A 72089-nucleotide genomic window follows, 5' to 3' on the forward strand; every position below is an offset into this window, starting at 1 on the left:
ACCAATTCCGCCCCCACGAAGCCACGATGGACCCCACGACTTCCTACACCAATAAGGACACGAAAATAGGTCAAAAAAAGGGCCGAGCCACGCCTATAAATAGAGTTTTTCCAATGTAATTTAGACATCTTTTATCTTTGTAATTTTCTTAGTTTTTCCTCTTGAGAAATCCTCTCCACCTCCTCCATATCCTTCAAACCTCCATTGAAGACACCTCCGAAGCTCCGTTCACCGAGGATTGCTCAAGCTCCATCCTTAAGTCCTAGAAAGACGCCTGCATTGGTAGACAGGTTCCCTGAAAGGGATTTTTCTTCTTTTACATTCTGTCTAGCATCTGATACATGTTATGAATTCTAGGCTTATTGTAACTTCGTGACAATATTTTCCATCTTTGATATATATTATAGTTCTTGTTCATTCAATTGTTTTAATGCTTTAATCTTTGTCTTACGCTTTGTCTGATTGGTTTAACTCATTCGATAATCCCAAAATCAAGTTGGCACATATTGCGAGCTGAATCTGACCTAGTCAGTGCCTATAGGATTGATGACCCTATAGAAGATTAAGCCCAAATTGCTGAGCCTTAGAGCTAGTTTCGGCCTTACAAGGGAATCACGAACTAGGAACTTTAGGAGGATAGGTCGGGTTAATCGCCTCGGACACAAGTGACTTAGGTTTTAATTCAATTGCTTAAACAATCTATTTTCATTATCATCGTATCCCTTCATGTTCCTTCGGATAATTGCAGTGGTAAGAGATCACTTAGGAGTAGTTTAACTTAATTAGGGGTAGAGTAACTTAATTAGGCGTAGAATAACTTAGTTAGAACCAGATAACTTAGCTAGGAATAGTATAATTCAACCTAGGAGTAGATTAATTTAGCAAAACCAACTCTAAACCCCCCTGAGCCTAGATAACATCTGAAACCAAGTAACTCGATACTTGCAGAAATAAATCCTGTGGACGATAACCTGAACTTAACCAGAAATTTATTACTTGATAACGACGGGGTACACTTATCCCTTAGTGAGTTCTCATCTCTAACTTAGGTGAGGGCGCATCAAGTTCAAGTGTTGCACAGTTGTCAGCTGGATCTTAGCCAACTTGGCGATTGAATCCTGCTTAGCTTGCTGTGCTTGAAAAGAAATGATGACGTTCAGCAAGTCCTTGAGTCCCTTAACTTCGTTGAGAAGCTGAGTGACCTGGGAGAGCTGAGTAGTCTCAATAGATGAAGACCCAGCAGCAGGAGGAGTGGAATGTTGAAGGTCTCTGATCAACGCTTGCACTGAGTCAATGAGCTTTTTGCCGGACTCAGTTGCATTCAGATAGCTTTGTGAGCCTTCAGGGACATCAGTGTGACCAGAAGGAAGAGGAGTGAAAGGAGTGAACTGGTCAGTGACTGGAATAGCATTTTCAATCTGCTCTTGAGTTTGAGGTATAGTTGATTGATCGGTAGAGAGTTGAGTTGGAGAAGTGGTAATCCGAATACTGTCTGTGCTGACGGCAGAAGTGTGTGGAGTCAGCACCATGCTTGAAGAAATAGCATTCACAGTAATCGGCTCAACCTGACTGGTTGAGGTGGCGGAAGCATTTTGGTCGGTATGTTCCTGTTGAGAAGAAACAGAGGCTTGCTTTTCTAATGACTCCGATACAGTAGAGGTTGGTTGGCGTTTGAAAAATTTGAGCTTTACTGAGGATGGGTCCTTGGTTGTCTTTGAAATGACAAAGTCAGGAAGAGTTGGTGGTGGCACAAGAGGTTCACTGACAGGCTTCTCACTGGCCTTAACCAACTTTCTTCTTCTACGAGGTGGAGTGACAGTTTGACTAGGATCTCCTGAGTAAGAAGGAGAAGATTCGTGTTGCGCATCATGAGGCTGGTCAGCTTGTTCTTGGACTGGATCAACATTGTGTTGATCAAGTACTTGGTCATCTCCAGCAGCAACCCCAGTATTGGCCTGCTCAGTCTTATGTTCACTGGCTGTCACCTCAGAGTCCTCAGCGTCATCCTGACCGCTGGCCTCTTCTTCTTCTTCTTCTGTACTGTCACCATCAAGTTCTTCCTCAACTTGTGAGATGAAGTGATCATCCAGTTGTACCTCATGTTCTTCAGACTCAGCTACACTACCTTGACATTGGGTGAAGTGAGAGTCACCCGATACTACAAAGTCTGTAGGTATGGCGTTGAGTGGAGTCAGTGTAGAAGGTTTCTGCTTCTTCTGAGGTTGCTCAGCAGTTTCCTCAGTTCCAGGCTCACCTTGCCTGCTTCGTTTCTCAGCTGACTTACCAGCTGACTTCTGTCTTTTTGCTGGAGACTCAACATTTTTGGAAGGAGTCTCAGCAGTTTTTCTTTTGCGAGAAGCTGGGGCCTTAGTCCTTCGCCCTTTCTTTGGCTCAGCAGTTCCCTCAGCTAGTCCAGCAGCAGCAGCAGCTTTACCTTTCTTCAAAGGCTGTCCAAATTTTAATGCTCTCAGCGAGGCAGCTGTTATCTCAGATCCTCGAGTCTTCTCCTCACCTTCGAGATCAACTTTATGGTCAATGAGGATTCTGGTGATGATTGATCCTAGCCTCAGCGTACCAAAGCTGCGTAGGAAGCCAGCGACAAGAAAGACTGGCATATTGATCGGTGTGTACGTCAGCATATGCCATATAAAGCATTGCTCGAAGTTTGTTGCTGATGTAGTGCAGTTGATCTTCGGGTAGATGAAGTAGGTCAGCAAGTAATGAGCCATCTTCTGGTGCTGACCCATAGAGGAAGCTGAGACTTCTCTTGAGTGACCCTCAGGTTTACAGAAGTTGGTTGCATACCCAGTTCCATCCTGATCTCCAGATCTCCTCAGCCTTGCTCCCTCAGTTTTTAATTTGAGCAGATTTCCTAAGTAGAGAGGGTTGATGAAGATGGTTTTCTGTTTCACCACTGTACACAGATAGTCAGTGTTGTCATTTGCAACGCGGAGATTATGGTAAAACTCCCTTACCAGGTCAGGGTAGGTGTCATCCCTAACCGAAAACAGCTCCGTCCAGCCATTTTGTGAAATCCACTCACAGAAGGGTTGTTTGTTTTGTACGAAGTTTTCTGATACCCATCTTGAGGGCTCAACTTTCCATTCGCGGACGTTCTCAAAGACCTTGGAGTAGGTCCTGACTTTTACAGGCTTTCCCTGACCAGAGGTTTGGCCAGCTTGTCCTTTGCTCGGCGAGGTTACTTTGGTAGGTTTCGGCACAGAGGTTTGCCTGGAAGTGTCATCGGAGCTGGGCTTAGAGTGGCCAGCACCGGAGATGTTGTAGGAACCCTTAGTCATTGTTGAGGATGGGAAAGCTTAGAGGGATTTTTAGAGAGAAAGAATTTCTTTGCCAGAGTATTCGATAAGCGTAAAGAATAAAAATGGGGAATTACCCATTATTTATAGAGGTGAGAAATGGATATTATCGAATCCATGTGTCAGTTTTGCCTCGGGATTGTGAACCGACAATAATCTTGGCATTTATGACACATTCGGCGTGTACGTCATCCTAGGTGGCTATACGCGTGCTTTTGCAATGATTCTAACGGATATAACACTCAGCGTTTAGAATACTAATCGTTTGATATTCTGAGTGGTCAGTATTGCATAATGGGATGATTTCTAAGTTTAAGTTTAAACTAACTTACTCAGTGTGCAAGTTTACTCAGTATTTGCTGTTTAAATGAGTATATAGCAAAAACAATCATTCAGCATAGTAATTCACTCAGCATGCATATTCATTTAGTTCAGGAATTTACTGAAGAGGATTAAACATACCAATAGCTTCTCTCAGTATGCTGAACTGCTCATGAGCCAGTGGCTTCGTGAAGATATCCGCAAGCTGTTCGTCCGTTGGGACAAAGGTCAGCTTGATCTCACCTTTGAGTACATGGTCTCTAATGAAGTGATGTCTGATGCTGACATGCTTCATTCTGCTGTGTTGAATTGGGTTCTTTGAAAGATCAATTGCACTTTTGTTGTCATATTTGACTTCAATTGTCTTTGTTTGAACACCATAGTCTTCGAGCTGTTACTTAATCCATAGGACTTGAGCAACACAATGACCAGCAGCAATGTACTCAGCTTCAGTGGTGGACAAGGCTACTGACGTCTGCTTTTTGCTGAACCAGGATACAAGACAGCCTCCTAAGAAGTGACATCCTCCAGAGGTGCTTTTACGTTCCAGCTTATCCCGTCCATAGTCAGCGTCAGTGTATCCAATAAGTGTGAAATCATGAGTATTGGGATACCATAAACCTGTGTTCACTGAGCTTTGCAAATATCTAAGGATTCTTTTTTTAGCAATGTAATGAGATTCCTTAGGGTTAGATTGATATCTAGCACAGTAGCATACTGAAAACTGAATGTTCGGTCTACTGGCTGTTAAGTAAAGTAGAGAGCCTATCATACCTCGATATAATTTGCTTTCTACTAACTTACCATTCTCGTCAGCGCAGAGGACAGTGTCAGTGCCCATAGGAGTGGATATTGGCTTGCAATTCTCCAAGTCATATTTCTTTAATATCTCCTTGGCATATTTGGCTTGACTGATGAAGATGCCATTCTTTCCTTGTTTAATTTGAAGACCGAGGAAGAAGTTGAGTTCTCCCATCATGGACATTTCAAACTCAGTCTGCATTTGTTTGCTAAACTCCTTGCACATTGATTCGTTAGTTGCACCAAATATTATATCATCAACATAAATTTGGGCCAGCAGGGTATCTTTACCCTTTCTCTTAATGAATAAGGTTGTATCAGCTTTACCCCTGACGTAATTTCTAGTCAGCATGAAACTGGTCAGCCTCTCATACCAAGCACGTGGTGCTTGCTTGAGGCCGTACAGAGCCTTTTTGAGTTTATAAATGTGGTTAGGGAATTTATGATCCTCAAAACCAGGAGGTTGATTAACATAAACCTCATCGTTTATAACTCCATTAAGAAATGCACTTTTGACATCCATTTGGAATAATTTAAAGTTCAAGTAAGATGCATATGCACATAGAATCCTAATTGCCTCTAGCCTTGCCACTGGGGCAAAGGTCTCACCGTAGTCAATACCTTCTTGCTGACTATAGCCCTGAGCTACAAGCCTTGCTTTGTTCCTGACTACATTTCCTTGTTCATCCATCTTGTTCCTGAAGACCCATCTTGTTCCAATGGTCTTTTGACTCTTTGGATGAGGCACTAGCTCCCATACATCGTTTCTTCTAAATTGATTGAGCTCCTCTTGCATTGCGTTCATCCAGAATTCATCGTATCAGCTTCAGCGAAATTCTTCGGTTCTTGAACTGAGATGAAAGCAACATTGCTGAGGTACTTCCTGAGTTGATTCCTCGTCATCAGGGTATTCCCAGCAGAATCAAGGATTGCACTTTCTGAGTGCCCTCTTGGGATCCTTATCTCTTTAGGTAGATTCATGTCTTGTGCTGTCTGTGTTTCAACAATCTCTGCAGAAGTAGATGGGTCAGTAAAAGTAATCTTAGGTTCACTCTTACTCTTGGTCAGCCTTTTCGTGAATGACTCAGTAGCTGGATCTTGGTCAGCGGTTACTGAGTGTGGATCATCTTCGGCCAACGGCTGGTATCTACCTGCAGGGTTAGTTTCGTCGAACTCTACATGTACTGACTCTTCTAAAACTTGAGTTCGCTTATTAAAAACTCTGTATGCTTTGCTGTTTGTTGAGTAGCCCAAAAAGATAGCCTCATCAGCTTTTGAATCAAACTTTGCTAAGCTATCTTTGGTATTTAAAATAAAACATCTACAGCCAAAGGCACGAAAGTATCCAATATTGGGCTTTCGTCCTTTCCAAAGTTCATAGGGGGTTTTCTTTAATATAGGTCTAACTAGAGCTCTATTAAGAATATAGCATGCTGTGTTAACAGCCTCTCCCCAAAAATACTTTGGAAGCCTATGCTCATCCAGCATTGTCCTGGCTATTTCAACCAGAGTTCTGTTCTTCCTTTTTACAACCCCATTTTGCTGAGGTGTTCTAGGAGCAGAAAAATTGTGGTCAATGCTGCTGGCTTCACAGAATTCAACAAACTTTTGGTTTTTGAATTCTCCACCATTATCACTACGGATGTGAGCTAATTTTAGGTCTTTTTCATTTTCAATTTTTCTAACCAAATTTGAAAATGTCTCAAAGGTTTCATCCTTGCTAGTCAGCAAGATGACCCACGTATACCGAGAGAAGTCATCTACAATGACCAAGGAAAATCTTCTTCCACCCAGACTCAGCGGCTGGACTGGACCAAAGAGATCCAAGTGTAGTAACTCTAACGGACGCTTAGTTGAGACAATATTTTTGCTGTGAAAAGATTGTTTGGTTTGTTTTCCAGCTTGGCAAGCGTGGCATAATTGATCTTTTTCAAATTTAAGTTCGGGCAGACCCTCAACCAATTGCTTTCTTGCTAATTTGGCCAGGAGGTCCATGCTTACATGACCAAGTCTCCTGTGCCATAGCCAGGAATTTTCTTCCTTTGATACTAAGCACACAGTTTTTTAAAACTTTTTCTCTAAGTCTAGCATAAAGACATTATCTATGCGAGGGGAAGTCAAGATTAACTCATTTGTTTTACCCTCGTATATTTTACATCCAGTAGCATCAAATATAACTTTTCTCCCATTGTCACATAGCTGAGCTATGCTGAGTAAGTTATATTTGAGTCCGCTGACTAGGGAGACAGATTCAATAGTAGGATTACCTCTGATGGTTCCTGACCCTACTATCTTACCCTTCTTGTTGTCTCCAAAACTTACGCTCCCTCATCGTTTACGCTCAAACGTGATGAACTGAGTTTCATCACCCGTCATATGCCTTGAGCATGCGCTGTCAATATACCACATCTTTGACTTCTCAGCACATCTCAGGCTTACCTGCATTGTAACTAGTTACTTTTAGGTACCCAATTCTTTTTGGGTCCTTGCTTGTTAGGTGCAACAGGTAAAGCATCATATTTTATTTTATGGCGGCATACATGGACAGTATGGCCATTCTTTCCACAGAAGTCACAACTGACCTTCTGTTTAGGATGTTTCACTGACTTGTCAGCACCCCAGTGCTGAGCGTGCCAGCACACCTTAGTGGTGTGTCCTTTCTTCCCACAAAAGTCACACTGGACTTTTCGCTGGGGATTCCATCTCTGCTTAGTACCTTGGTACTGAGTTCTCAGAGGAATATTTCTTTTATTTGGAACCTTTAGTTGGTTCTGGATAGTTGTGACGTCCTTTCTCAGTTTCAATGAAACTGATTGGACTTCAGAGACAGACTCATGTATGATTTTCATATTATCATGCAGAGTTGAATTGTCCTGAAGAAGGAATCTGAGGTCACTCAGTTTGACCTCTTCCACTTCGTCACAGCGCCTGCTGAGTGCTCTAACTTTCTTATTACACTTCTTGACAAGTGTGTAGAGATCACTCAGGGCATTAACCATATCGTTTCTGAGCTGGGGAAGAGTAATTACCTCATTTGATTGCTCCTCGTCATCTGATGCGATGGATAGGTCAGCATGCTCAGAGATGCATGGCTCAGCAAGTTCGTCAGCCATGAAGCATATCTTCGCTGACTCGGTGGCCTCAGTTTCTATGGATGAAGACTCATCACTGTCACTCCATGTAGCCACCATTGCCTTTTTGCCACTCTTCTTGTCTTTCCTCAATGTGGGGCAGCTTGACTTAATATGGCCGGTTTGATGGCACTCAAAGCATGTAATGGGCTTTGAGCTGTCCTTTTTGTATTTGCTGTCGCTTGAGTCAGCTTTATACTTATCAAACTTTCTGTAAGGCTTCTTAGAGTATTTGTCATTTTTCCTGAATAGCCTTTTCATCTTCCTTATGAACATAGCCATCTCCTCATCATCAGTTGAGCTCCCGTCAGTGGAGTCAGCTTTCATGACAAGGGATTTCTGCTTCTTGTCTTCAGATTTTTCCTTCACCTCGAAGTTCTTCATAGATATCTCATGGGTCAGCAATGAACCGATGAGTTTGTCATATTTGTAGGTGGTTAAATCCCGAGCTTCCTCAACTGCTGTCTTCTTTGCTTGCCAATCTTTAGGAAGACTCCTGAGTATCTTTTTTACTTGTTCTTCCTCAGTGAAGATTTTTCCAAGTCTCTTGAGCTCATTAATGATGTTGGTGAACCTTGCATTCATGTCTGAGATGCCCTCATCATTGTTCATCTCGAACAGCTCGTACAATCTCATCTGCTGATTCACCTTGGACTCTTTTACTTTATTTGTTCCCTCGTAGGTGACTTCCAGCTTTTTCCAGATATCTTGTGCCGACTCACAACCTGAGATTTTATTATATTCTGCAGCATCGAGCGCACAGTGAAGCATATTGATAGCCGAAGCATGGTTTTGGAGCTTCTTAAGATCATCCTCTGTCCATTTGACCTCAGCTTTTACAACTGTTTGGCCAGCCACAAAATCGACAGGTTCAAATGGGCCTTGGACTATAGATAGCCAGGCACTCATGTTTGTAGCCTGAATGAAATTTTTCCTCCTATTCTTCCAGAAGGTATAGTTTGACCCGAAGAATAGGGGAGGCCTAGTAATGGACAGCCCCTCAGGCAATATCTGAGTTGTTTGGTTTCCAGGGAGAAACCGAGTGCTGTTTTCGCCCATGGTAGGGATCAGCTCAAGGTTGTTAGACCTTTTACAGTGAGCTTTTAAGCTCTGATACCACTTGTTGGTCCCTTGTAAGGTTGTAAGTATAGTTCCAAGGGGGGGGTTAGGAACTATTTAAACTTTTTCGCAATTAGGGCAGACTTCTTTTTCTAAGGAAAAAGGTTTTAACAGCGGCGCTGAGTAAACAACAAGATACTGGCTTAGTCAACTGGTGACTAGGTCAGTTTCTTAGCTTGAGTCAGGAGATAGCACTTAGAGTCTATTCCTGAGCTCAGACGTTTAACGCGCACAACTCAACTTGACCTCTTTACTTGGTCAGTTTTTGGTTATTTTAAGCAAGCAATATAAATAAGGAGTTAAAGGTAAGAAATACTTTACTCAGCAGATTTATCCAGGTCCGGCTTCTTCTAAGCCTACGTCCTGTCCCCGGAACACGTTCCGAGATTTCAAATCCTCTACTGAGCTCTTTAAAGGTAGAGCCTCAAACCTTTTACAATCTTAGCAACTGAGTATAACAAGAGTACCTTCCTCTATACCTCTACTCAATCCTAATCTCTCGCTGAGTACTATAACCGAGTACTCAGCCTCTCCTTTCTATCTTCTAGAAATGATAAGTGTTTGTCCTATACAACGAGTTGCTAAGACACTTTAGACGATTGAAATAATCACTCTAGACTTTTACACAGATATAAGAATTGTAGTGTAAGATTTGCTTTGCTTCTTTGCTTGCAGAACTTGTGTAGAAATTTGGTCAGCGTAATGGCTTGATCAAGTTCTGTTTGAATGAAGCTTCTGATGGCACTATTTATAGAGACGTCTGGGCATCGGTCATTTCGAATTTCGAAATAACCGTTGGAGGGAAACGGCTACCTGTCGTTGTCATCCTGACTTGCTCAGAGCTCCCGACCAATCAGAATTGTGTATCTTCTATCCTCGGTCAGCTCAGCAGACTGTCTCTCCTTTTATGGTAAAGTCAACTGGACAGCATACTGTGTCGTTTGAACTTTACCCAAAGTAGAAATACTTTGTCTGGAGGTTTTCATTAGCCAGCTGCTATCTTGTACGCTTTGTCGAGACTACTCAGCAGCTTCATCTTGAAGTTGTTCCCGAAGGTCTTCTAGATCCTTCTCTTGCTGAGTTGCGTTTTGTCCAAAGCGACAACGTTTTAACAAACGCGGGCCGAGTTGTACTGAGTTGTTTGACTTGGGCCTTGACTTCCGTATTGGGCTTGGGCCTTTTAATTCTTGTGTCTTATAAACAATTTAACTCAACATTGAACAAACACATTAGTAGAATAAATCAAAGCATTTAAACTTAGTGTGTTTAGAATATGTATTTCAATTATACTTAAACAATTTTGTCAAATCAAAATTATGTGGAAAGGTATTTCAACAGGTGATGGGTGCCCTATGATATCGATCGGTTTCGGTTAACCGGGTTTTTGTAATAAGAAAAATGTAATCGTAACTACTAATCATTATTTTTTTAAAATTAAAAACCGTACATTAGTCTATCGGTTTCGGTTAACCTTATTTTCGATTAGTTTTTCAGTCATTTGGATTTTTGGATTTTTATGTGCACCCCTAAACAAAACCCCTACCATATCAACTATCAATTCAATACCCCCAGTCAATAATCGAAACCTCCAACAAATCAATTATCAATTCAAAACCCCTCAAATCTCAATTATAACCAAACACCTAACATATCAATTATCAATCGAATTAAAAAAACCTTGTAGTCATAAATCAAAACCTCTACAAATTAATTATCAATTTACAAAATCTCAATTAAAATTTAGCAATATCAATTTTAAAAACCCTAAAATCAAATTAACAATCCAAAAAAACTCAATTACCTACCTCACCTGCAGTATCTCCTCCCCTCTCTCTAAAGATCCGACAACGTCTCTCCTCCTCTTATCTCTCTCAGACTTCTTGTTGAAACACTTTTCCACATGATTTTGATTTGACAAAATTATTTAAAGTATATTTAAATTCCAATGATAAAATATTCCAGCACATTAAATTTAAATGTTTTGATTTTATAATACTAATGTGTTTGTTCAATGTTGAGTTAATTGATTTATAAGAATTAAAAGCATTAAAAGATCAAGGCCCAAAAGCCCACAAAAGAAGGTCAAAGCCCAGTCAACATTCACAAGCCTTGCGGCCCAGCAGGACAAAGCTCAGCCCAGCGAAAGGAAGAATCGAGAAGGAATTTCTCAATTGCTTCATACCGAAGCTGCTGAGTCAAGCAGACAAGGAAGTCAGGTCAGCAGCTGACTTGAACAACTTGGAGACAAAATCTTTCCACTTAAGGAAATATTCAGAAAAAGCAGAAAGCTGTCTGGAAGACTTTTCCGTAAATATGGAGACACTCTGACGAGCCTGAGCAAAAACAACTGATCCCTGATGAAGACAGAAGATACAACGTTCTTATTCGCCGAAGACACTGAGCACTGACCGAGCGAAAGCGACAGGAAGCCGTTTCCCTCCAACGGTTATTTTGAAATTCGAAATGACTGAGGTCTCAACTGTCACTATAAATAGGCCTCTCAAATGCTTCATTTGATGTAGATCTTCACCATGTCGAAACGCTGACCAAATAGCAACTCGAAGTTCTGTCTTGAAAAGCAAAGCAATTCTTACACCAATTCTTATTTTTGTGTAAAAGCCTAGAGTAAATTATTCATCTAAAGTGTTCTTCATTTTGTTAGAACAAACACTTTATCATTTCTAGATATTAGAAAGGAGAAGCTGAGTTGCTCGGTTATAGCACTCAGCAGTAGATATAGTATTGAGTAGAAGAATAGAGAAAGGTACTCTTGTATACTCAGTAGCTATTGTAAAAGGTTTGTGCTCTACCTTAAAGAGCTCAGTAGTGGATTCAAAAAGCTCGAAAGAATTTCAGGGACTGGACGTAGGTAAGGAGGCCGAACTAGGATAAGTCTACTGAGTAATATCTTTCTAACCCTTTACTCCTTTATATATTGCTTGTTGTGTATTGCCTAGTAAAATGATAAAAAGAACATATGCTGAGTTGAATGATCAGAGAGTTGAGTTCAGGAATAGACTTAAGTGCTATCTCCTGACTCACAATAGAAGCAGTTTTAGTCAGCAGTTGACTAAGCTTGCCTCTGATCTTACTCAGCATCGCTGTGCTAAAAGACTTAGTGAACGTCTTTGTTAAAAATATAAGTCAGCCTAACGTGAAAATTTTAAATAGTTTCTAACCTCCCCCCCCCCCTTGGAACTAACCTTACCACGTTACACGGGACCAACACTTCTCACTTCTCAAACAGGTATGAGAATACCCCCTAGGGTACCCAGTACCCATTACCCGTCATAACTTTTTTATATATTAATAAATATCATTGTTTTTTAAATGTAAGACATGACATTTGAACCCCCAACCTTTTGTTTTTCAACCATTGAATGATATCATTAAGCTACTTTATTCTTATTAATTAAGGTTCAATTTGTTCAATTTTTAGATAGATGATTTATTAAATTTATACTTAAATTTGTAATATTTTTGTTTTATTTATTGATTCTTAACGAGTAAGGATACCCTCGGGTACCCGTGAATTAAATGGGAAGGGTATGGGATGCAAAAAGTATACCCGTTAGGAAAATGGGACGGGTACAGATAATTAAAAAAATAAAAGGGTAAGAGTTTGGGATTGGGATTGGCATTACCCGCGGGTGCCATCTCTAATCCCAACCATGGCGAATTGGGATGGAACCAGAGTTGGACTCGCTCCTCGGGGTTTTCGGCGGACCGCAAAGTCACCCGACCATTATAATTTTAAGTGGATATCTTGTTTGAAACTAAGAACCAATAAGAGTGCTCCATTAAATTAGTCTACCCATTATCTTTAAAATGTGTTAATGAATCCACTCAAACTGTCATTCTTGGTAATCGTTAGTTACAAATGAATACTCACTTAGAAACTATAACAACAAACTAACTGAGGCTGAAAATACAGCCACCAACTCTCCTAATTCTGGTAAATTACCCGCCAAAAACTTCCTAAATAGGGGTTTTGAACCCTGGTTCTGTCAGAGGCCGCAATGGTTGGAGACCCTCCAGGCATGGCTGTTGAATATTCTTTTTTTCGCCCTTCCCATCTATTATTTTTTAACCCTAAAACAGCCCAAATCGACGTCGTTTTGGGCTGCTGAGGGTTAAAAAAATAAAGAGATGGATAGGGCGAAAATGCACTTCCCATCTCTTTATTTTTTTTTAATTCTGATTTCTTAGAGAATGACATCTAGAAATATCAATTTTAAAAACCCTAAAATCAAATTAATAATAAAAAAAACTCAATTACCTACCTCACTTGCAGTATCTCCTCCCCTCTCTCTCCAAATCGGTCTGACGACGTCTCTCAGACTTCTCACTTCACAAACTTCGTGTTGGTGGCAGAAAGAAAAAACCCAATTTGATGGGTTTTGATCTTCAAACAAGAATATGTAAAGGTTAATAAGGAATATCCCTTTTTTATTTTTTAAACAGACCCCATATAAGACAATGTCGTTTTGAGCAGGGCTGATTTAAAATAAAATAACATTAGAGGAATCCGACATGGCTGAGAGACGATCCCAACCATGGCGAATTGGTATGGAACTAGAGTTGGAATCGCTCCTAAGGGTTTTCGACGGGCCACAAAGTCGCCCGACTCTTATAATTTTAAGTGGATATCTTGTTTGAAACTAAGAACCAATAAGAATACTACATTAAATTAGTCTACCGTTATTTTTAAAATGTGTTAAGGAATCCACTCAAACAGTCATTCTCGGTAATTGTTAGTTACAAATGGATACTCATTTAGAAAATATAACAACAAACTAAGTGGGTGCGAAAATACAGCCACCAATTCTCCTAATTCTGGTAAATTATTAGAAGCATCCGATTTTCCATATCGAATGGAGGACCTCTCATATATATTTTGACACGTGTAACACGGACCCATATATATTATAAGCAGGGGTGGAGCCAGGGGGCGGGGAGGCTCGCTTGACCTTCCGGTCCCATCAAAAACCCCATAAATAGGGGTTTTGAACCCTGGCTCCGCCACAGGCCGCAATAGTTGGAGATCCTCTAAGCATGGCTACTGAAGAAGAAGAAGACATGCAGATGAGAAGGGCATTTTCGCCCTTCCCACCTATTTTTTTAACCCTAAAACAGCCCAAATCAATGTCGTTTTGGGATGTTGAATGTTAAAAAAAAAGAGATGGATAGGGTGAAAATGCCCTTCCCGTCTCTTTATTTATTTTTAATTCTGATTTGTTAGAGACAGGCATTTCTTCTCCCTTCTCATATGCCTAATGATTTTTAACTCTTTAGTTTGCTTTCTCTCTTCTTTCTATTTTGTCCATCCAAACAAAAAAAGAGAGAAAGTAAAAGGAAAATATTAAGGGGAGGGGTAATTTTTCAAATTTGTCCATTTTTATTTGGAAATTTCAATTGATCAATCAATTTTAATATCATTCAAATTTCAACTTCTAACTTCCAAGTAAGTTTTTTACTTTTGATTCTTTATTTTATTTGTAGTAGGTTTAGTTTCATGATTTAAATTAGGGATTGTTAAATTGAGGTTTTTTTTATGAGATTTCTAATTTAAGGGACTATGACTATTAATACGTTGTTTGTTTTCTTAGATATTCTTTAGTTAAGATTTCTAATTTAGGGTTTAATTTAGAATTTCTGATTTAGAGATTTCAAATTTAAAGTTTAATTTAACATTTCTAATTCAGAGATTTCTAGTTATTGTAATTTAAATTATGATTTATTTACTATGTTGGGAATTAATTTCGTTTATTTGATTTTATTTTCTTTAGAATCAAGATGCATAAATTTTTTAAAACGATTAACAATGGTCAAAATGTTAAGTGAGAAAAGACAATCTCACCAATTCCACTCTTTTCTCTCTCTCTTCTATTTTCCACTATTTCATTTGATGATTCTAGCTATTGGACTATATTATAATTGTTTCATCAATTGAAGCAATTAAAATATAAATATTTATTTTATGGCCCAATAGAAAAAAAAGGAAATGAAAGATAATTTTTAATTGTAAAAAGAAAAACTAGAAATTAATATATCCGCTATAGTTGTTAAAAAAATTAAAATTATATATATGTAGTTAGTATTGATTTATAGTATATAATATAGATAGTGAGTTAGCTACCAAAAAAAATAGATAGTGAGTTTGTGTTGGGCTGCGTAGAGAGAGCACTTCAAGTAGTTGGCAACCAATACTAATGACAATAATCATTTTACAACCTAATCATTATAATAATAAATGGTTTTTCCAGGCAAAATTTTGGATTTTCTTTGTATATAATTAGGGTTGAGCATGAATAGTCAACATTCTTAAATCGAATCAAACACTCAAAATGAAATAATTCAAAATTATATCAAATCATTAACTTATATATATATATATATATATATATATATATCTTATGGAAATATTCTTGATACATGATCAACGTCACCCCTCATATTTGGAGAACACATAGTAATCATCTGATCCAAAAAGATAGTATTCCTTGATGATACGAATGAAACCGTTCGGCCACGTAAGAGAATCTCCACCATCCATCCAGAAAGTCGTACGGTTAGAAAGGAGGAACCGTTAGATCAGTGCATACAATTATGCAAAGACATGAGCCAAAGAGCAGGGTGGTCGTCTGACACACCAAAGGTCTGAAGGCCATAACTCCAATAAAATCCAGCCACCTAGAAAAATGTGTGTAACATAGCAAGGTGCACCACCTGACGACGTCACAAACTAAACCTGGTAGAACCAACTGAGGGTTGACATGTGTCTGGTGGCTCATCATGGTACATTTCCAGAATGACAAAGAATACCTTTGGTAACCACTATAAATAGGAAATGTATGTGATCTAGAGAAGGTACATGAATTACACAACTATTATCAATACTTTGAATATCTTCAATTTTCTTTCCATCTTTGCTAACCTAAGTATTGGAGTGGGTTCGCCTGACACTGGCCCCTCCCCGACATGTTGTTGTTGTTATTGTAGGTTTTTATGTCTTATAAATAATTGTTTTAGAATATAAAATATTTGTAAATGAATTGTTCGTTTCTTAATCACTTGATTTATGAGATATATTATGTTTACTTAGGGTAAATTACACCAATAGTTCCTGAATTTTACCGTAATTCACACTTTGGTACCTGAATTACATTTTGTCTCAAAAATATACCTCAAATAATGGTGACCGGACAATTTAATATTTTTAACAGGTGACTGGCTGTTAACTCGAATTTGACTATTTTTAAGCAATGTTTTGGACCCACCAAACACCTAAATAACCTAAAAAACATCTTTACCTTTTAATCGATTTCAACAATATTGTCTATCTCTCTCTTTCTATTTCTCTGTTCTGTTTCTCTTTCTCTCTCATTTTGTTTCTCTTTCTTCTCTATTCTAATTTCTCTCTCTAATTACATGCCAATACTTGACGGAACTCGTCTATGGTATTTTCATTTCTTACTTTTGTAATCACTCGGTTACAGACGGAACTTCTTTTTGGAATTTCTTTAATATTTTTGCTGAACTTTCAGGAGTTAATAAAATTTCTGGACAGCCTGATTTTATGAGAAACACCATATTGATATCTCAGTCGGTTCTTCCAATCTCTGCCAGTGGTCACTTTTAATGTAAACGAACCTTTAAGTGAGAAAATACTCAGGTGATGATATAAAGAGAAACAAGATCCATAAAGTGAAAAATATTTTTGGCGTGTATTAATTTATGTTAGAAAGCTTGATTTGGGGTTTGTTAATGGTTAATCAAAGGAGACAATTCCCAATTGGAAATTTCAAGACCTTAGTTTCAAAAAAAAAACCCATGTAAATTCTCGCTCAGCAGCAATTTCTTTTGTTTCAACACACAGAAATCGCAAAAATCTTCCTCAACCAGACTCGAAAATTCACGATTACACATCTCACTAGTTTGCTTCTCTCACCTACAATTTCTGAATTTCACATGTGGTTTCTCTGGTTTCCTCTCCGTGGCACCACTGTATTTTAGCGGCTCGTTACCGTGATGATGAAAGATGAAGACGAAGACATTGCCTGACCTTGGGATGAAATGTTCTAAAGAAGTAAGGCAACGAAGAAGGTGTGTGAACAAGGAGGCTGTCTGTTACGCCTCGTCCTTTCAATTTTAATCAATTATGAATCTTCAAGTATTTGTGATATACCATCTGAGAAAGGAGATAGAGAAGGAATTTGTCGAGAGAGACATAGAAGGATTATGGGATAGGAAGCTTTAGGATTTTGGGAAGATGAACAGTGGCGGGAGGGAGAATTAGAAATTGGAAATTAAATAGATTAAAGGGTAGTATTTATTTTAGTTAAAGGGTATTATTGTATTTTTATATAAATGGAGTGTATGGTGGTCCCATTTTTAAGTTAGTAATGGTCAAACAGATGTTGACCGGCCATAAACTGGATAAACGCACATAATTGTCCAGTCATCCATACTTAGGGTATATTTTTGGGATGAAATGTAATCCAGGTACCAAAGTGTGAATTGGAGTATATTTCAGGTACCATTGATGTAATTTACTCTGTTTACTTATATAAAGGCATTGATCTTTTATCACAACTAAACAAGTTAAATAAAAAAAATCATAAGTTTATAAAAATAATCATAAAGTGTTCATACAAGCATGAAGTAGAGTATACATTATGATTCTAACTAATAAATTGATAAACTTAAATTGCCTAAGTCAAAGTATTATGTTTATGGATTAATATAGTACTGTTGAGACTTGCATGTAATAATGTCTTTTGTTCATGAACAGAAAGCTGATCTAACAAGTTTTAGGTATTCATATATCTAGGCAGTTACATGGATCTGGTGAAGGAGTTCATTAGGTTTGGGGACCCTGTTGAAACACATTTCCACATAATTTTGATTTGACAAAATTGTTTAAGTATAATTAAAAACATATTCTAAAACACACTAAGTTTAAATGCTTTGATTTATTCTACTAATGTGTTTGTTCAATGTTGAGTTAAATTGTTTATACGACACAAGATTAAAAGGTCCAAGCCCAATATGGAAGTCAAAGCCCAAGTCAAACAGTTTAAGGCAACTCGGCCCGCATATGTCAAAACGCTGTCGTTAAGTACAAAACGCAACTCAGCAAGAGAAGGATCTAGAAGACCTTCGAGGAACAACTTCGGGACGAAGCTGCTGAGTTGATTCGACAAACAGTATAAGACAGCAGCTGGCTAAGAAAAACTTCCAGACAAAGTGTTTCCACTTTGGGTAAAGTTCAGAAGACACAGTATGCTGTCTAGTTGACATTACCATAAATGGAGAGACAATCTGCCGAGCTGACCAAAAGCTGACCGAGGACAAAAGATACTCAAATCTGATTGGTCGAGAGCTCTGAGCAAGTCAGGATGACAACGACAGGAAGCCGTTTCCCTCCAATGGTTATTTCGAAATTCGAAATGACCGACACCTCAGACGTCTCTATAAATAGAGCCCTTCAGTTGCTTTATTCAACAGAGAACTTGATCAAGCCATTACGCTGACCAAATTTCTACGCAAAGTTCTCCAAGCAAAAGCAATGCAATCTTACATCAAATTTCATATCTTTTGTGTAAAAGTCTAGAGTGATTATTCAATCATCTAAGGTGTCTTAGCAATCATTGTTTAGGACAAACACTTATCTTTTCTAGAGATTAGAAAGGAGAGGCTGAGTACTCGGTTATAGTACTCAGCGAGAGATTAGGATTGAGTAGAGGTATAGAGGAAGGTACTCTTGTTATACTCAATTGCTAAGATTGTAAAAGGTTTGATGCTCTACCGTTAAAGAGCTCAGTAGAGAATTCGAAATCTCGGAACGTGTTCCGGGGACAGGATGTAGGCTTGGAGGCCGAACCTGGATAAATCTGCTGAGTAACATATTTCTAACCTTTAACTCCTTCATATATTTATTACTTGCTTAAACAAAAAACTGACCAAGTAAAGAGGTCAAGCTGAGTTGTGCGCATTGAATATCTGAGCTCAGGAATAGACTCTAAGTACTATCTCCTGACTCAAGTAAAGAAAACTGACCTAGTCACTAGTTGACTAAGCCAGTATCTTACTATTCACTCAGCGCCGCTGTCCAAACCTTTTTCTCACGAAAAAGAAGTCTGCCCTAACTTAAATTTTTTAAATAGTTCCTAACCCCCCCTTGGAACTATACTTGTAACGTTATAAGGGACCAACAAGTGGTATCAGAGCTCTAAAAGCTCACTGTAAAAGGTTTAACCACCTTGAGCTGATCCCCACTATGGGTGAAAACAGCACTCGATTTCTCCCAGGAAACCAAACAACTCAGATCTTACCTGAGGGGCTGTCCATTACTCGGCCTCCCCTATTCTTCGGGTCTAACTACACCTTCTGGAAGAATAGGATGAAAAATTTCATTCAAGCTACAAATATGAGTGCCTGGCTATCCATAGTCCAAGGTCCATTTGTACATGTCGAAGTTGTGGCTGGCCAAACAGTTGTTAAAGCTGAGGCCAAATGGACAGAGGATGATCTCAAGAAGCTACAAAATCATGCTTCGGCTATAAATATGCTTCACTGTGCGCTCGATGCTGCAGAATATAATAAAATCTCAGGTTGTGAGTCGGCGCAAGAGATCTGGAAGAAGCTGGAGGTCACCTACGAAGGACCCAATAAAGTAAAGGAGTCCAAGGTGAACCAGCAGATGAGACTGTACGAGCTGTTCGAAATGAACAATGATGAGGGTATATCTGACATGAATGCAAGGTTTACCAACATCATCAATGAGCTCAAGAGACTTGGGAAGATCTTCACTGAGGAAGAACAAGTCAAAAAGATACTCAGGAGTCTTCCTAAAGACTGGCAAGCAAAGAAGACCGCTGTTGAGGAAGCTCAGGACTTAACCACCTACAAATATGATGAGCTCATCGGCTCACTGCTGACTCATGAAATCTCGATGAAGAATTTCGAGGTGAAGGAAAAGTCTGAAGACAAGAAGCAGAAGTCTCTTGTCATGAAAGCTGACTCCACTGATGGGAGCTCAGCAGATGATGAAGAGATGGCTATGTTCACAAGGAAGATGAAAAGGCTGTTCAGGAAGAATGACAAATATTCTAAGAAGCCTTACAGAAAGTTTGATAAGTATAAAGCTGAGTCCAGCGATAGCAAATACAAGAAAGACAACTCAAAGCCCATTACATGCTTTGAATGTCATCAAACTGGCCATATCAAGTCAAGCTGCCCCACGCTGAGGAAAGACAAGAAGAACGGCAAAAAGGCAATGGTGGCTACATGGAGTGACAGTGATGAGTCTTCATCAACAGAAGCTGAGGCCACCGAGTCAGCGAAGATATACTTCATGGCTGACGAACTTGCTGAGCCATGCGTCTCTGAGCATGCTGACCCCTCCATTGCATCTGATGATGAGGAGCAATCAAATGATGTAATATCACTTTCCCATCTCAGAAACGAAATGGGTAATGCCCTGAGTGACCTCTATACACTTGTGAAAAAGTGTAATAAGAAAATTAGAGCACTCAGCAGGCGCTGTGACGAGGTTGAAGAGGTCAAGCTAAGTGACCTCAGATTCCTTCTTCAGGACAACTCAACTTTGCATGATAACATGGAGATCATACATAAGTCTGTCTCTGAAGTCCAATCAGATTCAAAGAAACTGAGAAAGGACGTCACAAATATCCAGAACCAATTAAAGGTTCAAAACAAAAGAAATATTCCTCTGAATGCTCAGTACCGAAATACTGGTCAGCAAAGATGGAATCCCCAGCAGAATGTCCAGTGTGACTTCTGTGGGAAGAAAGGACACACCACAAAGGTGTGCTGGCATGCTCAGCACTGGGGTGCTGACCAGTGAGTAAAAAATCCTAAACGGAAGGTCAGCTGTGACTTCTATGGAAAGAATGGCCATACTGTCCAAGTATGCCGTCATAAAATAAAATATGATGCTTTACCTGTTGAACCTAACAAGCAAGGACCCAAAAAGAATTGGGTACCTAAAAGTAACTAGTTACAATGCAGGTAAGCCTGAGGTGTGCTGAGAAGTCAAAGATGTGGTAAATTGACAGCGCATGCTCGAGGCACATGACTGGTGATGAAACTCATTTCATCATATTTGAGCGTAAACGAGGAGGAAGCGTAAGTTTTGGAGACAACAAAAAGGGTAAGATAGTAGGGTCAGGAACCATCGGAGGTAATCCTACTATTGAGTCAGTCTCCCTAGTCAGCGGACTCAAATATAACTTACTCAGCGTAGCTCAGCTATGTGACAATGGGAGAAAAGTTATATTTAATGCTACTGGATGTAAAATATACGAGGGAAAAACAAATGAGTTAATTTTAACTGCCCCTCGGATTGATAATGTCTTTATGCTAGACTTAGAGAAAAAGTTTTCAAAAACTGTATGCTTGGTCATGTAAGCATGGACCTCCTGGCCAAATTAGCAAGAAAGCAATTGGTTGAGGGACTGCCTGAACTTAGATTTAAAAAAGATCAATTATGCCACGCTTGCGAAGCTGGAAAACAAACCAAACAATCTTTTCATAGAAAAAACATTGTCTCAACTAAGCGTCCGTTAGAATTACTACACTTGGATCTCTTCGGTCCAGTCCAGCCACTGAGTCTGGGTGGAAGAAGATTTTCCTTGGTCATTGTAGATGACTTCTCTCGGTACACTTGGGTCATCTTGCTGAGTAGCAAGGATGAGACCTTTCAGACATTTTCAAATTTGGTTAGAAAACTTGAAAATGATAAAGACCTAAAACTAGCTCACATCGGAAGTGATAATGGTGGAGAATTCAAAAACCAACAGTTTGTTGAATTCTGTGAAGCCAGCGGCATTGACCATAACTTTTCTGCTCCTAGAACGCCTCAACAAAATGGGGTTGTTGAAAGGAAGAACAGAACACTGGTTGAAATAGCCAGGACAATGCTGAGTGAGCATATGCTTCCAAAGTATTTTTGGGGAGAAGCTGTTAACACAGCGTGCTATATTCTTAATAGGGCTCTTGTTAGACCTATACTAAAGAAAACCCCCTACGAACTTTGGAAAAGACGAAAGCCCAACATTGGATACTTTCGTGCCTTTGGCTGTAAATGTTTTATTTTAAACACTAAAGATAGCCTAGCTAAATTTGACTCAAAAGTTGATGAAGCTATCTTTTTAGGCTACTCAACAAACAGCAAAGCATACAGAGTTTTCAATAAACGAACTCAAGTTTTAGAAGAGTCAGTACATGTTGAGTTCGACGAAACTAACCCTGCAGGAAGATATCTGTCGCTGACCGAGGATGATCCACACTCAGCACCTGCTGATCAAGATACAGCCGCTGAGTCATTCCCTCAAGGGCTGACCAAAGGTAAAAGTGAACCAAATATTGTTTTCACTGACCAGTCTTCACCTGCAGAGATTGTTGAAACAAAGACAACACAAGACATCAATCTACCCAAAGAGATAAGAATTCCAAGAGGGCACTCAGAGAGTGCAATCCTTGATGCCGCTGAGAATACCCTGATGACAAGAAACCAACTCAGGAGGTACCTCAGCAATGTAGCCTTCGTCTCAGTTCAGGAACCGAAGAACTTCGCTGATGCTGAGGAAGATGAATTCTGGATAAGCGCAATGCAAGAGGAACTTGACCAATTCAGAAGAAACGATGTATGGGAACTAGTGCCACATCCAAGGAGTCAGAAGACCATTGGAACAAGATGGGTCTTCCGCAATAAGCTGGATGAGCAAGGAAATGTAGTCAGGAACAAAGCAAGGCTTGTAGCTTAGGGCTACAGTCAGCAAGAAGGTATTGACTACGGTGAGACCTTTGCCCCAGTGGCAAGGCTAGAGGCTATTAGGATTTTATGTGCATATGCATCTTACATGAACTTTAAACTGTTTCAAATGGATGTTAAGAGTGCATTTCTTAATGGAGTTATAAACGAGGAAGTTTATGTTAATCAACCTCCAGGGTTTGAGGATCTTAAATTCCCAAACCACGTTTATAAACTCAAAAAGGCTCTGTACGGCCTCAAGCAAGCACCACGTGCTTGGTATGAGAGGTTGACCAGTTTCCTGCTGACTAGAAACTATGTCAGGGGCAAAGCTGATACAACCTTATTCATTAAGAGAAAGGGTAAAGATACCATGCTGGCCCAAATATATGTTGATGATATTATTTTCGGTGCTACTAATGAGTCAATGTGCAAGGAATTTAGCAAGCAAATGCAGACTGAGTTTGAAATGTCGATGATGGGAGAACTCAACTTCTTCCTTGGACTTCAAATCAAACAAGGGAAAAATGGCATCTTCATCAATCAAGCTAAATATGCCAAGGAGATATTGAAGAAATATGATCTTGAAAATTGCAAGCCAATATCCACTCCTATGGGCACTGATACTGTCCTCTGCGCTGACGAGAATGGTAAGTCGATAGACAGCAAATTGTATCGAGGTATGATATGCTCTCTACTTTACTTAACAGCAAGTAGACCGGACATTCAGTTCTCAGTATGCTACTGTGCTAGATATCAATCTAACCCTAAGGAATCTCATTACATAGCTGTAAAAAGAATCCTTAGATATTTGCATAGCTCAGTGAACGCAGGTTTATGGTATCCCAACATTCATGGATTTACACTCGTTGGATACACTGACGCTGACTATGGTCGAGACAAGCTAGAACGGAAAAGCACTTCTGGAGGATGTCATTTCTTAGGAAGTTGTCTTGTATCCTGGTTCAACAAGAAGCAGGTGTCAGTAGCCTTGTCTACCACTGAAGCTGAGTACATTGATGCTGGTCACTGTGTTGCTCAAGTCCTATGGATTAAGCAACAGCTTGAAGACTATGGTGTTCAAACAAAGACAATTGAGGTCAAATGCGACAACAAAAGTGCAATTGATCTATCAAAGAACCTAATTCAACACAGCAGGATGAAGCATGTCAGCATAAGACATCACTTCATTAGAGACCATGTACTCAAGGGTGAGATAAAGCTGACCTATGTCCCAACGGATGAGCAGCTTGCGGATATCTTCACAAAGCCACTGGCTCGTGAACAGTTCAGCATACTGAGAGAAGCCATTGGTATGTTTAATCCTCTTCAGTAAATTCTTGTTCTAAAATGTAAATTTATGCTGAGTGAATTACTATGCTGAATGAGTTATGCAAATGCATGCTGAGTGATTGTTATGCTGAGTACTTAACATATCAATACTGAGTAAATATGCACACCGAGTAGTAATCTCAAACTGAGAAATCATCTTTTCATATACTACTGACCACTCAGAATATAAAATGCTTAGTATTCTAAACGTTGAGTGTTAGATCCGTTGCATTAAATGCAAAAGCACGCGAATAGCCACCTAGGATGACGTATGCACCGAATGTGTCATAAAAGCCAGGATCTTTATCGGTTGACAATCCCAAGGCAAAACTGACACATGGATTCGATAAGATCCACACTTCATCGCTATAAATAATGGGTAAATCCCCATTCTTTATCTTCTTTACACTTACCTAATTCTTTGGCAAAGCATTCTCTCTCTCTCTCTCTCTCTCTAAGACTCTCAAAGCTTCCCAATCCTTTTTTCTGAAACAATGACTAGAGTTTCCGTCAACATCTCCGGTGCCGGTCACCCTAAGACCAGCTCCGATGAACCCTCCAGGCCAATTACTGTGCCTGAAACTACCAAGGTCACTATGCCGAGCAAAGGCAAAGCTGGCCAAGCTACCTCAACTAAGGGTAAGCTGACCAAGGCCAGAACCTATACCAAGGTATTTGAAGACATTAGCGAATGGAAAGTAGACTTCTCACGATGGGTTTCTGAGACCTTCGTGACATCCGAGCAACCCTTCTGCGAATGGATATCACAAAATGGATGGACCGAGCTGTTCTCCATTAGGGATCACACCTATCCTGACCTAGTAAGGGAGTTCTACCACAATCTCCGAGTTGCTCATGATAACCAGGACTATCTGGTAACTGTGGTAAAGGAAAAGACCATTTTCATAAACCCTACTTACCTCGCTAACTTGCTGAAGTTGAAGAATGAGGGAACAAAACTGAGGCGATTTGGAGATCATGAAGGTACTTGGTACGATACCACCTTCTGTAAGCCCGCTGGCCACTCTGGAGAAGTCTCAAGTACCTCAATGGGTCAGCACCAAAAGATGGCTCACTATCTGCTGACCTACTTCATTTACCCCAAGATCAACTGCACCACCTCAGCAATGAATTTTGAGCAATGCCTCATATGGCATATGCTGACATACAAGCCGATCAACATACCAGTATTCTTGATTGCTGGGTTCATAAGGAGCACTGGAACGCTCAGGCTGGGATCACTCATCATCAGAATCCTCTTAGATCATCAAATTGATCTATCTGAGGAAACTAAGGCTAGAGGATTTGAGATAACCGCGGCTTCGCTGAGGGCTTTGAAGTTCAATCAGCCACTAAAGAAAGGAAAAGCTGCTGCTGAACAACAAGCTGAGGAAACAGCTCCAAAGCAAAGCCAAAGGACAAAGGCTCCAGCTGCCCACAAGAGGAAAGCTGTTGTGACCCCTTCAAAGAAGGCTGAGCCTCAGACCAAGAAGCCAAAGTCAGCTGCTGAACCAGGTCAGGAGAGACCTAAGTCAGCTGAGAAAAGGAGCAGGCAAGATGAGCCTGAAATTGAGGAAAGAACAAATGCTGATGAGCAACCTCAAAAGAAGCAGAAGTCTTCTACACTGACTCCCATTGATGCTATACCTACTAACGTAGTAGTTCCTGGTGATTCTCACTACACACAGTGTTTAGGAACTATAGCTAAGCATCAAGAAGATGAGGTGCATCTGGACGATCAGTTCATTGCACAAGTTGAGGAAGAGTTAGATGGTGATAGTGAAGAAGATGAAGAACAAGAAGTAGAAGGCGGTCAGGATGACGCTGAGGACACTAAGGAGACAGCTAGTGAGATTGGAGCTGAGCCAATCAATACTGGGTTGGCTGCTGGAAATGAACAAGAACCTGACCAACACAATGTTGATCAAGAACAAGCTGACCAGCTTAATGCTGATCAAGAAGAAACTTCCCCATCTCACTCAGGAGAGTCTATTCATGCTGACACTCCTCCTCCAAGAAGAAGATTAATCAAGGCAAGTCAGAAGTCTGTCATTGACACTCCTCCTCCAACTGTCCCTGACTTTGTTATCCAGAAGCCGACCCAAGACCCGTCTAAGCTCAGGCTGAAATTTTTCAGAAAACAACCAACTACTACTCCATCGGCTTCCCTTGAAAAGCAAGCCTCTGTTTCTTCACCAAAGGAACACACCGACTTGAATGCTTCCGCCAACTCAACAAGTCAAGTTGAGCCAATTCCCGTCAATGCTGTCAATCCAAGCATTGTGCTGACTCAAAACATTCATGCCCCTGTCAGCACAGACAGTATTAGAATTACTTCTTCTCCAATCAACACTTCTGCCGATCAACCAGCTTTACCTGAGACTCAAGTGCAGATTGGAAACACACTTCCAGTCACTGACCACGTCATTCCACTGACTCCTCTTCCAACCGGTTATACTAAGGCCCTCTTAACTACTTGCATACCACCGAGTCTGGAAAAAGAATCATCGACTCGACGCAAACACTAATCAAAGACCATCATCAAACTACTCAACCTGCTGCTGGGTCTTCTACTACTGAGACAACTCAGCTCTCCCATGTAACTCAGCTTCTCAACGAAGTTAAGGGATTCAAGGACTTGCTGAGTGTCATCGTTACCTTTCAAGCACAGCAAGCTAAGTAGGATTCCATCGGAAAGCTGGCTGAGATCCAGCTGACAATAGTTCAACATCTCAACGCTCTTCAAGAACAAGTTCAGACTTTGTCAGCTGCGAACACGCGCTATGCAACCTCTGATGAAGTCAAAATGCTTTTTGCTCAGCTTCACACTGAGCAAATCAAAACCAATGAGCAAATGGTCTCCTATTCTCAGTGCTCAGTAGAGCAAATTGGTGAGGCCGTTCGATTGCTGAACTTGAACAAGCAAGAGATGGACACCGACACTATGAAGCAAAATGAATGCTGTCTATCACTAGACAAACCTTCAACCACATACATCACACAAATATTCAGCGTCAATACTACGACACATCCTTACTGAAGACTTTTCATCAAGTCGTTGCTGGTCTGACCAACGCACTTACCTGGATAGGTAAATCTCAAGCTTTCATAGTAAGCATGATCAGTGCTGCTGAACTCAATATACCCGCCGAGGTATCAGATGATGGAGTTGCTATTTTTGATGGTGTCAATGAAAGCGCCGATAGACTTAAGACGCTGTCCACGGAACTGACCAGAGCCGTCTTAACCGACGCTTTTAGGATTCCTCCTCCCGATGCTGAAAAAACGGGGGAGAAAGAACAAGCTAGAACACAACATGAGCATAGTCAGTCCAAGCAAAAGAAAAAGAAATAGAATTTAGGCTAGCTCAGTTATGCTAAGTTTGTAGTCTCTATGTTTATACTTTTCTTTTGTTGTATATGCTGACTACTTCTAGTAATATCAATACTTGCATCGTTTTATTCAAAACTGAGTTATGAGTTATTATCTATGATGCTGAGTATTAAGTTATTATGTATCTTCAATCACATCCAAGCTGATAGCATATTTGACATTGACTTGTATGTTTATATAACATTGTCTTATAAAACTCATTGAACAACAAATTACTCAGCGCCCTCTGAATGTTAAAACTTCCGCTTAAACACTGAGTAAAATAGAATATGTTTCATGAGCTGACCTATATCTGAAAATTGACCTTAGACTTACTCGATTAAACCTTTAAATTTTTAGAGTAAAACTAAGTCAGTAGCTCAACCCTGATGGGGGAGTTTTCTAAGTTATATTAGGTCAACTATCATGGGGGAGCTCAATACTGAGTTCTTCGCTGAATAGTTTTGCCAACATCAAAATGGGGGAGTTTGTTGAAACACCTTTCCACATAATTTTGATTTGACAAAATTGTTTAAGTATAATTAAAAACATATTCTAAAACACACTAAGTTTAAATGCTTTGATTTATTCTACTAATGTGTTTGTTCAATGTTGAGTTAAATTGTTTATAAGACACAAGATTAAAAGGCCCAAGCCCAATATGGAAGTCAAAGCCCAAGTCAAACAGTTTAAGGCAACTCGGCCCGCGTATGTCAAAACATTGTCGTTAAGTACAAAACGCAGCTCAGCAAGAGAAGGATCTAGAAGACCTTCGAGGAACAACTTCGGGACGAAGCTGCTGAGTTGATTCGACAAACAGTACAAGACACCAGCTGGCTAAGAACAACTTCCAGACAAAGTGTTTCCACTTTGGGTAAAGTTCAGAAGACACAGTATGCTGTCTAGTTGACATTACCATAAATAGAGAGACAATCTGCCGAGCTGACCAAATGCTGACCGAGGACAGAAGATACTCAAATCTGATTGGCCGAGAGCTCTGAGCAAGTCAGGATGACAACGACAGGAAGCCGTTTCCCTCCAACGGTTATTTCGAAATTCGAAATGACCGACACCTCAGACGTCTCTATAAATAGAGCCCTTCAGTTGCTTTATTCAACAGAAAACTTGATCAAGCCATTACGCTGACCAAATTTCTACGCAAAGTTCTCCAAGCAAAAGCAAAGCAATCTTACACCAAATTTCATATCTTTTGTGTAAAAGTCTAGAGTGATTATTAAATCATCTAAGGTGTCTTAGCAATCATTGTTTAGGAAAAACACTTATCATTTCTAGAGATTAGAAAGGAGAGGCTGAGTACTCGGTTATAGTACTCAGCGAGAGATTAGGATTGAGTAGAGGTATAGAGGAAGGTACTCTTGTTATACTCAGTTGCTAAGATTGTAAAAGGTTTGATGCTCTACCGTTAAAGAGCTCAGTAGAGAATTCGAAATCTCGGAACGTGTTCCGGGGACAGGACGTAGGCTTGGAGGCTGAACCTGGATAAATCTACTGAGTAACATATTTCTAACCTTTAACTCCTTCATATATTTATTGCTTGCTTAAACAAAAAACTGACCAACTAAAAAGGTCAAGCTGAGTTGTGCGCATTGAATATCTGAGCTCAGGAATAGACTCTAAGTGCTATCTCCTGACTCAAGTAAAGAAAACTGACCTAGTCACTAGTTGACTAAGCCAGTATCTTACTATTCACTCAGCGCCGCTGTCCAAACCTTTTTCTCACGAAAAAGAAGTCTGCCCTAACTTAAAATTTTTAAATAGTTCCTAACCCCCCCTTGGAACTATACTTGTAATGTTATAAGGGACCAACAGACCCGACTTGAGATAACAGGATGGATGGATCTATCTACTGTCACATGTTTTGTCTCAAATGTATTAATAATGTCAGAACCAATGTTCTGCATTATGTTAAGGAAGATTTAGATGAGAGAAGAAAGAGAAAAGATAGGGAAGAAGAAGAATTTAGAGAGAGAATGATTTTATTGAATATTTGCATAGGTTTTCTATACACATAATGCTTCTCTAAATAGAGAGCAGGGAGAGAGAAACAGTTACAATACAACTATATACAGTTTCCTAGTGGACACGACTCTGTCATACAACAAAAAATTAGGTAGGCCTCTCCTATCAAGTTCGACTAGAGCATTGTCTATTCAGGATTTAGATTGGCAAATCCCAACCAATGAGGGCACGACGGTGGCCTAAGTGAACCAGATAATAACCCACCAAATTTACATGGCCTCCCTTAGTATGAAGCTGTAGAGGGAGGATTATAAGGAAGAGGTTCGGGAAAGAGCCGAGCCTTGGGGAGCTTTGGAAAGAGTATGGTTTGCTGAAGGATGGCCCATCTAGATTGCAACAAATCTTTCATAGTCAGTGTAAGTCGACGTTTTTAAATCCTCGCATGGCAAAATCTCTACTTCCACTTAGTGCCTAGAGAACACGACAAAAATATAGCCTAAATTTCACAAGGCAACCCATAAAGGGAAGGTAGAGGGGCATGATGTTAGTCCCGTGTAACTTGAGAGAATTAGTTCCAATGGGGGGTTAGGAACTATTTCAAATTTTCTCATTAAGGCTGACTTCTTTTTCAGTTAAGACTTTTACTTAGTATTTTAGCACAGTGATGTTGAGTGAGATCAGAAGCAAGTTTAGTTAACTAGTAACTAAAACTACTTCTATCGTTGAGTCAGGAGATAGCACTTAAGTCTATTCCTGAACTTAGTGCTCAAGCCATACAACTCAGTATATATATTTTAATGATTTACTAGGCACAATACAAAGCAATTATATAAGGAGTAAGAGTTAGAAAGTGTTACTTAGCAGATTTATCCTGGTTCGGCCTCCTGCCTACGTCTAGTCCCTAGAATCCTTTCGAGCTTTTGAATCCACTACCGAGCTCTTTCAGGTAGAGAACAAACCTCTTATAATAGTCAGTGAGTATACAGAGTACCTTCCTCTATATCCTATACCCAATACTATTCTACCACTGAGTGCTATAACCGAGCAACTCAGTATCTCCTTCTATTCTCTAGAAATGATAAATGTTTTGTTATAAGTACAAAGAACACTTTAGATGATTAACAATCTAGGCTTTTACACAAAATAAGAATGAGTGTAAGATTTCTTTGCTTTGCTTTGGCACAGAACTTCAAGTTGCTATTTGGTTAGCGTTTCGACTTGGTGAAGATCTGCATCAAATGAAGAAAATGAGAGGCCTATTTATAGTGACATATGAGGCACCGGTTATTTCAAATTTTGAAATAACCGTTGGAGGGAAACGGCTTGCTGTCGGTTTCACTCGTCAGTACTCAGTGTCTTCGGCCAATAAGAACGTTGCCTTTTCTATCTTTTTCAGTTTCCAGGTACTTCTGGTCGGTAGGCGTCAGATTGTCCCTCTACTTATGGCAAAGTCTTCCAGACAGCTTCCTGCGTCTGCTGAAACTTTCCCAAAGTGGAACAACTTTGTCTCGAAGTTATTCAGGTCAACTGCTGACCTGTCTTCTATCCGTTCGACTCAGCAGCTTCAGCATGAAGTTGTTCGAAGCTCCTTCTGGATCCTTCCATCTGCTGGGCCACGGTCTGATGCTGAGTTGGATCTGTTGACTTGGGTTTTGACCTTCTCTTGTGGGCTTTTGGGCCTTGGTCTTTTAATGTCTTCTAATCTTATTAATTTAAATACTCAACATTGAACAAACACATTAGTAGTAATTAAATCAAGGCATTTAAATTTAATGTGTTGGAATATTTAATCATGGGAATTTAAATCTAATTTAAATAATTTTGTCAAATCAAAATCATTGTGGAAAGGTGTTTCAACACAGGACTCGTCCAAGTATTAGAGGACGTCAAGCATAGACTAACAATTATTGAGTAAACATGGAAAGCGAGCGCAAGCTGCATGAAGGGCCTCACATTTAAGTTGACGAAAAGATGTAATGTCGTTTCTCAATATGACCGTCTTTGATGGCGGGAAAAAATAGGAGAGAAAATCCCATTCAAATCCTTCCCATATTGTGATGGAACCCGTTACTAATGAACGAAGCCATTCCAATGCTTGTCCTATAAAAGAAAAAGGTAAAAGTATAAGAAGGATATCATCTTATGGAACACCATTTTCACGAGATGTGTTAGCACATATAAGAAATTTGTCAACATGTTCGTTTGAGTTTTCATAAAGTTCTCGCTCGACCTATCCACTTTGTTGGATTAGTGAATCATGCTCATCTTTAGCTCATATGTGCTTAAACAAGTTTACCGAGGAGAGAACGTTCTTCTGGTTCAAACACAATCCAAATTCAATGTAGTTTCAAAAGTGGAACGACATTGAGATTACAACGGTAGTTCATTCAGACGTGGATGGTTCAATAACAACATTAGAGTTAAATAACACAGTTCATCTATAAGTGGGTTGTTACGTTCAACACAACCAGAACCTATAGGATGAGGAGGCATCAAATTCAATTCAATTTTCTCTGATTAGAGTAATCTTTTCCTTAATATGGGTTTCTATTTGTAGGAGGCATCAAATTCGATACATTTTACATTTTCTGTGATTAGAGTAATCTTTTCCTCAATAGGGGTTTCTATTTGTAGGAGGCATCAAATTCGATACATTTTACATTTTCTGTGATTAGAGTAATCTTTTCCCCAATATGGGTGAATTAAGATCTTAGAAGGAGTTTCTAGAGTGAGAAACAATCTTAAAGTGAGTGAAGGTCATTGAAAATGAGTGAAACCCCAAATTTCCCTCACTAATTCTTCAGGCGAACATCAAATCAATCATCCTAATCCTTCTAACAAGCAAGGAAAGGGTTCAAATCAATCATTTTGAAGCCAATTTATTCCTGTTCGCTTCCAGATTCATCCATTGGGGTTCTGTTCATGGGTTTCGGTTGCGGTCTTGTTCGTCTGCATTCGTGAGTCTACTTCCACACAAAGCTGGATCATAGCACCAAAGGTAACACCCTGAAGGGTTTAAAATCCTTCCTTTAAATGTGAAATTTGATTTCAATCTATATCTATCTACTGCATTTTCGGGATGAAAAGTAGAACTCTACATTTCTACAGTAGGTGGCCGATCGGCTACAATGGCAGAAATGCGGAATTTCTACATTTCGTCCGTTTCGTTAGGTTGAGTCTATAATTTCCAATTTCGGTAAGTTTACTTTCCAATAGGTGTAAATAGGCGTATAAATGCTCAAACATGTAACATACAATTATTTATGGGTTAAGGGATATTTCTGGAATAAATATTAAATCTGCGAGAATAGGTAGATATAAATCACGGATCGAACTGCATGCTGATTTGCTAGAACAATAGGATCTGAATGAGTCCTACTTGGTCAAGTCTGACGTCATAGATAAATCTGAAAGACGGGTTCCAACGTCCCACAACTGACGTTTATCTGTCTTGCGGGTTTAATAGCTTTAATTCTTAGAATTAGACACATTGTATAGGCTTTTTTGTAAGGTTGATATGTAATTTATTATTTAGTATTTATTTATCGCTTTCATATGATGAATGATTACAAATTGAAAATAAATTAGATTATATAATGATATTCTAACAGAAGTCAAGTCTACACATTTATTAATCAAACTCTTTGAAATGTTTAATTCACGAATCGATCTTTGAAGAGATGACATAGTGTGAGCTCGTATGCCATCTAATTTATGTTCCTAGACATTAATCCCGGATGGCGACTCTAACATATCGAATTAGCCTAAAACATGATAAAAGGCTAAGTAATGCATGCATCAGAAGGGACACACCATGTGTTGTCCTGAAAAATATTAACTGACGATGTATTGTAAAAATGGACCCTTCCAAGTAAAGGATTGGGTGCTCACAGTACCTCATCATTATCAAGTAATAAATCAGGTTTAAGTCCATGTATCGAATTCATAGGATTTACACAAGTATCAAATTGCTCGGTTTCACAACATTATCTAAGTGCTAAATAACTTTGGTTTTAATGTGTGTAGCTATTATAAAACTACTCCTACGATATATAGGAGACATATTTCATCTTTAAGACCTTATTGGATGAAATGGGTTATGATAAGTTAGAATATGTATATTTCAAATTGTAGATACCCATTTTTGTCTGGAGCAATTTTTAAGTTTTTAATAAATTTTACTCAAAATTTGAACGATTTGTAAATTGTTCAAAATATGTGATATTACCTCGGGAATAATTTATTAAGGAAAAAATGTGCTATTAAAGCTAATTAATCATATTTTGGAATAAATCGGTAAAAATATCGAATTATATTTAAAATCCGATTTAATAGAATTAATAACCTGTTATGAATTTTATTCAATATATATTTCGATTATTCTGAACAAATTTGATTTGTTTGAATTTGAATTAGGATTGAGGTTTATATTATAATTATACCTATATAGTTATTTCCTAAAAGAAATAACTATAACCCTTTGATATATTGTAATTATACCTATATAAATATAGACCAGGTATGGACAACTTATATATGAGAACTAATTTTTATGTGAGAACATGTATGAAACGACGTCGTTTTGTTGGTGGTGTAGGGACACGGTGGTATTTTGGTAAATAACCTGCACCATCTTTAATCAACAATTAGGCTTTGATTGGATGAGAGATTTTGAAGGGTAATTAAAGGGAGGGTAAGGAATGGTAGGGGGGAAAGAGGGTATTACCCTAACCCTTATTTGGGAGAAAATGAAGGGTTCATCAAAACCCTTCCAAACCCCGATTTGGTGGGTTGGAAATCTATTAAAAACTTATTGATTTTGAACCCTTCATTAACCCTTCAAAACTCTTACCCTCATATTTTTTAGGCTTAATAAGCACCCAACCCCCTAAACTTGTAACTTTTTTCACCTGACCCCCTTAACTTAAGGGACAACCTCTCAACACTCTCAACTCTCCAAAAACATCACATACAACCCCTTACATCCTTATGTTCGGTCAAAATATTGACCCGTGTAGAAAACGCGCTTGATTGTTGACCACACCAATGCCACGTGTTATTTTTTATTAAATTTTTCCATTGAGACCCCTGCTCGGCGAGCAAGCCCATTTGTGCTCGGCGAGCAACTACCAGACATGGATTTCGATCAGAATTCTTATGCCAGAATGGAAAATTTTAATAAAAAAATGACACGTGACATTGGTGTGGTCAACAGTCAAGCGCGTTTTCTACACGAGTCAATATGTTGACCGAACATATGGGTGTAAGGGGCTGTATGTGATGTTTTTGGAGAGTTGAGGGGGTTGAGAGGTTGTCCCCTAAGTTGAGGGGGCCAGGTGAAAAAAAGTTACAAGTTTAGGGGAGTGGGTGCCTATTAAGCCTATTTTTTAATCTTCCAAATAAGGGTTTCCACTAACCCTTCCCTACCCTCCCTTTAATAACCCTTCAAAACCTCTCATCCAATCAAAGCCTAAATGAGAAAATGAGGGAGGAGGGATTCAAACCTGTGACATGAGGGGAGTAGAGTGCGCGGACATGCATTACCGTTGGGATACTTGCTTTAATTTGTTCATTATACAATTCTTTTATTTATATATTATTAAGTGCCTCTGATGCTAAAAAAAATCAAATATTATATTTTTTCAATAAAAATATATTATATATTTTTAATAAAATTTCATATTAATATTTTATTTATATAAGAAAATATATTTTTTAAAACATACGTTGGAACATATATTTTAAATTTTAGACAACGAACTATAAAGTTTAGAACATACGTTATGTTTTGTAGAACATGCGTTATGTTTTTTCGAACATGCTTTATGTTTTTTCGAACATGAGTTATAAATTATATTATAGAACAAATGCAAAAATAATCCAGATATCTACTGATTTTTTTAGAACATTATACTTAATTTTTGGAACACAAATTATAAACTTTAGAACATACGTTATGTTTTTTAGAACATACATTATGTTATTTAGAATATGAGTTATAAATTATATTATAAAACAAATGCAAAAATAGTCCATATATTTACTGATTTTTAAAAAATATTATACTTAATTTTTAGAACACAAAGGATAAAGTTTAGAACATATGTAACAATATTTAGAACATCATCCTTAACATTTTAAAACATAAATTACAAACATACAGAGAAATTAAATAAATAAGAAATTGGAGCACATTCTTAGATTTTTTTTTATTAATAATTCATTATTATGCATATTTTTTCTATTAATAATTCATTATTATGCACATTTAATCGATATTAATAAGTGCATGTGTCAAATATTAAACAATAGAAGCTATTAGCACAGTGGTATATTAAGCAGCGCGAGTGATTTAATACACAAGAGAAGCAATTGTCTCAGTAGTAAGTAGTGTGGAGTGTAGATGGAGGCGCCCAAGTTTGAAATCCACCAAGCAGCATTCCGTGTTTTTTAATTTTTATACTCAAAATGGCGTAGTTTTGACTGTTCTCATACAAGAGGAGCGTTCTCACAAGAGCTCTCTCTCTCTATATATATATATATATATATATATATATATATATATAAGTACGTGTCAATGTTTATTCCCGGTTTTTCAAAGACGAACTTTTTATTATTATAAATTACGTTGAATAAATATCTAATGTACGTTTATATTGTTTTGTAGATATTTAAAAGCTACTAATGTAGCTGACCTGCAGGTACACGCTTTAATATCGAAGGCTTCTTTCCCTCACTTTAAAGATCCGAATGCAATGTTGGTACTCTCGGAAAGTAGGGTCGAGACCCACGTCCAATCTAGAAATATCCGTTTTTAGGTGAGTATTTCCCAGGGAAATTTACATATAAATTCACTTTTAAAAAATTATCTACAATTGTGTCAAGTAATGATTTTGAATTATGTTAAACTAGTAAAATCATTACTTTTAATATATTTTAAGGATTAGAATTTATAAATTAGGAGTCTAGAATATATTTTCTAGCGTTTATGATTTTTGAATTGGGTCTAGAATTTTTAAATCATGGTGTAAAATCATAATATATAGAAAATAATGACATATTAAGAATTAAGTTTGGTGATATGACTTAGTTGTAATTTTGTACTTAATTATGATATTCATGTATTTGACCCGCGTGACGAACCGAGTCAGAACCGTCACAAGATCAGGCCAGACTCATACTAAAAAGGGCGCAAACCAGTCAACAACATGTTTAAAAAGGGCCCATTCAGCCCACAAAGTAAAAAATTGTTCCAAATTGTTCCAAAAGATTAACCAACAGCAACGAAGATGAGGTAATCTAAAACAGCCACGTAATGGACTTCAAATCCATTAAATCCAGGAAGAATTCTTACTATAAATAGAGGGGGGGGACCCACATGCAAAAATTCTCTGTAGTTAGGGTTTAGTTAGGTTTAATTATAGTTTAGGTCCCAGGATTAATGAAAACTTCTAATTCAACCCCTGATAACATAATTAATTATCCTTTCTTTTCCTAAAACAAACTAAAATTAGTCAAATAAGGCCCCCTTAGTTAAGATTATTTTCTGTCCACTAATACGTGTGTATGTCGATTGCAAATTTATATGATTAAACAGTATTCCCATGTATCCGTTTTATTTATTTTTGTCCCGTCTTCAAACAACTTCGACATGTGGAAATGCCCCATTGACCGATCTAAATTCTTCGATGTTCGGTCACTCACGTTCGGATATCACCAATAAATCTATTCGCGTTCAGATTATCGTTATTGTTAATCTGAATTTTGCAATACATCAATGCATTAAAAAAACACTATTTTTTATTATCGAATCGCGCGTATGGAACACGTAGGTAAACATTACCTTGATGTGTATGTGATGACCCGCGAAGTCAAACCGGGCCGAATTCATTACACGGGCCCAGCCCATACTTAGATCCATGGTCTAAGATGGGATGGGACCCGAATAGAGGAAGCGGGTGAAGCGAGTAACCGCCCCGAATTCCTAAATGGAGCACTAAAACTCCCACTCAGGACAAACGATACCACGTTTGTTGCCACGAAAGCCACGAGTGGGGGCATCTCCTAAAAAGGAGTAACCGCCTCGGAACATGGCCTGGAAGGGGTAACTGCCCTCGACGGTTACTTAAGAACACTTATAAAAAGCCCCAAGGCCAAAGGGGGAAAGGTACATTCACATTTTTCCCACAATACTATTGCCAATTTACCAACCCTCCTACAAAAACTGACTTGATCGTCGGAGAGTTTTCCCGGAGATCCTGTCTCCGGTTCTGTTTTGCAGGTAACTACGGCGGAGATCATCAAATCGGATCCAGCAAGTTATCATTGGTGCGGTGAGCGTGGACCTTTTTTATCAACATTTGGTTAAAGGTACACAAAGAACATGTCAGAACCATCACGAACGACCGGCGTTACAACCAGATCCACTAGTATGAACTCAAGGGGTCCACGGATTGCGAATTCGCAACCTGCAAGTACGCAGCCTGTGGTGTCCAGCTCGTCAAGCCCTTCGGGACAATTGAGTCCCTTATTGGAGGTTCAAGTGCAAAATGAAATGGAGATGTCCAATAGCGATTTCGTACAAATGGCAGGACAAGTCTTGGCTTCAAATATGAGCCAAGCGGCGGGGGATCGAATGATTAGTTTGTTAACCGCAATGGCCGATCATAATACCGCCGTGGCGGCTGCTCCTCAACAACCTGTTGTTGTCTCCACACAACCATCGACTACTGCCGCCATATCTGCGCTTCCGCAGCCATCTCGAGAGCTAACCCAGATAGGTCAGAGTAGTCGCATGAACCCACGCAGCCATCCAAGCAACTACTCGTACCACGATCCTAGTATGACGATCCATCCGACCTGGCAAACATCCCAACCGATATCGGGAATGCCAGGAATCCTTCCACTACAACACACGGAACCCTTGGTTAACGGGCATTCAGAATTAATGGCGTCTGGGGCGAATACGTTTGGGCAGGAGCACACTTGGAACTTTGACCCTATAACCGGACGACGGCTAGAACCACGACGAGAACAAATCTCAACATCAATTGGCGGGTGAATGCCACCTAGAGTTCACCAGCAGCGGATGGAAGAAGTTCAGCGAATACCCAATCTTGAGTTGGAAGATCAACTACGGAACATGATGGAGCGAATGGGGTACACGCCTACGGCGCGAGCAGAGGTGTAGAGTGATTCGCCTTTTGCTCCGTCGTTGCGAGAATTTATACCAGATCACAGGATAAAGGCCCCGGCGATACCTAAATACTATGGGGATCCTAATTCTGATCCTGAGGCTCATGTCAGGAACTACAGAGAATTAATGGATGTTGCGGGAGCGAGTGAAAGTATAATTTGCAGATTATTCTCGACCACTTTGGGCGGAGCGGCATCTGATTGGTTTCGGTCTTTACCTGCTGAATCTATTCACAACTGGAATCAATACAGTCGTGATTTCTGTGCCAGATAGGCAGCTGAAGGAGATCAAACAGAGGAACTATAATTCCCTAAGGGAATTTGTTGTCGCATTCAACGATATTCTGGTGCGGTTGCAGAACCCGGATATCGTGAGCATCCGCAACATCATGGCGGATGGAACCACGGATTGGAGCATGCGGGAGGAAATCATCCGCAACAAGCCGCGCACAGTGGCCGAACTCATGAAGATAGCAAAGGAATTCATGGAAGTGGACGATGTCAACAGAGAACATAGAGCTCAAACCCGGAGAGAGAGAGATGCTGCTAGATCCACTTCGGACAATCGACGCCAGACCCAGTCCAAGGGTAATTTTGTTCGCAGAGGTGATCGCTCCTTTCAAGAGGGAGGATATCAAACACCATTGAATACGACTCGTCAGGAGGTGTTACTTTGGATCGAAAAGAGCCCCCTGAAGAAGGATGTGCGGTTCCCCGAGGCGAAAGGCCGAACTAGTTTGGGGCGATATCCTAACAAATATTGCAGGTTCCACAGATTGAACGGCCATGACACGAACGATTGCTATGAACTGAAGAAGGAAATAGAAAAGCTGATTGAGAGGGGCAAACTAGGCCAATTCGTAAGAAAAGAAACGATTGATGAGAAAACAACGCTCCCGCATGAGGGAGAAGCAAGGCCCGAAAAGAAACAGAAGAAAGGGGTGATAAACATGATAGCTGGCGGGATCTATGAGCCGCCAACAAAAAGGGCTCGCCGTGAACAGCGAAAAAGCAACACGCATAGGGGGGATGCCCTCAATTACTCATTTGCGCGAATCACGGAGCCGCATGCGGATGCTTTGGTGATTACGATGGCTGTAGAAGGATGGGACGTCAAGCGGGTCCTTATTGATACTGGCAGTTCTTGTAATGTTATTACTCGGACTGCATTCAACAAGTTGGGAATTAATGACGAGCGAGTGGAACATACATTCATGGATGTAACTGGTTTTGGAGGTCAATCGTCTCAAACAAGTGGACAAGTGGTGTTGGAAGCAGAAATGGGCGATAAGAATCTAAAATGGCGAGGTGATCTAGAATTCGCAATTGTTGATCTCCCGTTGGCCTACAACATAATTCTGGGGCGTCCGTTCCTATCGGAAACGGAATCGCTCATCTCAATGATGCACTTGACATTACATTTGCCAACACACCAAGGGCGAGTCATAGTTGAAGGTGATCAACTTGTATCTCAACAAGCCTATACATTGTCACTTGAACCAAAGCCAGGTGAAGAGGATAAAGTTGATGAGAAGTTGCCGGCAGAAGCATTAGGAGAAACAGAACTATTCGTCATCTCAAATGACAAGAATGTACGAATAGCGGCAGGACTCCCCGAGGAAACGAAGAAAGCCATTACCGAGGTGTTGATCCAATGCGAGTCGGCATTCACCGCTCCGAATGAAGTGCTGAAAGGAATAAGTCCAGATATAGCAACCCATCGTTTGAATGTGGACAAAGGTGCAGCCCCAGTGCGACAGAAAAAGAGAGGACACGCTCCAGAGCGGCAGAAGGCGATTGAAAAAGCTGTGGCGGATTTGCTAAAATCAGATGCAATTCGAGAAGTCACCTATCCGGAGTGGCTAGCCAATGTGGTGCTAGTCAAAAAGCCAAATGGAACGTACAGAATGTGTGTCGACTTCAAGGATCTGAATAAAGCTTATCCGAAGGATATGTATCCGCTACCTAACATTGATATATTGGTAGATGGAACTGCAGGATTTGAAGCTTTATCGTTCACCGAGGTGAAATCCAGTTACCACCAGATACCCATGGAGAAGGCGGATGAAATCAAAACATCATTCATAACTCATCAGGCGACTTATTGCTTCAAGGTGATGCCCTTCGGATTGAAAAACGCAGGAGCAACATACCAGAGGATGATGAACAAGATATTTTCAGACAAGTCAGGCGAGAACTTCTCAATCTACGTAGATGACATGATCATCAAAAGAAAGAAGATGCGAGACCACCCGCAGGATATCAAAGAAATCCTGGAAGTGCTAATCAAATATGGCCTCAAGTTGAACCCAGAAAAATGCACGTTCGGAGCAAGGGCAGGAAAATTCCTGGGTTTCATTGTTAGTGGCAAGGGAGTTGAGGCGAATCCTGAGAAGGTTAAAGCAGTAATGGAGATGAAAACTCCGAGGAACGTAAGAGAAGTACAAAGACTAAATGGGCGGTTGGTGGCATTAGGGCGATTCATATCATGCTCGGCTAGAAGATGTCTACCTTTCTACAATGCCATCAAAAAATCTAAGTCCTTTGAATGGACACCGGATTGTCAAGAGGCATTTGAGGGTATAAAGCGACTGCTATGCTATCCGCCCTTAATGAGCAGGCCGGAGGACGGAGAAGATTTATTTCTTTACGTATCCGTCACCAGTATGGCGATATGCACTGTAATGGTGCGAGAAGAAGAGGGCCAACAATATCCAGTGTACTATGTGAGCAAGGTCTTGAAGGATGCAGAACTTCGGTATTCGAAGTTGGACAAAATGGCTCTCGCGGTGATAACCACGGCGGCTAGGCTAAAACCATACTTTCAGGCGCATACTATCATTGTGAGAACCGGAATTCCAATGCGGAAGGTACTGCAGAAACCTGACGCATCCGGCCGATTAATGGAATGGTCAATTCGCCTGGGGGAATTCGATATTCGCTATGAAGGAAGACCAGCGCTAAAGGGTCAAGTACTTGCCGATTTCGTGAATGAATTCACGTGGGATGAAGATGAACGTCCAAAGGCACAAAAAGAAGAGTGGAGCATGTTCACAGATGGGGCATTATCCACAGATGGGGCTGGAATGTGAGTCGTCATCAAAGGCCCGGAGGTTATTTGCCTGTACTATGCGGCAAAGTTAACTTTCAAAACTACCAATAATGCCGCAGAGTATGAAGCAATGATATGCGGATTGAAGCTGCTTAATGAACTTACGCCAGAAAGAGTGGTGATCTACAGCGATTCTAAACTCATGATAAATCAGATCACAAAAAACTATCTGGTGAAACAAGAAGATCTGGTCAAATACCATCAGATAGTCGGCAGATTGACGCAGGAGTTAACACACAAGGGAGTCGTCTGGGAAATGGTGCAGGTTCCAAGAGGCCAAAACACAAAGGCTGATGAGCTGGCAAAAGCAGCGGCGAGTAGAGAACCATGGAATCAAAAAGCATGCAATTTGGAGATAAGATCCGCACCGGCATTTGAAGTCGATCAGATTATGGTCATTGAAGAGCTGGAAGATGATGAAGATTGGCGGATACCTATCCGCCAATATCTGGAGCAGGGAGATTTCCCAGATGACAAAAGCCTAGCCAGAAAGCTAATTGGACAATCAGCGAGATACTCAATTCGAGATGGAACTTTGTATCGAAAATCATATACATGTCCATGGTTGAAATGTGTTAGCCGCAATGAAGGAGACTACGTACTGCGAGAACTCCATGAAGGAATGTGCGGCGCACATGAAGCATCCGCGGCGTTGGCAAGAAAGGTCAAGTTAATGGGATACTATTGGCCAAAGGTGATGGAGGATTCCCAGAAGATGGTAGCGGAATGTCACAGCTGTCAAATCCATGCGAATGAAAAGCACGTTCCCGGAGCCGAATAAATCTCTATAATGACCGCATGGCCATTCGCAACATGGGGAATCGATATAGTGGGTCCATTCCCAGAAACGACAAAGAAAAGGAAGTACTTGGTAGTCGCAGTTGACCACTTTAGCAAATGGGTAGAAGCGGAGGCAGTAACCGCTCAAACACCTGAACGAATGATCGAGTTCTTACGAGAGAACATTATCATGCGATTTGGAATCCCGCAAAAGCTTATAACTGACAACGGCACCCAGTTCAACTGTGTCAAGTTCAAAGCATACTGCGAAAGCATGGGGATCAAGAATCATTTTTCTTCCGTAAACCATCCCCAATCGAATGGTATGACAGAGGTTACCAACAGGGCCATGATTCAAGGTATCAAGAAGCGGCTAGGTGATAAAAAAACAGGTTGGGCGGATGAGATACCCCATATGTTATGGGCATACAGAACTTCTGTAAAAGCAGCAACTGGCGAAACACCTTTCTCGCTGGTTTATGGAGCCGAAGCAGTCCTACCTGTTGAAATCAAGTCGCCTACAGATCGAATAATTTATTATTGCGACACACAAAATCCCATCAACATTAGAGATGCATTGGATTCTGTTGAAGAACGAAGAGAAAAAGCTTACATGCGAATGGCAATGTACCGCAATAGAATCAAGAAATATCATGACAGAAGGGTGCGAAAAGTGATAATCAATGAGAACGACTTGGTTAAAGGTACACAAAGAACATGTCAGAACCATCACGAATGACCGGCGTTACAACCAGATCCACTAGTATGAACTCAAGGGGTCCACGGATTGCGAATTCGCAACCTGCAAGTACGCAGCCTGTGGTGCCCAGCTCGTCAAGCCCTTCGGGACAATTGAGTCCCTTATTGGAGGTTCAAGTGCAAAATGAAATGGAGATGTCCAATAGCGATTTCGTACAAATGGCAAGACAAGTCTTGGCTTCAAATATGAGCCAAGCGGCGGGGGATCGAATGATTAGTTTGTTAACCGCAATTGCCGATCATAATACCGCCGTGGCGGCTGCTCCTCAACAACCTGTTGTTGTCTCCACACAACCATCGACTACTGCCGCCATATCTGCGCTTCCACAGCCATCTCGAGAGCTAACCCAGATAGGTCAGAGTAGTCGCATGAACCCACGCAGCCATCCAAGCAACTACTCGTACCACGATCCTAGTATGACGATCCATCCGACCTGGCAAACATCCCAACCGACATCAAGAATGCCAGGAATCCTTCCACTACAACACACAGAACCCTTGGTTAACGGGCATTCAGAATTAATGGCGTCTGGGGCGAATACGTTTGGGCAGGAGCACACCTGGAACTTTGACCCTATAACCGGACGACGGCTAGAACCACGGCGAGAACAAATCTCAACATCAATTGGCGGGTGAATGCCACCTAGAGTTCACCAGCAGCGGATGGAAGAAGTTCGGCGAATACCCAATCTTGAGTTGGAAGATCAACTACGGAACATGATGGAGCGAATGGGGTACACGCCTAGGGCGCGAGCAGAGGTGCAGAGTGATTCGCCTTTTGCTCCGTCGTTGCGAGAATTTATACCAGATCACAGGATAAAGGCCCCGGCGATACCTAAATACTATGGGGATCCTAATTCTGATCCTGAGGCTCATGTCAGGAACTACAGAGAATTAATGGATGTTGCGGGAGCGAGTGAAAGTATAATTTGCAGATTATTCTCGACCACTTTGGGCGGAGCGGCATCTGATTGGTTTCGGTCTTTACCTGCTGAATCTATTCACAACTGGAATCAATACAGTCGTGATTTCTGTGCCAAGTTCGTGGGCTGTAAAGCGGCAGATGTGACAGATAGGCAGCTGAAGGAGATCAAACAGAGGAACTATAATTCCCTAAGGTAATTTGTTGTCGCATTCAACGATATTCTGGTGCGGTTGCAGAACCCGGATATCGTGAGCATCCGCAACATCATGGCGGATGGAACCACGGATTGGAGCATGCGGGAGGAAATCATCCGCAACAAGCCGCGCACAGTGGCCGAACTCATGAAGATAGCAAAGGAATTCATGGAAGTGGACGATGTCAACAGAGAACATAGAGCTCAAACCCGGAGAGAGAGAGATGCTGCTAGATCCACTTCGGACAATCGACGCCAGACCCAGTCCAAGGGTAATTTTGTTCGCAGAGGCGATCGCTCCTTTCAAGAGGGAGGATATCAAACACCATTGAATACGACTCGTCAGGAGGTGTTACTTTGGATCGAAAAGAGCCCCCTGAAGAAGGATGTGCGGTTCCCCGAGGCGAAAGGCCGAACTAGTTTGGGGCGATATCCTAACAAATATTGCAGGTTCCACAGATTGAACGGCCATGACACGAACGATTGCTATGAACTGAAGAAGGAAATAGAAAAGCTGATTGAGAGGGGCAAACTAGGCCAATTCGTAAGAAAAGAAACGATTGATGAGAAAACAACGCTCCCGCATGAGGGAGAAGCAAGGCCCGAAAAGAAACAGAAGAAAGGGGTGATAAACATGATAGCTGGCGGGATCTATGAGCCGCCAACAAAAAGGGCTCGCCGTGAACAGCGAAAAAGCAACACGCATATGGGGGATGCCCTCAATTACTCATTTACGCGAATCACGGAGCCGCATGCGGATGCTTTGGTGATTACGATGGCTGTAGAAGGATGGGACGTCAAGCGGGTCCTTATTGATACTAGCAATTCTTGTAATGTTATTACTCGGACTGCATTCAACAAGTTGGGAATTAATGACGAGCGAGTGGAACATACATTCATGGATGTAACTGGTTTTGGAGGTCAATCGTCTCAAACAAGTGGACAAGTGGTGTTGGAAGCAGAAATGGGCGATAAGAATCTAAAATGGCGAGGTGATCTAGAATTCGCAATTGTTGATCTCCCGTTGGCCTACAACATAATTCTGGGGCGTCCGTTCCTATCGGAAACGGAATCACTCATCTCAATGAAGCACTTGACATTACATTTGCCAACACACCAAGGGCGAGTCATAGTTGAAGGTGATCAACTTGTATCTCAACAAGCCTATACATTGTCACTTGAACCAAAGCCAGGTGAAGAGGATAAAGTTGATGAGAAGTTGCCGGCAGAAGCATTAGGAGAAACAGAACTATTCGCCATCTCAAATGACAAGAATGTACGAATAGCGGCAGGACTCCCCGAGGAAACAAAGAAAGCCATTACCGAGGTGTTGATCCAATGCGAGTCGGCATTCGCCGCTCCGAATGAAGTGCTGAAAGGAATAAGTCCAGATATAGCAACCCATCGTTTGAATGTGGACAAAGGTGCAACCCCAGTGCGACAGAAAAAGAGAGGACACGCTCCAGAGCGGCAGAAGGCGATTGAAAAAGCTGTGGCGGATTTGCTAAAATCAGATGCAATTCGAGAAGTCACCTATCCGGAGTGGCTAGCCAATGTGGTGCTAGTCAAAAAGCCAAATGGAACGTACAGAATGTGTGTCGACTTCAAGGATCTGAATAAAGCTTATCCGAAGGATATGTATCCGCTACCTAACATTGATATATTGGTAGATGGAACTGCATGATTTGAAGCTTTATCGTTCACCGACGTGAAATCCAGTTACCACCAGATACCCATGGAGAAGGTGGATGAAATCAAAACATCATTCATAACTCATCAGGCGACTTATTGCTTCAAGGTGATGCCCTTCGGATTGAAAAACGCAGGAGCAACATACCAGAGGATGATGAACAAGATATTTTCAGACAAGTCAGGCGAGAACTTCTCAATCTACGTAGATGACATGATCATCAAAAGCAAGAAGATGCGAGACCACCCGCAGGATATCAAAGAAATCCTGGAAGTGCTAATCAAATATGGCCTCAAGTTGAACCCAGAAAAATGCACGTTCGGAGCAAGGGCAGGAAAATTCCTGGGTTTCATTGTTAGTGGCAAGGGAGTTGAGGCGAATCCTGAGAAGGTTAAAGCAGTAATGGAGATGAAAACTCCGAGGAACGTAAGAGAAGTACAAAGACTAAATGGGCAGTTGGTGGCATTAGGGCGATTCATATCATGCTCGGCTAGAAGATGTCTACCTTTCTACAATGCCATCAAAAAATCTAAGTCCTTTGAATGGACGCCGGATTGTCAAGAGGCATTTGAGGGTATAAAGCGACTGCTATGCTATCCGCCCTTAATGAGCAGGCCGGAGGACGGAGAAGATTTATTTCTTTACGTATCCGTCACCAGTATGGCGATATGCACTGTAATGGTGCGAGAAGAAGAGGGCCAACAATATCCAGTGTACTATGTGAGCAAGGTCTTGAAGGATGCAGAACTTCGGTATTCGAAGTTGGACAAAATGGCTCTCGCGGTGATAACCACGGCGGCTAGGCTAAAACCATACTTTCAGGCGCATACTATCATTGTGAGAACCGGAATTCCAATGCGGAAGGTACTGCAGAAACCTGACGCATCCGGCCGATTAATGGAATGGTCAATTCGCCTGGGGGAATTCGATATTCGCTGTGAAGGAAGACCAGTGCTAAAGGGTCAAGTACTTGCCGATTTCGTGAATGAATTCACGTGGGATGAAGATGAACGTCCAAAGGCACAAAAAGAAGAGTGGAGCATGTTCACAGATGGGGCATTATCCACAGATGGGGCTGGACTGGGAGTCGTCATCAAAGGCCCGGAGGTTATTCGCCTGTACTATGCGGCAAAGTTAACTTTCAAAACTACCAATAATGCCGCAGAGTATGAAGCAATGATATGCAGATTGAAGCTGCTTAATGAACTTATGCCAGAAAGAGTGGTGATCTACAACGATTCTAAACTCATGATAAATCAGATCACAAAAAACTATCTGGTGAAACAAGAAGATCTGGTCAAATACCATCAGATAGTCGGCAGATTGACGCAGGAGTTAACACACAAGGGAGTCGTCTGGGAAATGGTGCATGTTCCAAGAGGCCAAAACACAAAGGCTGATGAACTGGCAAAAGCAGCGGCGAGTAGAGAACCATGGAATAAAAAAGCATGCAATTTGGAGATAAGATCCGCACCGGCATTTGAAGTCGATCAGATTATGGTCATTGAAGAGCTGGAAGATGATGAAGATTGGCGGATACCTATCCGCCAATATCTGGAGCAGGGAGATTTGCCAGATGACAAAAGCCTAGCCAGAAAGATAATTGGACAATCAGCGAGATACTCAATTCGAGATGGAACTTTGTATCGAAAATCATATACATGTCCATGGTTGAAATGTGTTAGCCGCAATGAAGGAGACTACGTACTGCGAGAACTCCATGAAGGAATGTGCGGCGCACATGAAGCATCCGCGGCGTTGGCAAGAAAGGTCAAGTTAATGGGATACTATTGGCCAAAGGTGATGGAGGATTCCCAGAAGATGGTAGCGGAATGTCACAGCTGTCAAATCCATGCGAATGAAAAGCACGTTCCCGGAGCCGAACAAATCTCTATACTGACGGCATGGCCATTCGCAACATGGGGAATCGATATAGTGGGTCCATTCCCAGAAACGACAAAGAAAAGGAAGTACTTGGTAGTCGCAGTTGACCACTTTAGCAAATGGGTAGAAGCGGAGGCAGTAACCGCTCAAACACCTGAACGAATGATCGAGTTCTTACGAGAGAACATTATCATGCGATTTGGAATCCCGCAAAAGCTTATAACTGACAACGGCACCCAGTTCAACTGTGTCAAGTTCAAAGCATACTGCGAAAGCATGGGGATCAAGAATCATTTTTCTTCCGTAAACCATCCCCAATCGAATGGTATGACAGAGGTTACCAACAGGGCCATGATTCAAGGTATCAAGAAGCGGCTAGGTGATAAAAAAACAGGTTGGGCGGATGAGATACCCCATATGTTATGGGCATACAGAACTTCTGTAAAAGCAGCAACTGGCGAAACACCTTTCTCGCTGGTTTATGGAGCCGAAGCAGTCCTACCTGTTGAAATCAAGTCGCCTACAGATCGAATAATTTATTATTGCGACACACAAAATCCCATCAACATTAGAGATGCATTGGATTCTGTTGAAGAACGAAGAGAAAAAGCTTACATGCGAATGGCAATGTACCGCAATAGAATCAAGAAATATCATGACAGAAGGGTGCGAAAAGTGATAATCAACGAGAACGACTTGGTCTTGAAAAAAGCGGACAAAATACAATCCAGAGATGGCAAAGGCAAATTAGGCGTCAACTGGATCGGACCATACAGAATATCCAAGAAGCTGGGACCATCAACTTTTGAAATAGAAGAAATGAGCGGAAAAAAGCTCCCGCGCACCTGGAATCTAGAAAATCTGCGCCTATATAAACGGGCCGGGTAGTTCAGGGAAATGACGAGTACTCTTTTTCCTTTTATGAGTTTTTTCCCACTGGGTTTTCTGATAAAAGGTTTTAATGAGGCTTTGATCCCGCACATTTCATATACCAATGTAACAAAAAGTCTTTTCTTTTATCAATAAAGATATTCAATTGTTGCATATGGCGTTTGAGTGCGGATCCTTTTTAGGACAACCACTTCAGTGTGTTATCTACAAACAAAAGGCGGGTAAATCGTGCAAAAACCTTATGGTTGAATTTAAAAACACATAAATGTGTTGCCTATTAAGAAAGGCGGATGCATGATTACGCATCACTCGCAAAAACCTTATGGTTGAACTTAAAAACACATAAATGTGTTATGGTTGAACTTAAAAACACATAAATGTGTTGCCTATTAAGAAAGGCGGATGCATGATTACGCATCACTCGCAAAAACCTTATGGTTGAACTTAAAAACACATAAATGTGTTGCCTTTTAAAGAAAGGCGGATGCATGATTACGCATCACTCGCAAAACCTTATGTTATGATTAACCTTATGATTATATTATTTTCGAAAGAAAAATTATAAGATAAGGCATAAAATTAAGCGAATTAACGAGTACTCAAAAAATTGCAAAAAGGGTCTGGCCACCCTAGCGGAAACGAAACTAAACTACGAGGAAATACAAATATAGAGTCGGCAAAAGGGCAAGGGTCACGTATGAAAACAAAGGGCAATAAGGAATAAAGCAACAATCGGACGTATAGGTAAAGCGGCAAGCAAAAGAAAATATATATATACGGGCAGTTTGTTACATACAACAGTCCAGATATAAATCAAACTATGCTACAGCTTCCTCTCCTTCACCCCTATGGCCCTCCTCGCCTTCAGCGGCTCCCTCATCTCCTCCAGTGGGCGGATCTGCTTCAAGCGAATCCTCAACCCTCGAATCAGTAACCGCTTCAGAGGGCGGTACCTCTTGCTCAGGCTGAGAAAGGTCTTGTGGTGCCTCTTTTTCCGCGTTCCGAGTAGGGATCTCGCAGCTAATTGGAGGGTTCTGAAAACTCTGCCAATCTAAGAAAAGTACCTCATCCATATCAGCATCCTCGGCTTCCAGCTTGTCCCACTTCTCAGTTAGATCCTTTTCGGGGATGGGAACCTTGGGGCGGCTAAGTACTCGATCTGGATACCCATGCTCATAAGTAGCATGAATTCGCTCCCCATACCAATAGATGCGAGCACCATCTTCGGCTAGAATCTCCTCAGCTTTCTTCTTTTGCATCTCCAGAGCCTCCTTGGATGAATTTAGATCATCAAGGACCTTTTGTAGCTCGTCGGACTTAGCCTGGAGGGATCTGAGAGCTTCCTCCTTCTCGCTCATAACCTTCTGACAAGCGCCCTCAAGAGCCTTTACCTTCCCTTGGACATCATCATAAAGCGACTTCTGAGTCGCCAATTCAGTACCAAGGTTCTCCAACTCTTTAGCGCGTTCAGCGTCCCTTAGGAGAGCACCTTCCGCGAAGTTAATAATCTGCATAAAAGACGACTCACAGATAATAAGAGCGGATAGAAATGTGCGGTTACTACAAATGCAAGATCCTTGAAAGAGAATATCACAAGTAACAACATACCTCTATGGCCCGCTTCTCAATCCCCTCCATAGCAGTAGGAAGCGGCACTTGCTCTCGCACGTGGGAAGCAGAGGGGAGTCGCCTAAGGACATTGCATATGGAAGAAACAATGTCCCTACACGAGAAGCTCACAGCCATGCCAAAGGTCCTAGTCCACCACCCGCTGATATCGGGAATTGGCTGCGAATGCATAAGGAGAAAGATCAGGAGAACAGCAGATAACTCATAAGGAAAAATTAACAACATAAAAAAGGGAAAGTCACAATTTTTGAATTTTGAAAATCCAGACAAAAACGAAGAGTCTCCTATAAAAAAGACCCTAAAGGGCTCTTGCCAAACTAAGGGGGAGGCATGTGATGACCCGTGAAGCCAAACCGGGCCGAATTCATTACACGGGCCCAGCCCATACTTAGATCCATGGTCTAAGATGGGATGGGACCCGAATAGAGGAAGCGGGTGAAGCGAGTAACCGCCCCGAATTCCTAAATGGAGCACTAAAACTCCCACTCAGGACAAACGATACCACGTTTGTTGCCACGAAAGCCACGAGTGGGGGCATCTCCTAAAAAGGAGTAACCGCCCTCGGAACATGGCCTGGAAGGGGTAACCGCCCTCGGCGGTTACTTAAGAACACTTATAAAAAGCCCCAAGGCCAAAGGGGGAAAGGTACATTCACATTTTTCCCACAATACTATTGCCAATTTACCAACCCTCCTACAAAAACTGACTTGATCGTCGGAGAGTTTTCCCGGAGATCCTATCTCCGGTTTTGTTTTGCAGGTAACTACGGCGGAGATCATCAAATCGGATCCAGCAAGTTATCAGTATGTTATATACATCGATGGAATCTTACCTCCGCTAAAATAATTACCTATATTATAGCTATTCAATTCATTTTTTAACATGTATACCCAAAAATAATAACACTCATAATACGCTTAAAGCATCTATTGTCAAAATTCGTATTTTCTTTAACGTGTACATGTGAGTGAATTCGAATTAAATTTCAAAATGTATATATATTATATACACAATATGATGGGCAACGCGACTCCCACTAAACTGTATAACCAATAATTATGATGGGCAACGCGACATGTCAGCAATTTGATCTCCCTAAATCAAAATTGCTGATCAACGCGACACGCCAGCAATTTGACCTCCCTAAAAATCAAAATTACTGACGTTGTGCATTGATCGATCAACTTTTGACTTTTAGGGAGGTCAAATTACTGACATGATGCATTGACCGGTCATAATTACCGGCTATATACTTTAGTGGGAGGTCACCAAAATGTTGTACAATTTTATATGCAAAATTGAAGTTTGTACACCAAAATGTGAAATAGTGCAAAGATTGTACAACACATATATAATTTACCTTAATTCAAGATTGTTGGTCCCTTGTAAGGTTGCAAGTATAGTTCCAAGGGGGGGTTAGGAACTATTTAAACTTTTTTGCAATTAGGGCAGACTTCTTTTTCTAAGGAAAAAGGTTTTAACAGCGGCGCTGAGTAAACAGCAAGATACTAGCTTAGTCAACTGGTAACTAGGTCAGTTTCTTAGCTTGAGTCAGGAGATAGCACTTAGAGTCTATTCCTGAGCTCAGACGTTTAACGCGCACAACTCAAACTTGACCTCTTTACTTGGTCAGTTTTTGGTTATTTTAAGTAAGCAATATAAATAAGGAGTTAAAGGTAAGAAATACTTTACTCAGCAGATTTATCCAGGTTCGGCTTCTTCTAAGCCTACGTCCTGTCCCCGGAACACGTTCCGAGATTTCGAATCCTCTACTGAGCTCTTTAAAGGTAAAGCCTCAAACCTTTTACAATCTTAGCAACTAAGTATAACAAGAGTACCTTCCTCTATACCTCTACTCAATCCTAATCTCTCGCTGAGTACTATAACCGAGTACTCAGCCTCTCCTTTCTAATCTCTAGAAATGATAAGTGTTTTGTCCTATACAAAGATTTGCTAAGACACTTTAGACGATTGAAATAATCACTCTAGACTTTTACACAGATATAAGAATTGTAGTGTAAGATTTGCTTTGCTTCTTTGCTTGCAGAACTTGTGTAGAAATTTGGTCAGCGTAATGGCTTGATCAAGTTCTGTTTCGAATGAAGCTTCTGATGGCACTATTTATAGAGACGTCTGGGCATCGGTCATTTCGAAATAACCGTTGGAGGGAAACGGCTACCTGTCGTTGTCATCCTGACTTGCTCAGAGCTCTCGGCCAATCAGAATTGTGTATCTTCTGTCCTTGGTCAGCTCAGCAGACTGTCTCTCCTTTTATGGTAAAGTCAACTGGACAGCATACTGTGTCGTCTGAACTTTACCCAAAGTAGAAATACTTTGTCTGGAAGTTTTCATTAGCCAGCTGCTGTCTTGTACGCTTTGTCGAGACTACTCAGCAACTTCATCTTGAAGTTGTTCCCGAAGGTCTTCTAGATCCTTCTCTTGCAGAGTTACGTTTTGTCCAAAGCGACATCGTTTTAACAAACGCGGGCCGAGTTATACTGAGTTGTTTGACTTGGGCTTTAACACTTATATTGGGCTTGGACCTTTTAATTCTTGTGTCTTATAAACAGTTTTAACTCAACAATGAACAAACACATTAGTATAATAAATCAAAGCATTTAAACTTAGTGTGTTTAGAATATGTATTTCAATTATACTTAAACAATTTTGTCAAATCAAAATTATGTGGAAAGGTGTTTCAACAAACTCCCCCATTTTGATGTTGGCAAAACTATTCAGCGAAGAACTCAGTATTGAGCTCCCCCATGATAGTTGACCTATTTCAACTTTAGCAAACTCCCCCGTAAGGGTTGAGCTACTGACTTAGTTTTACTCTAAACATTTAAAGGTTTAATTCGAGTAAGTCTAAGGTCAGTTTTTCAGATATAGGTCAGCTTATTAAACATATTCTATTTACTCAGTATTAAGCGGAAGGTATAATCATATAGAGTGCACTGAGTAATTTGTTGTTCAATGAGTTCTTAACAGACAATGTTTTATAAGCACATAAGTCAATGTCAAACATGTTATCAGCATTTGATTCAGTCAATAAGATTTATAAGTATAAAACATAGTTGATTTAATTGAAGATACGTAATGACTCAGTACACAGTAACATATATCATAACTCAGGAATAGGAATTAAAGATGCAGATATGATATATTGATAGTATTCAGTGGTTACACAACAAAACTAATAGATAAGGCATATAGATTACATCTGACTTAGTCTATACTGAGCTAGCCTATCTATTTCTTTTTCTTGTGTTGAGACTGACTTCGCTCATGCTGAGCTCTACCTGTTTTATCTTTCTTCCTCGTTTTGTCAGCATCAGGAGGAGGAAGTTTGAAAGCATCAGTTAAGACAGCTCGAGTCAGTTCTTTAGACAGCTCCTTAAGTTTGTCAGCGCTTTCATTGACGCCGTCAAAAATTGCAACTCCATCAGTTGATACCTCTGCGGGTATGTTGAGGTCAGCTGCACTGAGCATATTGACGCTAAACGCTTGAGCTTTGCCTTGCCAGATGAGAGCTTCAGTAAGACCAGCAAAGATTTGGTGAAAGGTCTTTAAGAGGGCTGTGTCGTAATACTGACGTTGAATATTGTTATGACGAATGTGGTTGAAGGTTTGTTGCATGATAGACTGCATCTCATTCTGCTTCATTGCATCAGTATCCATCTCTTGCTTATTCAGATTAAGCAATCGAATAGCCTCACCAATTTGCTCTACTGAGCACTGATTATAAGAAACCATTTGCTCATTGGTCTTGAGTTGCTCGGTGTGAAGCTGAGCAAAGAGCATCTTGACTTCAGATGAAGTGGCATAGTCGGTGTTCACAGCTGACAAGTTCTGGATTTGTTGTTGTAAGGAGGTCAAGTATTGCACGGTTGTCAGCTGTATCTCAGCCAGTTTGGCAATTGAATCCTGCTTAGCTTGCTGTGCTTGGAAGGTAATGATTACATTCAGCAAGTCCTTGAGTCCCTTAACTTCATTGAGAAGTTGAGTGACCTGAGAAAGCTGAGTATTCTCAAAAGTTGAAGACCCAGCAGCAGGAGGAGTGGACTGTTGAAGGTCTCTGATCAATGCTTGCACTGAGTCAATGATCTTTTTGCCGGACTCAGTAGCATTCAGATAGCTTTGTGAGCCTTTAGGGACATCAGTGTGACCGGAATGAAGAGGAGTGAAAGGAGTTACCTGGTTAGTGACTGGAATAGCATTCTCAATCTGCACTTGAGTTTTAGGTATAGTTGATTGATCGACAGAGAGTGGAGTTGGAGAAGTGGTAATCCGAATACTGTCTGTGCTGACGGAAGAAGTGTGTGGAGTCAGCACCATGCTTGAAGAAATGGCATGAACAGTAATCGGCTCAACCTGACTGGTTGAGGTGGCGGAAGCATTTTGGTCGGCATGTTCCTGTTGAGAAGAAACAGAGGCTTGCTTTTCTAATGGCGCCGATACAGTAGAGGTTGGTTGGCGTTTGAAAAATTTAAGCTTTACTAAGGATGGGTCCTTGGTTGTCTTAGAAATGACAAAGTCAGGAAGAGTTGGTGGTGGCACAAAATCTTCACTGACAGGCTTCTCACTGGCCTTAACCAACTTTCTTCTTCTACGAAGTGGAGTGACAGTTTGAGTAGGGTCTCTTGAGTGAGAAGGAGAAGATTCGTGTTGCTCATCAGCAGGTTGGTCAGTTTGCACTTGGACTTGATCAACATTGTGTTGGTCAAGTGCTTGCTCTTCTTCAGCATCCAACCCAGTATTGGCCTGCTCAGTTTCATGCTCACTGGCTGTCTCCTCAGAGTCCTCAGCGTCATCCTGACCGCTGGCTTCTTCTTCTTCTTCATCGGTACTGTCACCATCAAGTTGTTCCTGAACTTGTGAGATGAAGTGATCATCCAGTTGGACCTCATGTTCTTCGAACTCAGCTACACCTCCTTGACATTGGGTGAAGTAAGAGTCACCCGGTACAATGAAGTCAGTAGGTATGGCGTTGAGGGGAGTCAGTGTAGAAGGTTTCTGCTTCTTCTGAGGTTGCTCAGCAGTTTCCTCAGTTCCAGGCTCACCTTGCCTGCTTCGTTTCTCAGCTGACTTACCAGTTGACTTCTATCTTTTTGCTAGAGACTCAACATTTTTGGAAGGAGTCTCAGCAGTTTTCCTTTTGCGGGAAGCTGGGGCCTTAGTCCTTCGCCCTTTCTTTGGCTCAGCAGTTCCCTCAGCTTGTCCAGCAGCAGCAGTTATACCTTTCTTCAAAGGCTGTCCAAACTTTAATGCTCTCAGCGAAGCCGCTGTGATCTTAGTTTCTCGAGTCTTGTCCTCACCTTCGAGGTCAACCTTATGGTCGATGAGGATCCTTGTGATGATTGATCTTAGCCTTAGCGTGCCAGTACTTCGAAGGAAACCAGCAACAAGAAAGACTGGCATATTGATGGAAGTGTACGTCAGCATATGCCATATAAAGCATTGCTCGAAGTTAGTTGCTGATGTAGTGCAGTTGATCTTTGGGTAGATGAAGTAGGTCAGCAAGTAATGAGCCATCTTCTGGTGCTGACCCATGGATGAAGCTGAGACTTCTCCTGAGTGGCCCTCAGGTTTGCAGAAGTTTTGTTCATACCCAGTGCCATCCTGATCTCCAGATCTTCTTAGCCTTGCTCCCTCAGTTTTTAATTTGAGAAGATTGCCTAAGTAGAGAGGGTTGATGAAGATGGTTTTCTCTTTCACCACTGTGCACAGATAGTTAGTGTTGTCATTTGCAACTTTGAGGTTGTGGTAAAACTCCCTTACCATGTCAGGATAGGTTTCATCCCTAACCGAAAACAGCTCTGTCCAGCCGTTTTGTGAAATCCACTCGCAGAAGGGTTGTTCGTTTTGTACGAAGTTTTCTGATACCCATCTTGAGGGTTCAACTTTCCATTCACGGACGTTCTCAAAGACCTTGGAGTAGGTCCTGAATTTTACAGGTTTTCCCTGACCAGAGGTTTGGCCAGCTTTTCCTTTGCTCGGCGAGGTTATTTTGGTAGGTTCATCGGAGCTGGACTTTTGGTGGCCGGCACCGGAGATGTTGTGGGAAACCTTAGTCATAGTTTAGGATGGGAAGGCTTAGATGGATTTTTTAGAGAGAAGGAATTTCTTTGCCTTAGAATTCGATAAGCGTAAAGAATAAAAAAATGGGGAAATACCCATTATTTATAGAGGTGATGTGTGGTGTGGATTTAATCGAATCCATGTGTCAGTTTTGCCTTGGGATTTTGAACCGACAAAGATCCTGGCATTTATGACACATACGGCGTATACGTCATCCTAGGGCTATACGCGTGCTATTGCATTTATTCTAACGAATCTAACACTCAGCATTTAGAATACTAATCGTTTGATATTTTGAGTGGTCAGCATTGTATAAGGGGATGATTTCTAAGTTTAAGTTTAAACTAATTTACTCAGTGTGCAAGTTTACTCAGTATTTGCTGTTTAATTAGTTTCAATGAGTACATAGCAAAGACAATCATTCAGCATAGTAATTCACTCAGCATGCATATTCATTTAGTACAGGAATTTACTGAAGAGGATTAAACATACCGATAGCTTCTCTCAGTATGCTGAACTGCTCACGAGCCAGTGGCTTCGTGAAGATATCCGCAAGCTGTTCGTCCGTTGGGACAAAGGTCAGCTTGATCTCACCTTTGAGTACATGGTCTCTAATGAAGTGATGTCTGATGCTGACATGCTTCATTCTGCTGTGTTGAATTGGGTTCTTTGAAAGATCAATTGCACTTTTGTTGTCACATTTGACTTCAATTGTCTTCGTTTGAACACCATAGTCTTCAAGCTGTTGCTTAATCCATAGGACTTGAGCAACACAATGACCAGCAGCAATGTACTCAGCTTCAGTGGTAGACAAGGCTACTGACGCCTGCTTTTTGCTGAACCAGGATACAAGACAGCTTCCTAAGAAGTGACATCCTCCAAAGGTGCTTTTACGTTCCAGCTTATCCCGTCCATAGTCAGCGTCAGTGTATCCGATGAGTGTAAAATCATGAGTATTGGGATACCATAAACCTGCGTTCACTGAGCTTTGCAAATATCTAAGGATTCTTTTTACAGCAATGTAATGAGATTCCTTAGGGTTAGATTGATATCTAGCACAGTAGTATACTGAAAACTGATTGTCCGGTCTACTGGCTGTTAAGTAAAGTAGAGAGCCTATCATACCTCGATATAATTTGCTGTCTATTGACTTACCATTCTCGTCAGCGCAGAGGACAGTGTCAGTGCCCATAGGAGTGGACATTGGCTTGCAATTCTCCAAGTCATATTTCTTTAATATCTCCTTGGCATATTTGGCTTGACCGATGAAGATGCCATTCTTTCCTTGTTTAATTTGAAGACCGAGGAAGAAGTTGAGTTCTCCCATCATGGACATTTCAAACTCAGTCTGCATTTGTTTGCTAAACTCCTTGCACATTGATTCGTTAGTTGCACCAAATATTATATCATCAACATAAATTTGGGCCAGCAGGATATCTTTACCCTTTTTTCTTAATGAATAAGGTTGTATCAGCTTTGCCCCTGACGTAATTTCTAGTCAGCAGGAAACTGGTCAGCCTCTCATACCAAGCACGTGGTGCTTGCTTGAGGCCGTACAGAGCCTTTTTGAGTTTATAAACGTGGTTAGGGAATTTAGGGTCCTCAAAACCTGGAGGTTGATTAACATAAACCTCCTCGTTTATAACTCCATTAAGAAATGCACTTTTGACATCCATTTGGAATAATTTAAAGTTCATGTAAGATGCATATGCACATAGAATTCTAATTGCCTCTAGCCTTGCTACTGGGGCAAAGGTCTCACCGTAGTCAATACCTTCTTGCTGACTGTAGCCCTGAGCTACAAGCCTTGCTTTGTTCCTGACTACATTCCCTTATTCATCCATCTTGTTCCTGAAGACCCATCTTGTTCCAATGGTCTTTTGACTCTTTGGATAAGGCACTAGCTCCCATACATCGTTTCTTCTGAATTGATCGAGCTCCTCTTGCATTGCGTTCATCTAGAATTCATCGTACTCAGCTTCAGCGAAATTCTTCGGTTCTTGAACTGAGACGAAAGCAACATTGCTGAGGTACTTCCTGAGTTGATTCCTCGTCATCAGGGTATTCCCAGCAGAATCAAGGATCGCACTCTCTGAGTGCCCTATTGGGATCCTTATCTCTTTGGGTAGATTTATGTCTTGTGCTGTTTCTGTTTCAACAATCTCTGCAGAAGTAGATGGGTCAGTAAAAGTAATCTTAGGTTCACTCTTTCTCTTGGTCAGCCTTTTCGTGAATGACTCAGTAGCTGGTTCTTGGTCAGCAGTGATTACTGAGTGTGGATCATCTTCGGTCAGCGGCTGGTATCTACCTACAGGGTTAGTTTCGTCGAACTCTACATGTACTGACTCTTCTAAAACTTGAGTTCGCTTATTAAAAACTCTGTATGCTTTGCTGTTTGTTGAGTAGCCCAAAAAGATAGCCTCATCAGCTTTTGAATCAAACTTTGCTAAGCTATCTTTGGTATTTAAAATAAAACATCTACAGCCAAAGGCACGAAAGTATCCAATATTGGGCTTTCGTCCTTTCCAAAGTTCATAGGGGGTTTTCTTGAGTATAGGTCTAACTAGAGCCCTATTAAGAATATAGCACGCTGTGTTAACAGCCTCTCCCCAAAAATACTTTGGAAGCCTATGCTCATCCAGCATTGTCCTGGCTATTTCAACCAAAGTTCTGTTCTTCCTTTCTACAACCCCATTTTGCTGAGGTGTTCTAGGAGCATGAAAAATTGTGGTCAATGCCGCTGGCTTCACAGAATTCAACAAACTTTTGGTTTTTGAATTCTCCACCATTATCGCTACGGATGTGAGCTAATTTTAGGTCTTTTTCATTTTCAATTTTTCTAACCAAATTTGAAAATGTCTCAAAGGTTTCATCCTTGCTGGTCAGCAAGATGACCCACGTATACCGAGAGAAGTCATCTACAATGACCAAGGAAAATCTTCTTCCACCCAGACTCAGTGGCTGGACTGGACCGAAGAGATCCAAGTGTAGTAACTCTAACGGACGTTTAGTTGAGACAATATTTTTGCTATGAAAAGATTGTTTGGTTTGTTTTCCAGCTTGGCAAGCGTGGCATAGTTGATCTTTTTCAAATTTAAGTTCGGACAGTCCCTCAACCAATTGCTTTGTTGCTAATTTGGCCAGGAGGTCCATGCTTACATGACCAAGTCTCCTGTGCCATAGCCAGGAATTCTCTTCCTTTGATACTAAGCACACAGTTTTTGAAAACTTTTTCTCTAAGTCTAGCATAAAGACATTATCTATTCGAGGGGCAGTTAAGATTAACTCATTTGTTTTGCCCTCGTATATTTTACATCCAGTAGCATCAAATATAACTTTTCTCCCATTGTCACATAGCTGAGCTACGCTGAGTAAGTTATATTTGAGTCCGCTGACTAGGGAGACAGATTCAATAGTAGGATTACCTCCGATGGTTCCTGACCCTACTATCTTTCCCTTCTTATTGTTTCCAAAACTTACACTTCCTCCTCGTTTACGTTCAAACGTGATGAACTGAGTTTCATCACCCGTCATATGCTTTGAGCATGCGCTGTCAATATATCACATCTTTGACTTCTCGGCACATCTTAGGCTTACCTGCATTGTAACTAGTTACTTTTAGGTACCCAATTCTTTTTGGGTCCTTGCTTGTTAGGTGCAACAGGTAAAGCATCATATTTTATTTTATGGCGGCATACATGGACAGTATGGCCATTCTTTCCACAGAAGTCACAACTGACCTTCTGTTTAAGATGTTTCACTGACTTGTCAGCACCCCAGTGCTGAGCGTGCCAGCACACCTTAGTGGTGTGTCCTAACTTCCCACAAAAGTCACACTGGACTTTTCGCTAGGGATTCCATCTCTGCTGAGTACCTTGGTACTGAGTTCTCAGAGGACTGTTTCTTTTATTTGGAACCTTTAGTTGGTTCTGGATAGTTGTGACGTCCTTTCTCAGTTTCTTTGAAACTGACTGGACTTCAGAGAAAGACTCATATATGATCTTCATGTTATCATGTAGAGTTGTATTGTCCCGAAGAAGGAATCTGAGGTCACTCAGTTTGACCTCTTCCACTTCGTCACAGCGCCTGCTGAGTGCTCTAACTTTCTTATTACAGTTCTTGACAAGTGTGTAGAGATCACTCAGGGCATTAACCATATCGTTTCTGAGCTGGGGAAGAGAAATTACCTCATTTGATTGCTCCTCGTCATCTGATGCGACGGATAGGTCAGCATGCTCAGAGATGCATGGCTCAGCAAGTTCGTCAGCCATGAAGCATATCTTCGCTGACTCGGTGGCCTCAGTTTCTGTGGATGAAGACTCATCACTGTCTCTCCAAGTAGCCACCATTGCCTTCTTCCCGCTCTTCTTGTCTTTCCTCAGTGTGGGGCAGCTTGACTTAATATGGCCAGTTTGATGGCACTCAAAGCATGTAATGGGCTTTGAGCTGTCCTTTTTGTATTTGCTGTCACTTGAGTCAGCTTTATACTTATCAAACTTTCTATAAGGCTTCTTAGAGTATTTGTCATTTTTCCTGAATAGCCTTTTCATCTTCCTTGTGAACATAGCCATCTCCTCATCATCAGTTGAGCTCCCGTCAGTGGAGTCAGCTTTCATGACAAGGGATTTCTGCTTCTTGTCTTCAGATTTTTCCTTCACCTCGAAGTTCTTCATAGATATCTCATGGGTCAACAATGAACCGATGAGTTCGTCATATTTGTAGGTGGTTAAATCCTGAGCTTCCTCAACTGCTGTCTTCTTTGCTTGCCAATCTTTAGGAAGACTCCTGAGTATCTTTTTGACTTGTTCTTCCTCAGTGAAGATTTTTCCAAGTCTCTTGAGCTCATTAATGATGTTGGTGAACCTTGCATTCATGTCTGAAATGCCCTCATCATTGTTCATCTCGAACAGCTCGTACAGTCTCATCTGCTGATTCACCTTGGACTCCTTTACTTTATTTGTTCCCTCGTAGGTGACTTCCAGCTTTCTCCAGATCTCTTGTGCCGACAAACAACCTGAGATTTTATTATATTCTGCAGCATCGAGCGCACAGTGAAGCATATTGATAGCCGAAGCATGGTTTTGGAGCTTCTTAAGATCATCCTCTGTCCATTTGGCCTCAGCTTTTACAACTGTTTGGCCAGCCACAACTTCGACAGGTACAAATGGGCCTTGGACTATAGATAGCCAGGCACTCATGTTTGTAGCCTGAATGAAATTTTTCATCCTATTCTTCCAGAAGGTATAGTTTGACCCGAAGAATAGGGGAGGCCTAGTAATGGACAGCCCCTCAGGCAGTATCTGAGTTGTTTGGTTTCCAGGGAGAAACCGAGTGCTGTTTTTGCCCATGGTAGGGATCAGCTCAAGGTTGTTAGACCTTTTACAGTGAGCTTTTAAGCTCTGATACCACTTGTTGGTCCCTTGTAAGGTTGCAAGTATAGTTCCAAGGGGGGGGGGGGGTTAGGAACTATTTAAACTTTTTTGCAATTAGGGCAGACTTCTTTTTCTAAGGAAAAAGGTTTTAACAGCGGCGCTGAGTAAACAGCAAGATACTGGCTTAGTCAACTGGTGACTAGGTCAGTTTCTTAGCTTGAGTCAGGAGATAGCACTTAGAGTCTATTCCTGAGCTCAGACGTTTAACGCGCACAACTCAAACTTGACCTCTTTACTTGGTCAGTTTTTGGTTATTTTAAGCAAGCAATATAAATAAGGAGTTAAAGGTAAGAAATACTTTACTCGGCAGATTTATCCAGGTTCGGCTTCTTCTAAGCCTACGTCCTGTCCCCGGAACACGTTCCGAGATTTCGAATCCTCTACTGAGCTCTTTAAAGGTAGAGCCTCAAACCTTTTACAATCTTAGCAACTGAGTATAACAAGAGTACCTTCCTCTATACCTCTACTCAATCCTAATCTCTCGCTGAGTACTATAACCGAGTACTCAGCCTCTCATTTCTAATCTCTAGAAATGATAAGTGTTTTGTCCTATACAAAGATTTGCTAAGACACTTTAGACGATTGAAATAATCACTCTAGACTTTTACACAGATATAAGAATTGTAGTGTAAGATTTGCTTTGCTTCTTTGCTTGCAAAACTTGTGTAGAAATTTGGTCAGCGTAATGGCTTGATCAAGTTCTGTTTCGAATGAAGCTTCTAATGGCACTATTTATAGAGACGTTTGGGCATCGGTCATTTCGAATTTCGAAATAACCGTTGGAGGGAAACGGCTACCTGTCGTTGTCATCCTGACTTGCTCAAAGCTCTCGGCCAATCAGAATTGTGTATCTTCTGTGCTCGGTCAGCTCAGCAGACTGTCTCTCTTTTTATGGTAAAGTCAACTGGACAGCATACTGTGTCGTCTGAACTTTACCTAAAGTAGAAATACTTTGTCTGGAAGTTTTCATTAGCCAGCTGCTGTCTTGTATGCTTTGTCGAGACTACTCAGCAGCTTCATCTTGAAGTTGTTCCCGAAGGTCTTCTAGATCCTTCTCTTGCTGAGTTACGTTTTGTCCAAAGCGACATCGTTTTAACAAACGCGGGCCGAGTTGTACTGAGTTGTTTGACTTGGGCTTTAACACTTGTATTGGGCTTGGGCCTTTTAATTCTTGTGTCTTATAAACAGTTTTAACTCAACATTGAACAAACACATTAGTATAATAAATCAAAGCATTTAAACTTAGTGTGTTTAGAATATGTATTTCAATTATAGTTAAACAATTTTGTCAAATCAAAATTATGTGGAAAGGTGTTTCAACAAAGATGTTATCTCGAATCGATGGATTAGGTTAACCCAAATTAATATAAGAAATTTTCATCAAAATTTAATTATACTAGTCGAAAACCCGTGCGATGCACGGGGTATGAAACTTTTATATAATCTAGATAAATAAATAAATTGACATATTTACTTTTAAATAATTTTATATCATGCTATGAAAAAAATTTATATTATGTATATTTGAAATTTATATATATTTTTTAATTAGAATTCAAATTAAATTAATTTTAAAAATAATTGACTACTTTTTTATAGAATTTTAACTAAAGATGAATGATTTATTTATTTTTACAAAATTCAATGATTTGTACTTTTTAGAAATTTTAATACATTTTCATATTCCAAATATTCTGTGAAACAATAATAATAAAATAGCAGATTAATTAAGAAATATATTAGAATATAATAACAAACCAAAAATTGAATTAAACTATAATTAAAATTAAATATTATATTTACGATACAAAATAATTACAATATAGGTTAAACAAAAATTGAATTAAACTAAAATTAAAATTAAATATTATATCTACGATACAAAAGAATTACAATCTACGTTAAAATGGAAGCAACATCAATATATTATTCTATAAACTATTACAATCAATACTTTTCTAATGTTGCATATGAAGAAACTTTATCAATTCAATATGTTACATATAAAAAAATAAAATTCGTAAGAATTAGTCACAAATTCATCTTGATGATAATTATTTTGGTTGATGGAATTTCATGATCACCAAGTATTCGAATTCAATTATTCATTCTGCTACAATAACCCAATATATCTAATTGAATCAGTTTAAGATGATGATTTCTCCTATTTTCATCTCGTAATATCTCATCAAGACATTCGATCAATTTGTTCTTCATTCGTTCACTTTATAGAATATCAGCCATACTCGCAAATATCACTTATTTGACTTCATTAATATTTTCTAATAATTATATATTCTTGAAGTTTGTAAGTAAGAAAAACAAACAAAAGAATTGAAAAAAAATGAAGGGACGAAAAAAATAATTAGGAGAGAACCATCTTCCTCTCGGATTTTTTTTTGAAAATAAGAGAGAATGTCGAGACATAAGCGTATAAAGAGGAGAGTGAAAATATTTTTTGCCCATTAATTAAACATTTTATTTTTTTCTTAATGAAGTATTAAGTCCATAAATTAATTTTAGTTAAATAGAATTAAACCGCAATTGTAACCACTCAGTACAAAAAAAAAACGTTTTATAATTAATATGTGAAATTAATTATATTAATTAGAATCATTATGCTCAATATTTGAGAATTTGAAGAGATTCAAATAATAATATTTTATTAATTAATATTTTTCAATAATTTGTCCTATGATCATATTTCATTTTCATCTGTTAAAAACTCTTGAAATACTAACAATTTTGTACGAACCATAATATAATAGTTAAAAATTATATAAGCCAATGTTGCAAAAACAATTATCTCAATATCCATAATTAATGTACATTTTTAGGATTTTGAGCATCAAAATTTATTTTTATTTACCTTGATTTTGAATTCGTATCTAGCATAATCCATATTCTTCAAGAATAAACATCTTATCAAGCGTATTAGACGCTTACAATCTCCTTGTCTAGAAAATTGGGAAAAAATAACTTCTTGATAATAATAATAATAATAATATAACATAATTTATATTGAAATAGTATAATATTCTAATATCTCTTTAATATTTTATTTAATATGTCTCAAACTTTAATGAACAACTATCGTGTGAAACTTTATATCTATTTGTACCAAAATGCATAAAAATAAAAAATACAATTCATATCAATTAGCTAAACTCAAACTAAAAAAATGAGTGGATTTCAACATGTTCCGAATTAGAAAAATTAATCTAACTTCAATTAAAACTAAAAAATGAGTTCATAAAAAGCCGAAAATCTAAATTTTAGTTAGAGTTAACAATCAAAACGATAACACCTAGGAACATATACTAAAAAAGAATGCAAATATACAAAATCTTTATTTTAGTCATTTTGAAAAATAAATAAATAAAAAAGAAAACATGGATAAGGTAGCGAGAGGTATGGAATCTGGATAACGACAGAAATGGAATTTCATCTCTGAAAGATGAAACTATAACAACAATTGTTTAATAAAAATAAAACAACAACACAATTGAGAAAGCCAAAAATTGAGTTCATATAAAGCCGAAAATCTAAATTTTAGTTAAGAGTTAGCAATCGAAACGATAACATCTAGCAACATATACTAAAAAAGAATACAAATTTACAAAATCTTTATTTTAGTCATTTTGGAAAAAAAAAGACAAATAAAAAAGAAAACATGGATAAGGTAGCGAGAGGTATGGAACCTGGGTAACGATAAAAATGGAATTTCATCTCTGAAAAATGAAACTATAACAACTATTGTTTAATAAAAAGAAAACAACAACACAATTGAGAACAAAAATAACTAAAACATATGAAAAAAAATCGAATAATTACCTTGAGAAATATAAGAATTTCTTGTAATTTTTGACACTTTTGTGTTTTCCGGTTTTAGTTGTTCATGCATCTTCTATTTCTGTCGGATTTCTTCAATTGAAGCTATCAATTTGGAAAAAAAGACAAATAAAAAAGAAAACATGGATAAGATATCGAGAGGTATAGAACTTGGGTAAAAACACAAATGAATCTGAAAGATGAAACTATAACAACTATTGTTTAATAAAAATAAAACAACAACATAATTGAGAACAAAATAACTACAACATATGAAAAAAAATTGAATATTTACCTTCAGAAATATAATACTATGGAAAAAAATCCTCTGTCCCAACCTTCCTGTCCCTTTGCCTGTATCCCTGTAACTTTTTGACATGTGTAAGTTTAATCCTAGTAGACAATTAACTCCTTAAACATTATTAACGTTTCTTAACTACTTGAATTAAAATCCCAGTTAATTTATTAGCTTCTCTTTTTCTGGTTAAACTATCACTTGCTGTCAACAAAGATTTTTCCACTTTCTTATTGATTTTTAGATTTTTTTTTATTGATCAAGCAGCAACAGCAGAAATTTCTTTTATCATCAAATTCTCTCCCTTTTTCTTCTTTCAGGTTCTCTTCGGATCATTGTCGTTCTATTTATTTGACATCTATGAATCAAGTCTCAACCCCCCTTTTCCTCCTCCGTTTCATATTCTGCTTTCTCTCTCATTTGTCTTCTTTTTTTTACTTAACTTGCCATTTTTTACTTTACCTGTTGATTTTGATGGCTGTTTCATCCTCTAACTCTTCTAGCTTGGACTTGCCCATGTCCATGCCTGGCTCTTTTCTTTCTTTTGGTGAGACCTCTCTTTTCTTCTTTATCTCTCTCCATATTTGTAATAGAGATTTCATGGTCGATCTTTCTAATTCCCCTTTTCGTGTGTGATGAGATTCATATATGTTGATTAATTTGATGTTAATTAACACTCAAAGATACATGTTTATTCTATATTGGTGGAGGAGGGGGTTTAGTGGTTATTGATTTGGATATAAATCAAGTACCATCAGAAAAAGATGAATTTGAAGATGAAGAAGATATCACAAATGAAGGTCCGAGCTTTTGATTATAGGAGATGAGAACGAGATTCGGTTTGGGGAAAAACGCAGGTCCCAATGAAAGACATTCAGATTGTGAAGAAGAAGAAGATAATGGGAAGTTAACCAGGATTCAGTTTCACGTGCTAATTGATAGTTAACAGCGTTAAGTCTGTTAAAAGCTGATTAGGACTCTGTAGCCACATGTCAAAATACCAATGGAGTACATGGAAGGGGATAGGTTAAAGGGGACAGAAGATTTTTTTCCTAATACTATCTATCGTGACCAATGAATATAATGGTGGAATACTATCTATCATGCTTTATATAGAAGTTTATTTGTGACTTTTGGATTTCCTTTGCTTTGTGTTTTTTCATCTTCCCGTAACTCTTGCTTTCTTTTATTATTTTAATTAATAGGCTATTAATTATTTAATATATTATAAATATTTATTTAATTAAATATTTAGTTTTAATTAATTAAATATTTTTAATCTGATTTTTTAGTACGTTGACAACTCATCAAAAAGACATCTAAAACACTTCTTCTCATTTCTCTCTGCTTCCGTAATTATATATAGTATAGATGTGTGCAATATTTGCTTTTTATTTGTGTTTAGCATTAAATGCAATATACGTAAAATTGATTGCTCATGTTTTAATTAGATCTTCTCATTCCTTATCAGAACTTGTAGAGTGGGAGTATTGTCCCTCCAGATTTTATTTTACATTTCCTGTATGTTGATTCTGTTTAATGAAACTTATTTTTCTTAAAAAAAAGCAACGAATATAATCACGCGTTAAAGAACAAAGAAATATAAACCGATACATGATCCCATCTCAGATTAATAACATCAAAAAAATTTAATTCAAATTGATACAAAAAAAATATTGTATGAATTTAATAATCCATGTAAAACATTCCTTATAAAAAATACAAACTCCATTAATTGTATATGTGATGTACGGAAAATAAAAATAAGATTTTTATCCAATAAAATACAAATCACGCGTATGTTATATGTATATTTTCAAACTAAAATAAATCGATTTGGGATGTTATCTAGAATCGATAAAATCAATCAAATTAACTCGAAAACGATGTGAAAATATCCTTAGAACTCAATAATACACTTAAAACACTCATAATTAAAATCCATATTCTGTATGTGATATACGTAAATTAAAATAAGATTTAAACCAAGATAATTTATATGGCCTTTTTTATTGCAAAATGGTTTACTGACACAACATGTTGACTTTTGACATGGTGTGTTAACTCATGACACGTCGTGTTGACCATTTTTTCTAGCAAGATTTTAGCCTTAGATTTCTTTATCGGGTCTTGTCTTATCAACTAAATACCTGTTTTTCAACAATTAAAAGTTGTATTAATAAATGGGTAAACTATACTCACGGCTACGAAACTTTAACCATTTTAATATTGTGGCCATTGAAGTTCAATTTCTAACGGTATGATTGTCACTAAACTTTGCACTTTTTAATATCGGTGACCACTCAACGCCTCAAAATGACCGTTACGACCTCAAAATAAAAAATTCGAAAAGTTAATGATATTCTAAGGAAGTTTAATTCTTGAAAATTTTCGTTTTTGAGATCATTTAGGTGTTGTCTAGTTAGGAGAGAAAGTAAATTTTTAGAGAAAAGAAGCTCCAAGGTAAATAAAAAATGTGGTTTCAAGATAAAGGTCGCTCTGAACAATTTTAATTTTTGAATATTTGGAGGTCGTTAACGGTCATTTTGAGAAGTTAGTTAAAGTTGAGTGGTCATCGATATTCAAAAAGTCTAAAGTTGAGTGACCATAATATAAAAATTGGTAAAGTTGAATGACTATTAATGTAATTTACCCATTAATAAATGGGTCAATCAAGTACATCTTTTTCAAACCAAAATCCCTTTTTATTCAATAAACCCCATATTTTCAAAGGGTAAATTACACCTATGGCCACTCAACTTTACCCATTTTAATATTATGACTGAACTTCAATTCTTAGCGGTATAGTCACTGAACTTTACATTCTTTAACACTGGTGGCCACTCAATTTTAACTAACTCCTCACATGACCGTTAACGGCCTCAAAATGAAAATATTCAAAAATTAAAATTGTTCAGAACGACATTTATCATGAAACCACATTTTTTATTTTTCAAAATCATATTTTTTGGAGCTTTCTCTCTCTAATAATTCACTATCTCTCCTAACAAAACAACATCTACATAACCTCAAAACGAAAATTTTCAATAATTAAAATTCTTTAGAATATCATTACGCTTTGGATTTTTTATTTTTAGGCCGTCAACGGTCGTTTTGAGCCATTGAATAGCCACCAATGTTAAAAAGTGTAAAATTCAGTGATCATATTGTTAAGAATTGAAGTTGAATATCCATGGGTGTAATTTACCCTATTTTCGAATATAATAGTGAAAGTAACCAACTAGACAATAAATCCTAAACACTTCAAAATAGATAATAAAAGACTCTATATAAAGATATCCTTAAATCAGTCCTTTTTTAGAGCCTTGGCCTGACATGGAGAAAAGACATTAGAAGCCTCCCCGTCCATCCCTACGCGTCACCGACTGAAAAGGAAGAGACAAAATAAATAGAGAATTAATTTACTAAATTCAAAATAAACCAGTCATTACTAATTACCCCACTAATTAGTAATTACCTTGACATTCCTTTAAAACCCCCAAACCACAACTTTCACTTTTCACTTTTTAAAAAATCCTTGGTCTACGTCTCTGCATTTTCTCTTCCTTTCGTCCCCAAAACCCTAACTAGAAATGGCCAAGGGTACTAGAAAACGATCGACAAGATCCTCTGAAAGCCTCAATTCGCCCAACAAAATGGTGCTACACCTCGAAGAAGCAAACATGACCGATCTACAGAAGCGCCTTTTTCGTTTCTCATCAGAATCTCACATAAAAAGGTTTAACTTCTTCAACACTCTAGAGTTTATCCCCGCAAGATATATCGATATTGAATCTCTAGCGAGTTTGGGGATAGAGGAATTGGTCATGGAAAAACTGACAGCCCTTGGGTTTAAGAGTTTCGTAAACATCAGAGATCCGGCGTATTATGAGTTGTCGATTCAATTTATCACCACCTTCTGCGTCGTAAAAGACTTAACGAACGGCAAAAAGGACCTCTACATCTATAAACTGATGGGAACGACAAAAGAAGACACATTAGATGAGTTCAATGTTAATTGTGGATTCATAGAGGAGGAGGAATTGACTGACGAATCTTACAGGAGCGCGGTGCAGGATACACACCCTAATTTCCATCCGGATGCGTTCTGGGCAGCAATTGCGCGAGATCCTAAGCCATTCCAGGCAAGTGTGTCTAAATCGAGATACATCAGAGTCCCATACCTAAGGTACTTGCAGAGGTATTTTGCGCATTCGATATTGGGGAGAAAAGTGAATCCAAGCTTAGTGTCAAGGGATGAACTGTTTTTGTTATGGTGCGCACATTATGGGGTGAGAGTGAATGTAGGCTACTGGTTTGGGCTGAATCTGTCTCAGGTCCATGGAGGAATCATGTTCGGAAGTTTCGTGACTCATCTGGCCAAGACCGTGGGTGTTTACACACCGGAGAAACATAGAGAATCCTTGTGTGGAGAGCTTCATATGGAGCCATTTAATCTCAGGATGATGGAAAATCTCCATATTTGCTGGACAGACAAGGAAACTGGCCAAGTATACTTGATGGATGATTGCAGCGCCCAAGGTTGGGAGGAGAAGCTGGCTAAGGAGAAGGTTGAGGTCCCTATGGATGTCACAACCATGATGAGGCCTAGAGTGGGGGAGAGTGGTTCATCCCAGAGGCACTGGAGCACATTGACTATAGAGCAGATTGCTCAATTCATGCTAGACCTGCAGACACAGGTAGCCAAGCTGAATGCAGCTGTGTTCCCCCAGAATATGTTTACAGAGGAGACCCCGCAGCCCGAAGCTTCCCATGACTCGTCGAGTGAATTCACTTTTAGCCCCGATGAGCGATATGAGCGAGTTAAAAGACTTAAGAAAGAGATAAGTACTGAGCCCTCTAATGAGGAGGAGGAGGATTCAGAGAGTGAAAGCTGCGGAATGTGAGTGTAAATGTGTTTCAATTATGGATATTCTTCTTTCATTCATGATATTTTGTTCCATTGAGGGCATTGCATAAATAAGTTTGGGGGAAAGACCATATCATTTTATAAAAATTGCCATGATTATTTGAACAATTGTGTTGTTTACTGTTGTAATAATTCACCGTTGCTATCTAAAGTCATTGCAACAATCTATAGCTCCAAAAGTTAGCTATGAAAAATATTTTTGTGGCTAATTTATATTAAGAGTACCTCTAATGGTGTTTGTAACCTTTAGGTGCCACTTACTTAAGGCATAAATAACACTTAAAAGTTACAATCCACTACAAGCATTTGTTACTTCAAAATTTTATAATTAAAAAAACGAAATTAAAAATGCAATTTTATAATTATTATGTAATAAATAAGTAAAATTTGAGGGAATTGTGAGACCACCATCAAATGGAGCCTCCTTAACCCACAATCCTATTACTTTGTAAGTATGTTACTAAAGTTAGTGACAAACTAATATTGGTTATATTATCCTTAGTGTTGGTTACAATCAAAGTGTAAAAAGTAACAACAAGTTCGCATCCATTAAGATGCTCTAATAGTTAGATATAGAGCATGTTTGCTAATATTTGTAGTTGCAGTAAGTTATTAGTTGTTTAATTATTAATGTTTGGTAAAATTATATTAAACTGTTGTTGTTCGGATTTAAAATGTCTAATATGGACATGTTTTAAATTAATAAACAAAAATTTATAAAAGTGATAAGGTGAAAAAATGTCCATAACATTTATAACTAGGAGCAATTTTATTCTTAACGTCTAAAATGGTGCAATTTACCTATAATGTTGGTAGCTAAGAGTAATTTTACCCCTAACATTAACAAATTGGGTCAATTTCAAACATTATTATAAAACACAAATATTTTATTTTTTATTCTACACTAATTGCACAGATCAGTTAGTTCTAAAAATGAGATTTCATACTTTTTGTGATTTAATAATAAAATTCAAATTAATATTTATAAATTCAGTGAAATATTTGAAATTTTTTTATCCAACTCGTACAAAAGACAATATATTTGTTTTTTCAAAAAAAAATCATATCTAATCATATGTTTGTGATATGTTACTAATGATAATTAAATGATGCACATGTGAAGCGTAGATGCCAATATTCATGACCAAGAAGACAGTTTGATGAATTATTTCTCAAATTGGCCCAACTTGTTAATGTTAGGGTTAAAATTGCTCTTGTCTGCCAACATTAGGGGTATAATTACACCATTTTAAACGTTAATGGTAAAATTGCTCCTAGCTATAAAATAAAAAACGTGTTACACAAATTAATA

Source organism: Euphorbia lathyris, chromosome 2 (assembly GCF_963576675.1).
Source record: "Euphorbia lathyris chromosome 2, ddEupLath1.1, whole genome shotgun sequence".
NCBI classification, from domain to species: Eukaryota; Viridiplantae; Streptophyta; class Magnoliopsida; order Malpighiales; family Euphorbiaceae; genus Euphorbia; species Euphorbia lathyris.